The following is a 72,089-nucleotide window of genomic DNA, read 5'->3' on the forward strand; positions in this document are numbered from 1 at the left end:
GAAAATAAAATTTCCCTACTTTCTGTGTTTTCATATTAGTAAAAATAAATTGTAAGGTATTCTCATCAAATCTTCCAATTTTAAATAGGGTTATGTTTCGATTCATATCTTATTTTTAGTGTGTCATATGCAAAAGTATGATGTTTGTTATAACTAATCCTTTTCAATCATAACTAAATAAAAAATATTGAGTCATAATCAAACGTTACATATAGTATAACCAAAAACATTTTCATAACTAAAATAATAATCACAATGAGTTATAACTAACACCATAATAAATTATAACCAAATAACACAAAGATCATAACTGGGGCATACAGTAGACACTATCACTAACACTATGTATATTGTAAAATTTTCCATTTTAAATATAAGAGAGGTTTCTCTCCAGTCCAAATTGGATTGGTGAGAGTTGTTGAGCCTTCGTGGGTCCATCACAGAACCCGCATCGATGATTTAGACCGTTCGATGTGTAAAGTTCGTCAAGTACTTCATCCTTAGAAAAAATCACATTGATCGGATATCAATAACTATTTAATAAGATCACATTTGTTGTTGACATAAATGTAATCTAATCAAATAGCTATTTATTTTCGATCAACCTGATTTTTTGCATAAAAGAAGTACTAGGCTTTTATATATTGAATGATTTAGATCATTGATGCAACCTCCATAGTGGACCTATAGAGGCCTAACAACACTCTCCAGTTGATAAATCCAAATGGAGAGAAACCAAGTCCGTTAAATATCATGTAATATGTCATTGATGTATTGATTTTACAACATCACCTTTTACAAGTTATAGTAATGACAAGGCAAATATCCAAATTTGTATATTTAAATTTAGACAATATAAAAAATTTAGTAGATGAAAAAGTTGTGAAATTCATTCCATAAGATAACAAATGTCATTTTCTTTCTTTTTCTTTCTTGGTCCTTTTTGGTTAGGACAAACAAATGGTTCCTTATTAAATGTGAATCGTCAAAGTCATACCCAACGAAATATCATTGGTGTTCCTGTGTTTATACTTTTCTCTAATCATTCTATATGTATGCCACGTCATATTCTTCAATCATCCAATACAAAACTATGAGTTTCATTTTCTCCATCAATCACAACACCCATATAGCACCACATGACCATACTCTAGGAGCACCATAATGTGATATATATATATATATATACCCAATGCATTATGCATGTGACAAAATATTAATGTTTTGTTTGCTTTTTTTTATGAGATGAAATTTGTTAAATTTTTCTTTAATTTTTTTTAAAATAAATATTTTAATTGAATATGAAAAACCTAAGTGACTCGTGATTCAATATAAATTTAATTGCAATAATTCCCAAACACACAAAACTAACAATCTAAATCATCTAGTACGTATGAAAGTGATTTAGATTATTGTTTCACAATAAATAAATCTATACAAGAGATTTAACGTGGAAAAACCATAATTAGAGCATCTACAATTGTAATAAATAAATAAATAAACAACACGAGCCAAAGGCTACTAAACAATTCACTATGAAGATAATGAAATTACACAAGAGTACAAACAATAACCCAACTCAATCTAGTATTGTCATCCACTCCTTGTGCCGCTTCCACCAACGCCTTCGTCTCGAGATTGAATAGCACGGTGTTGAATTCACAACACCTAAGTTGAATCCACAACTATGAGTTGCTTTGAACTCCTTCAAATCATCCAGGCTCAACATGTATGGTTGAATGGAGACAAGCTCCTTGATGCATACAAATCAATTCAAATGAGATAGCAATCTCACAATGACATCAAGGAAAACAATGAAAAGTGCCTTAGCAAATTGCTCAAGAGTACTTGAGACTGCAAACTCAGATAAGTTGCATTTTATAGCAGTCAGGGTCGCACAAGCCGCTCGAGCGAAGGAATGTTCACTCAAGCAGTGAGTCTAGAACGCGCATGCACATAAGTGCCTTCGCTCAAGCCACTGAATGTGAGCTCCAGCAAAGAAAGCAAGCTCTTAGAAGTTTTGCAAAGGGCTTGAAGTACGAAGAGCAAGGATTCTTCGCTTGAGCGATGCAGTGGTTGGTCGAGCAATCCAAGAGAAAACAAAGGACAAAGTTTACATTTGAAAAGTGATTGTCTACAGAATTGACAACAAAAGAGACCTAACAATTTCCCCCTTTGTCAATTCTCGAACAAAACACATCTAACATTTTGCCCTAACAAACACACACTTTGAGACACAAACCAAATAACAACCTAACCAATCTAAACATCGTGCGATGAGAACTATCCTGCAAAGAAAACAAATAACGCACAAGTGCTAGAAAGGACAGGAAAATGATTAGCAACAAGATATAAATCCAAAACCAAAACCAAAAATGATTAGCAGCAATATATGAAGCCAAAACCAAAACACAACATGCTATCATCATCATATCATACTCCCCCTTTTTGTTCGGGAGAGACAAAGGGATAAAAATAAAGAAAGAAAACTAAACAATCCCAAAATAACAACGAACAAGGCCAGCAAAGAGTAACTAAGAACACATAATATGCTAACTACAAAAATGTGGCCGAACAGGAGGAGATAATAATAAAACATGTCCAATAGATAATAATAAAATAAAAGAAAAATAATAAAGAAAATGTGTCCATAAGAGATCAAAGCAACATCACTGAAATGGTAGTGGAGGTGGAGACTGTTGCATCTAGAGCATAGAAAGAATCTGGGCAAACTTAAGAGAGGACTGATCCACGGCATGCTCAATCCGCCCAGTATAGGCCTCCAACGTAGTAAGGCACGCATCAGTGGATGCCTCTAGATCCGTGATCCGAACATCATAGACGTCCATTCAAGCATTCAAGCTATCAAAGAGCGCAAACATGGCTTGCTCTATTTGGCGAAATTGTCCCGAATAGAATGAGCTGGGAGAGCCTGCTCTCCCTCACCAGTAGCTACAGTATCCAACTCAGCATCTTTATCTATTTGGTCCTCACCTACACCCGAACCACCCACCCCAGACAAAGCCTCCTTAACATGGGCTTGACTTTGAGACACCGTCTTTTTGGAGATAGGTTTGATTGGACACGCAAAGTCGTCGTCTGAAGATGAGGGGACTGGGATAGACTCAAGTATTCGATTGATGAGACAACCATAAGGAAGGCCTAAATATTTTTTTTCCTTCAAACATAAAAGTCATTTTTTCGACAATCATTTCGAGAAGATCAATAGGAAGACGACGATCTATACAATAGAGGACATAACCTTGGTCCTGAGACATGTTGAAACTATAGGTAGTGACATAAATGTTGACACAGACAATGATGTTCAAAAGACGAAAACATGGAAAAAGTTCATTTGACGAATAAGAGCCCTGGTAATCCAAGGCTAAGGTGTGACACAAATTTCAGAAGCCACCATGTCAAAATCAACATTGCGAGTGGCAAGAAAAGGAAAATGACAATTATGCACATGAAGAATGTTGAGAAAGAATTGAATGTATTCTGTATTGACAAAGATTTCCTTGGAGCGGGCCTGAGTCTTGAAAGAAGTGGAGACTTTATCAATGGAGTGGATGTTGCAATAAAATTTCTGGATCCAACTAACATTTTGTTGGCCGGAAAAGTGAAGAACAAGATCACCACCCAAGGCATCAAAAAGCGACCAAATGGAAATAGATTCAAAAGTAGAGGGTTGGACATTTCGTTCTAGATGAACGGTCATCGACTTGTAGAAATTTCGATAAAAGATGGCTTTTTCTTTTGATGGAAAAAGATTTGTGTTATAGGCAAGATGGGACCCAGAAGACCTGCACTGTTTAGATGATTTTGCCATGACAGCTAGAACTAAAAGACATGGAACACAGACAACCCATAGACCAACCCCCCAGACAGAAACAAACAGGCACAGTGAAACCCCCACCAAGGACACCCCTCAAAAGCCTAAATAAACAACCCACCAAAGCAATCTACTGTGTACAGGGTTAGCAAGTCAAGTGTATATAACAATTATCAGCATGATATAGTGACTGAGTGGAAGACATAAGATGAAGCATAAACTACCAAAGCAAATAACAGTGTACACCTGTTTTTTTTTTAACAGATATAAACAAGGGAAAACAAAAATAAATAAACAAAAATGAAGCGTACATTACATTAAAGATAGGAAAAGAACACACAGAATTAAATTATTCGAAGACCCTCAAAAATATAATAAAAGAAACACAATAAAAATATCAGAAATCCTCGAACATTAACACAATGAAGCAAGAGGGCAAGGGATATGTAAATAAAAACTAAGAACCACCAAGAAATAAACCACAAGGAACTACATTTTGAAGAATAAATGAACCAAAAATGAAAAAAAAAATAATAATAATAAGAAAAGAAGAAAAACTTACCAATAAGTGATCAAAATCACTAGGTGAAATAAGAAATCAAGAGAGATCGCGTGGAGGAAGGACAAACAGAGAGAGACCTAATGCCCTAGGAGAGAGAAGAGAGAAATAGAGATTCAGAGAAAAAGTGAAGAGAGAGAAGATAGACAGAACTATTTAAATCAGTGCATACCGCTCGAGCGAACCCACTAACAAGCAAGCCATCGCTCGAGAGCACAGAAACGCGCCTCTCAAGAGTTTGAAACACCTGAAAAAATACTATGAGGAAAGTTTTACCGCTCGAGCGCAAGAAGCATCGCTCAAGCGATGTCAAGAAAACAAGATACATCTCTTTGTCCTCAAACACACCTTTCTAAGCATCCAAAATCACTCATCCAATAGAGTATCACCTGAAACAAAAATGTATTGGTAAAGATAACACTAATGTGATACTAAGATGGGATAATTATACATCATAAGACCGTCAAACTTGCAAGATAGATAATGTGAATATGAAATCATTAGCAAGCAAGGCGAGGTTTTTGAAAATCAAGCATTTGTCAATACATGAATACCCAGCTTAAGTCCAATCATGAAGTCTCATATGAAGGGGTGTGTGTGTGTTTGTGTGTGTGAGTGTGAGTGCAATCCTTAAACGTCCACACCCGCTAAGGTTAATCCTAGTAATGATCAGATGGCTAGTCCTCCAGCAAGAAAGTTTGAGCAGAACTAAGAAAAGTCAAACAACCAGTGATCAAGGGGTATTTGTTGAGTAAGTATGAAAGCTCCCCATCAGTCAAGGAAATCAATTTTTTGAGGGCACTCACCGATGGCTTTCACGCTCAGATTATAAAAGCCAAACTAGAGACGAATGGAAATATATAATGAAAGCCTGGTTGGTGCCTCTGAGGTAGCTATTTCCTCATGCTTTGAGATCATTAGAAAATAGGGAAAAGCCATGGAAGTGCAATAAGATGGATGGTGGCTAAGAGACTCAACATCACCTATGATATGCTGGCAAAAGGTCAATTTCCCATCAAATGCACTAGATCCCAAGCTAGAAGTCCATAGAGAACTTTGATCACTTATGCGGAAACCCCTGCAAATGCTTAACTCAAGGATATGTACATAATGAGTTCATGAAGCAAACAAGCATGTACATTCATCATGAGCAGAAAAACAAGCAGCTATTTGACCCTTGCATACAAAATGAGTTTACCCACAACCACTTATGTAACAAGAGACAATCTAGTCAATGAGAACTACACCCGAGATCTTTCTAAGGAATTCAAACCTAAGAAGATCAAGGGATTTTGTAAAAATGTTAGCTCTTCGATGCTCAGTAGTAACATGTTCAAGAACAACGAGACCCTCTTCAACTAACTCTCAGATGAAATGGTGACTAATGTCAATATGTTTGGTACGAGAGTGACGAACCGGATTGCAGGAAATGTGGATGGCACTAATGTTATCACAGAATAGGCTGAGTGTGCTCTGGTCTAAACCATAATCATGAAGCATTTGTTTCATCCAAATCATTTGAGTATAACAACTCCCTATAGTAATTTACTCTGCCTCGACGGTCGAAAGAGAGATGGCATTTTACTTTTTGCTATGCCATGCAACCAAGTTGTTGCTGAGATAAAAACAACCCCCAAATGTGCTTTTGCGATCATTCGCACACCCTACCCAATCGACATCAAAAAACCCGGTAATTTTGGATGTAGTGCTGGAAGAGAACCAGATCCCATACCACAAAATCCCACTTACATACTTGACAATGCACTTGACAGCTAGAAGATGGGACTTCTTAAGACTAGCTTAATAGCGGACAAGGACACCAACACTAAAAGCAATATCAGGCTGACTCGTTGTAAGATACAAAAGACTTCTTATCATGCTCATATAAAGAGTATAATCAACATTAGTGCCAGAGGAGTCTTTAGACAGATGAAGAGTTGTTCTCATCGGGGTATGGGTAGGTTTAGCAGACTCAAGACCAAACATAGACACAAGATTCTTTGCATGCTCAGTTTGAGACACAAACACACTAGATGACAGTTGTTTAATTTGAAGACCTAAAAGGAAAAACAACTCACCTATCATGCTCATTTTCAAATTCACGTGTCATGCAATCCAAAAATACTTAACAAAAGATTCAGATGTGGATCCAAACACAATATCATCAACGTAAATTTGAGCAACAAGAATTTGTGACATAATATGTTTAACAAATAAGGTCTTGTCCACGCTACCCTTTTTAAAATCATTGTCAATAAGAAAAGAGGTCAATCTATCAGACCAAGCATGAGAGGCTTGTTTCAATCCATACAAAGCCTGGTCTAACTTGTAGATATGATTGAGAAATTTAAGGTCCTCGAAATCCTTTGATTGCTCAATAGAGGCTTCCTCTTTCAACCACCCATTTAGAAAAGCACTTTTAACATCCATTTGAAAAAGTTTGAAACCAAGAAAGCATGCAACAAGAAGTAAAATGCGAATGGATTTGAGACGTGCAACATGGGCAAACGTCTCATGATAGTCAACCCCTTCAACCTGCATGTAGCCTTGAGCAACCAACCTAACCTTGTTCCTAATGACAATACCATTCTCATTAGATTTATTCTTAAAAATCCATTTGATACCTATCACGTTAACATCATTCGGCCTAGGAATAAGCATCCAAACTTTGTTACGTTCAACTTGACCCAATTCTTCATTCATAGCATTTACCCAACAATCATCATGTAGGGCCTCTTTTATGTTTTTAGGTTCAATTTTATAAACATAACACACAAGCGATACCTCTTCCCAAATTTGCCTTCAGGTTTTCATTCAATCGGTGACACTCTCTATCACTTTTTGAATTGGAAGATTCAGCTTCACCCTTGACAATGGCTCCAAAATAGGAGATGAGGAGATGAGATTGGACAAGGTTAAACCTCCTAGAATGTTTATAGTATTTGGACGTGAAAAATGATATGGTGTTTGTTTCACCTCTTGAGTTTTCTCTTGGCTTGAAGTAGCCACATTCTGTGCTTGAGGATTACCTTCTTCATCCTTGTGTAGAGATGCTATCGGAGAACTTGTGTCATCTATAACCACATTGATAGATTCCATGATAGATAATGTACGTGGATTGTGAACACGAAAGGTTCTACTTATAGTTGGATTCCCTAGAAAAATACCGTTATCACTACGGAAGTTAAATTTGCCCAAAGGCTCTCTATCTTTGAAAATGTAACATTTACACCTGAAAGTTTTGAAGTATTTTACATTGGGTTTCAATCATTTCCACAGCTCATAAGGAGTTTTCAAAGTATCAAGCCTCAAATATACACAATTTACAACATAAACCGCTGTATTTAAGGCTTCGGCCCAAAAATTGAGAGGAACTTTCTTGCTCGAAAGCATAACTCTAGCCATTTCTTGAACCACACGGTTCTTCCTCTCAACAACACCATTTTTCTATGGAGTAGTATGTGCAAAAAAATCATGTTTGATGTCATGCATATCACAAAAATCTAAAAAATAACTATTTTCAAACTCACAACCATGATCAGTTCAGATTCTAGTGATACGCCCAATGGTATCCCCACGTCCATTTTGGATCTTTAGGACCAATGACTTGAAAGCATCAAAAGTATCATATTTTTCACATAAAAAATTAACCCAAGTAAAGCGTGTAAAATCATCAACGATTAGAAAAAAATATATCTTTTACGTCCAATGCTCTTAGTGCAAGTGGGACCCATAAGATCCATATGAACCAACTCAAGAGGATGCTTGGTCATTAAGCTATTCACCTTCTTGTGTGAAGCACAAGTTTGCTTGCCCAATTGGCATGGCCTGCACACAAGGTTCAAAGACTTACTCAATTTTGGCACTCCTCGTGCAAGTTCGTTATTGGCGATCTTAGTTAGGTCTTTGTAGTTGATGTGACCTAAACGTTGATGCCACAAGTCAAGATTGCTTATGGTGGCTGAATGGCAAGTAAGATCACTGGTTGTGTTAATACCACTGCAATTGTCTGATGTGCACACGCCATGCAAAATAGTATTTCCGTTTTTGTCCAAAATCTCGCATTTATCTTTTGAAAATGATACCTCATGGTGTGAGTCACACATTTGACTAATGCTCAAAAGATTAGCCTTAAGTCTATCAACAAGCAACACACTATCCAATTTAGGTGGACCCGGAGCACTTTAGGTAGACCAGGAGCACTTATGGAGCCCTTACCAATGACTCTAGAGGTGTTTCCATCTCCAAATGTGACAATTCATCCTTCATAATTTTCAAGAGATATGAAGTAGGACTTGTCATCGGACATATGACGAGAGAAGCCACTATCAAGATACCACATATGCGAGTCACGCGCTTTATAAGCAGTGTGAACAACAAAACAAGACAAGTAATTTTTTCTTACCCACACTCTTCTAGTCTGGACTAGAGAAGGATCATCACGATTCTTGGGTAATGTCTTGGCATTGAGAGTACCATTGTGAGCCGTGGTATTCCACTTTAACATGTAGGGTTGTCTCCTAACTCACGAGCTATTAGGATTTCTTCTACCTCTTTGAGACACCCTAGCAAACAACTTAAAACAATAAGGATGAATATGGCCATACCTACCACAATGATGACCAATAAAAACAAGTTTTACCTCCTTTTCACCATTCATACCAGCTTTGGGTTGATGTTGAAAATTATCACCATATTGCACTTTTTCTTTTCCCTTTCCTTGAGTTCTTTTATCATGAGATGTGGAGGCATTTCGATACTGCGGTTGATGACCTCCATAGCCAATCCCGCTCTTGTCTAAACTAATTTGTTGAGACCCAATGATATCCTCCAATATCTTTGACCCTTTGTTCCATAGATCAATTTTTGCCTTTGCACTCTTGAGTTATTCTTCTTTCTCTTTGACAAGTTCCTCTAAAGCTTCTTGAGACATCTTGAGAGTTTCAATATTTTCTTCATAGATTACATAAATTTTCTAAAGCTCATTTCGCTTAGTCTCACACATCAATAGTTTTGCAGTGAGGGCTTGCCGATCATTAGCGATCTTGATAACATCATTCCTTTTCTCAGATATCTCCTTTTTTAATTTGTCGTTCTCAGTTTCACAAGCTTTGAATTTGACAGTGAGTTTGTCGTTAAACTTTGACAAGTCTAGAGATTATGTGTACAAGTTTTCATAAGCTTGTTGGAGTTCTTCACTATCTATTTCATCTTCACTCTCAGAAGATTCATTATCAACAACATTCACAGATAAAACTACATCCTACCTTTGATTCTCACCCACCTCAGTCTATCCAGTCGAGCAACTAGAGCATTGAAGCGAGAGAAACTAGAGGCTTGTGAAGATGATTCTGCTCTTTCATGGAATTGCAATAACACATCCCAAGAATCTTTAGCATTAACTCAATAAAAGATGCATTGTTGTTCTTCTTCAGAAAGAGCTTCTCTAATGGTGTTCAAGACACGTTCACTACTATCCATATCAACTCTTTCACTTTCACTCCACTTTTCTATATTTTTGATTTGTGACAGGATCAATCACAAATGGAGCTTCAATATTTTCTTCAATTGTTTGCCAACATTCTGGATCCCAAGCTTGAAGAAGCACACTTATTCTACATTTCCAGAATGAATAGTTACTCCTATCACAAGTAAGAGCACGATAGAGGTTGGCACCTCTTGCAAACTGAACAAGCCTTGGAGTAGATTGAGGAACATTGGAATAAAATGCCATGAAGGTACTCTCACCATCTTCTCCGAAGTATGCTTTATCGGCCTCTTGCTCAAATTCACTATCATCATCCCAAGTCAAAATGTAAACTTTCTTTTTGTTTTTCTTGGAAGGTCATTCAAGAGCCAAATGCCCAAACCCTTGGCATTCATAATATTTGACTCATTGTCCTCTCATTATCTTTTTCTCGAGTTTTGAAACAAATTTGAGTTTATCATTACCCTTATCCTTGGAACTAGATTCCTTGAAATTAGGCTTCTTTTTCTTAAAAAACAGTTTGAACTATTTTATAAATAAAACCGTCATTTTGGACTCTAGATCAATTTATGATTCCTTGCAACCTCATAAGTACTAGAAAAGGCCACTGTTTCCTTTTGTTTTTTCTTTGAAATCAAGTTTGCCTCAAAGGTTTGCAAGTTTCCAACCAATTGATCAAGCTTGCGGTTATCAACATCCTAAGCCTCCTCTATAACCATCACTTTTGATTGGAATCTATTGAGTAATTACCTCAAAATTTTTCCAATGACTCGAGATTTAGGGATTTTTTCACCTAGCGTGAAATAGGAATTCACAATATCATTGAGTTTAGCATAAAATTCATCCAATGCTTCATCCTCTCGCATAAAAAGAGTTTGAAAAGCTAAGGTGAGACGTTGAAGTTTTGACCTTTTAACAAAAGTGGTACCCTCACAAATCGTTTCAAGAATATCCCAAGTCTCTTTTGCTACCTCACAAGTACAAATACGACGAAACTCTTCCTGGGTAATGGAGCAAAAGAGGGAATTGAGAGCTTTACTATTCCAGTTCGAGTTTTGATAAACAATTGTATCCTATTTATCAATTGGTTTGGGAATTTCAACACCTTCAATAATCAATACCGGTTCACTCCACCCATAGATAACAGAATGTCAAACTTTCTCATCAATGGATTTTAAAAATACCCTCATATGAGCTTTCCAATATGAGTAATTTGTTCCGTCAAGTAAAGGTGGTCTATGGGTTAAATTACCTTCACGAATTGAATCCGTAAATACAAATCACAAAAAATACACTCCTATAGCTTTAAAAGTAATCAAAGAACGAGTAACCTGCTCTGATACCAATTGAAAAATCTAAGTGATTCATGATTCAATATAGATTTAATTGCAATAAATCCCAAACACACAAAACTAACAATCTAAATCATCTAGCACGTACAAAAGTGATTTAGATTGTTGTTTCACAATAGATAAATCTACACAAGAGATTTAAAGTGGAGAAGGCACAAATGAAACACCTCTAATTGTGACAAAAAAATAAATATATAAAAAATAAAAAACCACGGCCAAAGGCCACTAAACGATCCACTATGAAGATAATGAAACTACACAAGAGTACAAACAATAACCCAACTCACTCTCGTATTGTCTTCCACTCCTTGTGTCGCTTCCACCAATGCCTTCATCTCGGGATTGAATAACATGATGTTGAATCCACAACACCCAAGTTGAATCCACAACTATGAGTTGCTTTGAACTCCTTCAGAGCATCCAAGCTCAACTTCTTGGAATCCACCAATGGACACTCTTGATGGTTAAATTGTGACAAGTTCCTTGATGTATACAAATCAATCCAAATGAGATAGCAATCTCACAATGAAATCAAGGAAAACAATGAAAAGCTTCCTAGCAGATTGCTCAAGAGTACTTGAGGCTGCAAACTTGGATATGGGCGAGGCAACCCTAACAAACAACATAAGTTGCCTGTTATAGTAATGTAGCTCGACTTTTCGTACTCCTTTCAGAAGATGAATAAGCCCTACAGTTCGGACTCCACCTGTGGTTTTGAATTTGATCTCACAAGTACAATATGAAACAGATAAACACCAAAGAGTCCAAATTCGACAATTCTTTTTGGAAAATCAATGTTTGAATCAAATGCCAAAAATGGACTGCTTTGCCAGATTTCAAAGCCGCCACCTAAATGTTTTTGGAAAATTTAAGAAACCCAAGACTCGTGCCAAAGGCCATTAGTCCGTCATCACCAAAGTATCTTGGCTCAGGAACTTAGGTATGAGAGGGGAAGGTCATAAATTGAGCACCCCACTTGTTCGATCAAAGATCGACCTCTACTAATCATGATATAATTTGTGTTTGCATTATACGCTCTTATTCTAGTTATTAGCCTAACATTACTATGTGATGCACACAAGTATAGACTAATTTGCAAAAATTAGAACATTTCATGCATGTTTGAATTTTTTTTTTATACGCGTCACTTGAAAAGCTGAGTTTGTATGCACATTAATCAATTTGTCCCAATTTAGGCAACTAGCCTTCATCCACAGACATTCAAACAGTTATATCATTTAAGCAATTAGTCTCATAGTAGACATACTAGACATGGCAGCACTAACATTAAATGCAATATGCTAAAGTAAGTAAATGCTCGCCTAGTACTGCAAGTAAAAAAAGGTGAAAGAGTCAGAAAAATTCATGATCCTAACTATGCAATATGACTAATGTAACGCACATATTATGTATTTTATGGACTGGGTTATGAGCATGGCATCTAATTTTATTCAAGACATGCTATAAGGCACGTAGTCAAGTAATGAGTTTGAATATTTGATATTAGGTTAGCATGATGAGCTGAACCATGGATGCATGTAAGACAATGGATGCAAAACATGGAGTATGCAAACGAAATGTGATGTTTCTAAACTAACCATCGCAAGCAAGTAAGTAAAAAAGAGAAAGAAATGGGGTTGGAAGACATGCAATTTATTACAACATTGCCCTCGTGCAAGAGGGTGCGAGTCAAAGTTTGAAAGTCCGAATTAAACTACTTATTTCAAAACCGAATGAATAAATTAAAGAAGTAACTAGCTAACTATGCTACTACAACAAGGATAACCATGATAAGTAAAATTAACTATCTAAGCTAACTAGCTATAATAATTACAAATTAACAAGACTAATGATAACAAGACTAATAAATTAATTAATTACAATAATGCATAGACCATTAATACACAAGGGTTGCATGCACAAGGTTTCAGAACAGCACTGTCTGCCTTGGCTTGCTCTGTTTCACCTTCAGCCACTGCCCTCTGTTTTCTGCGAAAATACACTGCTAACCAAACATTAATGACCGGTCGGCCCTCAATGAAGCCCTATCGGGCTTAAATAAGGCCGACCGTGCCTCAATTTCATGTGAAATTCTATTTTGTGCTCTGAAGTGAAAACAGTGCAGACAGAGTGTTCTGGACTCTGTTTGTCCCTTATACACTTCTCTATCATGGGAAAGTGTCGAGAGAAGGTTGGAATCGTTTCCAAGACCATCAATGAGCAAGTTGATTGCTTGATGATTTCGATACACAAGTTGCACAAAAATCAATAAATGATAGGAACTATAACCACCCCTCCCTCCTATCATGGAGTGAACTCAAAGAGGGAGGTAGAGACACTTCAGGATCCATCAAAACATCATGAATTGATGTAAGACAACTCTTGACACAATGGATTTGGCATAACATCCAGCCAAATCCCAAGCAACATAACTCATTTTCTTTATGTGAGTTGGTTCATTTTAAGACAAATTCATTAGTCTTTTCCATCCTTTAATCCATTAAGTCCAAGATGACTGTTACGTCCACTAAGTGAGAAACATGTCAAATGGGTGGTGATTCTCAACATGAAAAAGAGACTACACCGTTGGCAATGAACATCCATAGAGATTAAGCCATTAAGCGTAAATCGCTAGTTCATGTTTTGAATAACCATTAACTAAGTGAAATAATTTTCAAATGAAAGAGATGAATGGCAAGTCGATTATTAAAATGAGGTCCGTAAATGGAAATGAATTGAAGAACGGCTAAGAACAATGGACAACAAGCTATGGAGACAAACTTATGAGACAGCAACTAAGCTAATCAAAGCATGAATTATTTAAATAACTTAGAACAACCTTAAAATAGCCCTTATATGATAAAAAACAGTGGCTAAAAATGCATGAAAAAAAGCCTAAAAAGCTAATCAACAAAGAGAGAAAACAAGACTAGTAATCAAGAATATGGAGGGGTGGCTAATCTCTCCACTTGTGAAACCTCAAAGTATAATTTTTAGCCCTTCTTTAACTCTGAAAATCAGTGTAGAGAACAAAGAGAAAGAGTGTGAAAGTAAGGATTTGAGCTATAGGTAAAGGTGTAGAAAGAGTGTAAACTCTCTCTATCCTTTTGGTAGCTCTCCAAACCCAAACTCAAACACTTAGAATAGAATCAAAGCAACATAAAACTACAAGAATTATATAGCAAATGAAAGAAATAAATGCAAGAGGGAAGATAGCAAGCTTATACCTCTCAAAGAAGTTAGCATTTGATTATGAACCAAGCTAAGTCTCAACACACTCTCAAGCTTGAATTATGGTGTTCAAGGTTCAACCAAGGTTCCTAAGCTAAGGTATGAAGGCATGTATGGTGTATGGATATAGGTTCAAGGTGATAAGTTAGCTTGAAGTGTTGCTTGCATAAGAAGAAGGAGAAAATAGAGCTCTCAAAGTGGTATAAAGGCTTTCTTGAAACTCTTTAACCCTCAGAACAGAGATATATGGTCATTTTTTTATAGAATTTGAGTCAAAAATATCATAAATATCTTCAAAAATGGACAGCTAGCAGCCTCCCGCCTAGAACAGTGTTTCTCGCTAATAAGGCACAACCGGCCCTCAATAGCCATGGCCGGGCCTCAATGCATTTCCCTGTTTTTCTGTTTCAGCCTCAACATAGGGTGACACAATGTGTGAAAATGGATTTCTTGGGTATAATTAGTGGGAATATGGGAGGTTTGGGGTTGTTTCGGAGCATAAACATGGCCACTTCATTGTGACCTCGAACTACGCACAACATCACTTTCATCATCGAGTGTACCAAACAAAGCGCTCAAGCCTTGCGGACGGTCAAAAATAAGGTGTCCACAGTTGCCCCTCTTTGACAGAGCTCGAAATCATAAAGTGACGTGAGTGAATGTCGAAGTCCGGAGACGACCCATTTGACAAGGCCGCAAGGCTCAAGCAAGAAATCACAACATAAATGCAAAGATTGAACTCGAGGGAAAAATGTAAAAACGAAATGCTACAAATAACTTATGGTCATGCAATGAAACAATGCAATGAAATACAATGTAAATGAAGCAATGAAACAATGCAACAATCTAGACAAGAATGCAACATTTGAATAAAAATACAAATCAAAGCAAAATAAACCTCACTATGTTTCACATGGAACGAAGTGAATAAATAGGCAAGCCTCGCGTGAAAAATACAAAAAAAGCACAAACCAACCTACGTCTCACGTAGAAAGGATGTAAGAAAATGCAAACCTAACTACGCCTCGCATAGAAAAGGGGGAAGGGCGACATAACCATCAAGCGCACCCGAGGTCTCAACTGAGATCCTAACGTGTTGCATGTGAGAGGAGAAAGGGTGGTGTGAACAAACAGGCACACCTGATGTTTTTAACCGAGAGTACAATCCTAACGCATCACACGCAAGAGGAGGAAAGATGGTGTGAACGAACAGGTGCACCTACTGTTTTTAACTGAGGATACAATCCTAACGCATCACACGCGAGAGAAGGAAGGATGGTGTGATCAACGGGTGCACCTGATGTTTTTAACCGAAGGTACAATCCTAACGCGTCACACGTGAGAGGAGGAAAGGTGGTGTGAACACCGGGCACACCCAATGTTTTTAACCGAGGGTACAATCCTAATGCGTTGCACGCGATATGAGGAAAGATGGTGTGAACAACGGGCGCACCCGATGTTTTTAACTGAAGGTACAATCCTAACACGTTACACACGCGTAAAGGAAAGATGGTGTGAACAAACAGGGAGACCTACCATTTTTAACCGAATTGAACAATCCTAAGGCATCACAAGTGAGAGGAGGTAAAGTGGTGTGAACACCGGGCGCACCAGATGTTTTTAACTGAGGTACAATCCTAATGTGTTGCACACGAGAGGAGGAAAGGTGGTGTGAACAACGGGTGCACCCGTTGTTTTTAACCGAAGGTACAATCCTAGCGTGTGAAACACGAGAGGAGGAAAGGTGGTGTAAACACCGGGCGGACCTGATGTTTTTAACCGAAGGTGCAATCCTAACATGTCACACACGAGAGGAGGAAAGGTTGGATTGATGAAAGAACAAACAAATCGCATAAGTAAAATCAAAACAATCAAAGCAGTGTAGTAAAGCGAAAGCCAATTTGCCAATGTGTTGAAACAATGAACACAACGCACCGCGTTTTAATGTGGTTGTGAGATAGATAATGAATTTACTGTGGCACGAATGATTTATCTCGAACTCCTCTGAATGAACCGTACATACAATATCATTTGTTTACGATATAACAGAACAGACAATTTAGGCAAAACAATTTATAAACTAACAGAACAGTTTAAACAAATTTAAACAGATCAAATTGCGACTTAAACTATGAGTTAAAATAAATGAGTTCAAACAAACAAATTATGAATCAAATCATGCATTCATACAATAAATCCTAATGAACAAAAATTCTTTCATTTCTTTTCCACTCTTTTCATACTTTTCTTTTCTTTTCTTTTTTTGTTTTTTTTTTTTTATGTTCTTTAATTTCTCTTTTTCATTTTTCTTTTCTCTTTCAACTCTTTTTTTTTTTCTTTTGGTTTTCTTGAAACTCCATAATACAAGAAATAAATAAAATAAATAAAAGAAAGAAGAGAAAGAAAAAGAAACAAAACTGAACTGAGTAGCAGTAGGGGCAGTTTCAGGCATTCCGCACGATTTGTTTGTGTAAAACAAACTTAAACCCTATTTCCTCACACCCTCTCATCTAAAACTCCTTCCTCTATCTCTCTAGCTCCCCTCTCTCTCTCTCTAGATTTCCGCTTTTCCTTGCAATATCCAACAGCCCTCGTCATTTTTTTCTTCGAAACCTTCCCCTCTATATTTTGAACCGATTGGATTTTGATTCGGTCAAGTTTTTGGGTTTCTCATTGTTTTTGCCTTGTTTCTCATGGGTTTTCTTGGCTTTTGTGTACTCACTCTCCTCACTCTCATGTTTTCACTTTTCCCTCTCATTTTCTCTCTCCTTGGGTTTAGGCCCTACATTCTTCTTGCTTTCTCTTCATTTCCTCCACCTTTCTCTATGGCTAGTGATGACGTTCCCATCCCGAACCCCGCCATTGGTATCGGGGACACCTTAGGCGCGGATATGGAGGCCGAGGATGCTCCTGCGTTGCCTTCCCTCGTTGATAGGCCATTTGACGCGGCCACCTCCCTACCACGCAGACATGCTACACCCCTAGGTGGTATTTGAGATTCAAGGGCCTCATCCCTGAGATAGACAAGGACATCTTGCTGCGAGAGCCCATGAGCACTTGTCCAGTGATACCTCCACGGTAAGCAACTTTCCTTTGTTTTAATGCATTGTTGAATCTCACAATCAGACCACTAGTTAAATGCCATATATTTCCCATTTGCGAGTGATAGCCAGGAGGATTGGCAGATGTGGATCCATATCCGACCCCCGGCGCTGGTATGAGAGACTACCCGCGGAGGTCCACACACTAGTTGATGCAGCTAGTTTTGGGCCCTTCTGCTCAGGGCTCATACAGTAAAGGCTGAGTCGTTGACACTATAGATTCATTCCACTTCTCATTGATCGAGGAGTTGTCTTTGACCTCGTATGATTTTCGATGCTCACCGGCCTGCGGGTTGGAGTTGGCGGCCCGATCCCAAGTGACCTGACATGACATAGTAGAGAGCCGCACAACGTCTGCTTCTTGGGGTGATCCCAGACATCACCAGTCACGGGATGGTGAGGTACAGCTGGTTTTACGATCATTTCTCTAAGTCCCAGCCCACTACTACAAATGAGGTCACCCAGTACACCCACGACTTCCTCATGTATCTCCTCGGTACTACCCTATTTGCGAATAGGGAAAATACCGGGGGGTTATACCTTCTAGGAGCACTAGTGCACCTCCCCCAGGTGACAGAGTATGATTGGGGTGGCACTGGCTTGGCCACCTTATACTGCCGCATGAGCTTCGTCTCCCGCCGTAAGGCGGATTCACTCAGTAGATATTGGAGGGTTTGGGAGGTATGCCCCACATTTACCTTTTCTGTGCATTCTGTTCATTCTATCTTTTCTGCTTATTTTGGCTTTGCATTTCATTTTCTTCTCATTTTCTTATTTGTTTCATTCATAACTGCTCATCTACTTTATCCATGTATTGTTACACATATTTCACCTTTCTAGTTCCAGTCCCGGTGAGGCCGATCGAGTTGTTAGTACCCCGCACCCGGTACTACAACTCCCGATTTGAGCGCCGCCACCGCGTAGACCGAGGCTTCCCTTATTTTCGCCGCTTCTTTGACACAATCACTGCAGATCAGGTAACAAAATATCAACCTTTAACTTTTACATACTGTAAGCAAACTGCACTGATTCCAATACTACACGGTCATTCTCATACTGTTGCTTCTACACTACACTACCATTTCCATACTGCACTAATTTCTCACACTGCATTGATTTCTCACACTTGCATAAAATTATGATTCTAAATCTCTCTCAATATTAAAAATTTGTCGATTTCGTTGGATTAAATGTCCGTCGTACATGTAATCTGATTAATAAAATTTGCGATCAAACATGGGATCATGAGTCCATGGACTAACAATTTCAATCATATGCTATAATCCTACTAATAAAACATGTCCAACAAGTCTTACTTTAAATTAACAGGGCGATGTTTTCAATTTTAACCTTACAAACTAATCTGTTAATCCACAATTTTCACAACAAATTCTCTACTTTTTAATGATTTCGACTGCAAAAGTAGGATTTTTGAAACTAATATATCCATAAAAATCTCACTCAAAGATTTATTGGGTAATAATCCTAACAGATAGGACTGGCTGATAATTTTGCGTAAATAACTTGTGTTTTTTAGTTCTCACCCCGAGCTTGGGCTGAACTTCTTAAATACCAATTCAGTATGGGCCCATCTTTGCTCATAGGCCTAATGCAAATTGGGCCTGACATATATGATATAACAATACAAAATAATAGAAACTGAAAAGTCCTGCTAGAAACACTGTAGAAAATTTGAGTTTTAGTGGCTTTTTAAAAATTTAGCGGCATTTTTAAAACGCCGCTAAAAGCTTGAAAAATGCCGTAAAATGTTACTGCAACATTTAAAATTTTCATTGTTGATACGGCCGCCATAATAGCTTTACAATGTTTGAAAATCGCCGCTAAAACTATTAGATGTTGTTTTTTAAAATGCCACAATCTTTTACGTCCGCTTTCATTTCTGTCACAGACTAACGCTTCATCATGACGTCATTTAGTGGCATTTTTTAAAAAACGCCACCTTTTTTTTGTTTTCTCTCCTGATTCTAAAATATGATCAGAATTACAATCAGATAAAAATATTCACCTAATATCACACAAGCAGCCAGCTACCAAAGAGGTATTTTTTATTTATTTATTTATTTTTGGAGTGAATAACTCATAAAATAAAACAAAAAAATTTACAAGTTTCCATGGGCCATACCCCAAAGAGGTATTATTTATTTATTTTTATTTTTTTTTGAGTGAATAAGTCATAAAATAAAACAAAAAAATTTACAAGTTTCCAAGGGTCATATCCCAGGACTTACCACAACTAAACAGGGCTAAAGCCTAAACAGATCTGCAACTAAAAGATTGGATCCGAATAACTTGTTCAACATCCATATATACAAAGGAAATAGGGATAATGAACAAGTTCAAAAGACCACAAAACCGAATCCTAACCAAAATAAAGTCCAGCCAACAAAATTCCATCCATTCCTCTATACACTCTAGCATCAACCTGGACAATATGTAGACCATATGCATATATCTTCATGTCCCAACAGAGATAAAGCTGACCTAGAATTATAAGAGCACACATATGAAATATAGCATTAAGGACCAATATAACACTGTTTGTAGCAAACTCACAACATAGGACAACTAAATCACTCAATCCACACAGTGAACACTCAGCTCAATAATGAATAACAGTGTTAAATGGAGTATTGAGTTCATAGGAAAATAGGCTAAAAGATGACAACTCCAACAACTTATAGCTCTCCTCACTCCAAGTACTGCTTAGTCAAACAGCTTAACAAAGCCTCCAGAAGTAAAATTAATAGGGGTAATAAAAACATAGCTATGCTACATTAAACTTTTAGAATGATAAGCATGTTATTAAATAATTTAAAAGAAAACAACTCCTCATCTCTCAGGTCCAAGATCTTTCATTCATCTTTTGATTTTCATCAAAATCTTTAACCTAACAATGATTTGATAACATCTGACAAAAACTACAAAGCAACTCCCAATTATAATAATACCCAAAAAAGTGTGGAAGGAACTATGGTTTGGATGATAGCTGCCTAAGATTGTACTTGGCCAATTCCTTGTATTTCTAAATAACTCCCATCAAGCACACAGTCTATGAAAGAAAAGTTAACAAACTTATAATCACGATCATTGTAGCCCAAATTAAAGAAACTTATAATGCATGACGATGACATATACTATTTAGACAATTCAATACAATGTCATTCAGTTGCAAACCTGTGTGATAATCTCTTCATCTGTAGCATTGGATTGCATCCCAAGCTCCTTCATTTGTGTCGGCAATTTAGTTAATTAGCCATCAATAAAATTTATATCAACAAAACTGATAAGAGAATCATGAAAGCAATCATAGCTGTGTGTGAGAGAGAGAAGCAACCAAGCTACATACTATGACCTCAGCAACTTTATCAGTACTTGGTTTGTTATCCTTTGAGTACCCAACCATCCACACCTCTAAGCAAGTTGCAGGAACTCCATTCTTCTTATTTGTTTCCTATAATCACAATTAAAAATGAGTAACAAAATCAAAATATACAATTTCAATTTGATATATAAAGAAACTATTTACCTCTACTCAAGCAACTAAGAATGGTTTTTTGCCGGTTATGTGATTTAATGTCTTCTTCTTCCGAATCTATTTGTTTTTTGTACTTTTTTTCTATTACATATGAACACAAACACAAGATAATTTATTAATTAACAAACTCATCTTATGAGATTACAATAGAGTTCAATAAACAATTTAATACAAACAATTCATTTAACTAGCAACATTAAATGATACCTGTGTCTTCCGAGTGCCCCAATAATAGAGCAAGCTCCGCCATTGATGCTCATGTACTCTTTCGGGTCGATGAGTTAGCATATCAACATCATTGTCGAATGACATATATCCCATTTTTTTAACTCTAGCCTTCTACTCTTTCCATTTTTTTTCAACAAATGCCAAAATAACTTCTTCATCGACTCGTCAGCATTTGTATTAACCTGCAAATAATTGGTAACTTTAACTATTAAGTACTCAACAGGCACCAAAATAAACTAAAAGTGTTTTTGTTTTTTTGTTTTTTTAATCAATAAACTAATAAGTTGCCTTTTTTTACCTTCTCAAAAGAGGCTTATATATATATATATATATATCAATATTTATACAAATAGCATTTTCTTACTTAAAATGAATTTTTTAATACTCCATATTTTTTTAATGGAGTTACAATGGCTGATACATAGAGGAATATAGAGTGTTTCTGAAAGCAACCCCATAACTAGATGATGATCTTGATTTCACAACTTATAAAAATATATATGGGTCTATCATTGTAATTTTTACTGTATATTACTATTCGTATTATCAAGTGATAAAGACTTGAGGATAGATTTAAAATCTTGAATTCAAGTCACCTCAAGAGTCATTAGAGATTTATTTGATTGTTAATTGCAGAACTCTAATGTTGTGTTTAGTTGAGAGATTTAAAGAAGGATTTGGAAAGGGAAATGGTGAAATGTGAATAAAACATGACTATATTTCACCTAGTTTCACACACCTTTTCCCTTTTCCTTTCCAAATCCCTCCCCAAATCCTCCAACCAAACACAGCGTAAGAATAATTGACATGCACGTAAACTAGTTAGGACACTCAATTAAAAAAAAAAAATTAAATAAGTAAAAATACACTATTGCCCATATATATGTAGTTGCAATACCAATCATAAGTACATGACACAAATTTAAAGTACCTGGAACCCAAATCCTCATCATAAAATGATTAAGGTTAACTAACACGAAAAATCGTGAAATATTATATATAACAAAAATCCAGGTGGATTCGTGGTGATTTAGTTGCTAGATTTTGACAGATGTCCAAATCTAGTTGTAAGTGTATGAACTAATTGGCCAATCATTGAAGGGTCCACTCCCATCAAAGATACAATCTATGGGACTATCAACATTGATCTATCCAACTTCTTAGACTATCCACCAACAAGCTTAGATGGTCCCAACCTTTAATGTTTTGAGATTTTTATATAATCATATGATTGGCAAGGTTTTAGAATAGAAAGACAAAAACAAATTGGAGATAAAGATTCCAGAAGTAAAAACATGTGATCTTCTTCAAAACAACTACCTTCGCCAACAATTTCAAATTTCCCATAGGCCTCACAAGTTTATTGATTCAAATTTTTTGGATTCTCTAAATTTCCCAAGGAAGAGCTATTGATATTCTCATAATGGCAGGGAAAGATGCACTCTAAGGTTGAGTAAAGTTACTTGGGCCGAAAAAATAACAGATGAAAATTTTAGTTACAAGGTGATCATGAAGATCTTATCCAACAGGCTAAGTTGACTTCTTGCTGCAAAATAAATTCAGGTTCATGAATTATGATATTGGTTATAAAACTGATGGTATAGAGTCCTCACAAGAATATTAGAATTTGATTTTTATCCTCTAGAGTATGAGAAACATACAAAACATTAATGGAAGATATCTCGACTTCTGGAAGCAACAAAACGCATAGAAAAACAAGACACTATCCCTATAATTAAAGGAAAAAGGTATATCTTCAAAAAGAAAATGAAACAAATAAGGCTATGCATACCCAAGAAACCATCTTAAACTGGAGTATCCGTTTAAGTGGATCCAAGGAATAACTAAAAATTTAATTACAACTAGTTCCAGAAACTAAATGGAACTTCATAGGCACTTTTCAAAACATATATCCACTGAGCTGTACTATTGTTCTAGGTCCATTCAAAACCCAACTATGACCATCATAAATACAAAATATACACTGAGATGTTCTGTGCCGAACCCCTTCAAAACCGCAATTATTGACCACAACATACATACAAATTGACTACACTAACAAAAGCCTACATAACTTGGTAACATTGCCTACTTTAGAACAAGTTCAGTACAACATGTATAGTAGTGCCCACTCCTTGAAGAAGTACCAGCTTGGTTAGAAGAACGAAATTGTATACAACATTGTATCCATGGTGGATTCCTTGGAGAATTATCATTGTTTTTAGGCAAACCAAGTACTTTATTCATCTTGGCAGAATATTCAAAAGAGAAGTCGTCGAGTAAGCAATGAAACACAACATCCAATTCAAGACAGGGATCAAGTGAATATTAACTAGTTTTCCTCCCAAACAGATTGCAATGGTAAAATCATAAATAATCTAAAGAACTAGAACAGTAAGATCATCACAAATTATATAAACTAGTTTTTTTTTTTTTTTTAGAATGGAAAAATTACAAAGTTAATCAACAGATTTAACAATGAGAAAGTAGACAATAAAAAATGTACTTGAGATAAGAGCAAGAGAGATCGATTTGGTTCAAGAATGATATAAATTTTGGATCTGCGATTTGATGAAGAACAGATCGAGTATGAGTTCAAGTTCGATGAAGAACAGCTAGAGCAAAGCCCTCGAGCGACAGAGATCGATAAAGAACAGATAGAGAGTTTGATTGCGAGCAACAGAGATCGATGAAGCGCAAACCATGGTGTGTGAGAATGAGATAACAGAGATCAAATGCAAAATCTGCAGTTAAGTGAGTGAGTTTGTTTGAGAATGAGAGTGAAAGTGACAGTGAGAGCTTCAAATCAAGGGTTTTGGAAGAGAGGGAGACTGAGTTGTGAAAGAGACTGAGAAAGAGAGAGACTGGGTTAAAATAGACAGAGGTTTGGACGGTCAATAACTTGGCCTAATACGACGCCGTTTAACTGATATCAGAGACAACGAGTGTGTTTGGTTTGGTGTTTGGAGATAAATTTTCAAAAAAGATTTTGGGAAGAGACTTTAGAAATGTTTTTGGTTTGTTTGATTGTATATTTTAGAAATTATTTTGGAGTATAGGAGTTTGGGATGATTTGATATTTTATTGTAATTGAGTAGATGTGTATGAGAGAAAAAGTGATTGAGAAGGAGAGATGAGAGAAAAAAAAGTGATTGATTGATGTGTAAGAGAAAGAAAGTAATTTTAGAAATTTTTTTCCAAAATCACTAAACCAAACAAAATTTTGAAATTTTTTTTCCAAAATTTGTTTCTCAAAAGAAAACCAAACAAGGCCAACACTTTCAAAACGTTGTGTTTCATTAATTTATAATGGCGTTTTCATAAACGCTATAAAAGAACAGTTGCAATAGCCCCTTTTTCTTGTAGTGAAAGATGGGTGTATTAATAAATCTTCTCAAATTTTTGATGAATCAAAAAGTCATATTTACTTTTAATTGTTACCAAAAATTCTATTTTTTTTAAAATTATTTTAGTAGCATTTTTATAAAAAAAAAATGTTACTAATGGTTAGTTTTTAGCGTCAGTTGAAAAAATGTTATAGAGAAATGTCACTAACACTTGTGGGACTTCTGATCTATACAAACACTTGTGAGAGTTAGGGATTGTTTGGGAAGTGCTAGAATAGTATACTTTTTAACTTTTTATAAAAAAGAAAAAATAATGTAAAATGTGAGTTGAGATTGAAATAATGTGATAAAGAGATGATTTGACTCAAATAAGATAGCGTACTGAAATAGCATATGCTATTTTAGCACATGCCAAACAAACACTTAATGGTGCACAGGTCCTTATAACAAGACCCATGGATAATTAACCCAAATAATAATAATAATAATAATAATAATAATAATAATAATAATAATAATAATAATATGCATAAGATCAAGAGAGAAACAATCTTCCCCCATTAAAATGGAAATCTTCATTCCATTGCATAAACTCAACACCATTCTTCCTCATTATTTATTTATTTATTTTTATTTTTATTTTTTTTAACACAAACAAACATTAAGCTAGATTAAAGGGGAAAGTTTACTGGTGAATAGACCAACATAAATTATGGCTATTCTTTGGTAATGACTTTACTATGTGATTTTGGTTAATATTTTATACTGTATCTTGTTGGGTCTGAGAGGCATGCTTCCAACATCGGAGTTCTTCAATGCTTGCTTGTTCACATTTTCCTCCAACATAAGAAGCTAAAGTTCCTACAATTTAAGTAATGTGACATTTTATGATTAGTTAAGAGGCTAATATGTATTTGGAATCTCAATTATTTTAAGCGATTTGTGTATTTGTTTGTTTGTTTTTTTTTATGTTAAATTTTTATTTAAGGGTATGGATTAATTCTCTCAATTTGGTCATCTTAATTTGAGAGAGTGTTTGGGCTAGGTATACTTATTTTGGAGCCGACCTTGGGGATCTGATTCTGAACCATTCACTTTTTAAATTCGTTGAGTAGAGTATTAAAAAAAAAAAAAAAAGATGATCCAATATCGATAGCTATATGTTTGAATCACAGTTATATTATAAAAAATAGATAGTTATTCAAAAAATTATATTTATCTCCTTTTTTTTTAAACAAATGTAATTAAATTATATAGCTATGAATGTCTATTCAACATAAGTTTTTATATGAATATTCTACCCAACAAGTCCTAAAAAATAAATGGTTCAGATTATCGAGGCCGGTCCCAAAATGGAGCCACCAAGCTCAAACGTTTATTAGAAGTTGGATGGCCAATTTGAGAGAATTCAAACCCTTATTTAAAAATATAAAAATTTAATTTGATAATTTTTAAATGACCAATTACTTGGATATTTTCTTTCTTCATTTTTTGCACTATCAAATTGTTCCACAACTATATTGCATACCAGTTAAAAATCTACATATATTAGGTAACATTGTGTATCATAGAAATATAGAAAAATTTTATTAGGTAGCGTTTGATTAACTGAAATGAAGTAGAATGAAATGATCATAATAAAAATATATTCACTCTTATTAGATTTAAAAAAAAAAATCAAATTAAAGGAATCATCTTTCATCATTAAATAATCATCTTTCACCATTTTGACCATAGTAAGGCTTAAGAAATCACATTTCTATTCCATTCCATCTTATTTCGATGAACCAAACAGAGCACAAGGAAATGGTAACATTTAACAAAATTTTCACCCTCAAGCCATGCTTCATATAAGAGAGATGCTAATAGCTCCCATTTTTTTATCTTAGGTTTTCACTTTCTCTATTTATTTTTTTATTGCAAAATTACTCTAATATGAAATACTAACCTTATCCTCTTCCCTAATCGACAAAATTCTAACCTTAACCCTATCCCACCAACCCATCACTACTTGCGGCTACCTCCTCTCTCTTCTAACTCCATCAACAAGCCTAGCCTCTCTCTTACCGATGACTCCCTTTTCCAGACCCTCTCTTCCTCGAAAATTAATTGCCATATAGAACATGAAAAAGATAATAACAAACAAAAATAAAAAATAAATATCATAGTTCAGAAGTATATATGATTATTGTATATAAAGAAATAAGATTTTGGTGTTTAACAAATGTTTGAGTGTAGTTGGTTATCATTTTGATGAATTTTATATGATTTTGACAAAAATTGAGTTGTTCGGTTCTGATTTGCTGAACAAATTAATATTCTTCGGTCTTTTCTTGTTGAACATTTTAAGGATGTTCAGACTGTTAGGATCAAGGCATACTCATAAATCAATCACACACACAGAAAAAGGAGACACAAGAGATTTACGTGGTTCGGGAATTGCCTACGTCCATAGAGAAAGATATCCACTATAGAATTATCCTGAAGGGAGATTACAGATTTCACACCTCACAACTCTCTATAGATCTCTCTTACTCACATATTATACTCTCTGTTCTGTATGTGTTATCTCAGCCCTTCCTCCTCACCTCAATTTATACACAAAAGAGAGGGAAAACCAAGTCAAGAGAGAAGAGTTATTGGGTTGGCTGCCACCTGCCATCTTCCCACTTACTTCTTGACTTGGAAAGCCACCCTTTAATGACTCCTCCATGTGGGCTGGAGCTAACATAGACTACTAAAGTCAAACTTGATCAATTTTGTAGTGTTTGATTGGTTAGAACAAAACAAATTTGATTTGTTCAATCATTTCTAGTCAAACAATTTCAATGGAACACGACAAGACAAATCAAGTTCCTTTGGTCCTGTTTATTCCAAAAAAATTCAAATACAAAATAGAAAAATGGTTGAGGAAAAGCTGGGGTGAGGAAGGGCTACTACTAGGCAACGATTGAGGTGCGAAAGGGTGTTAGGGGATAGGGCGAGGATTGCGGAGGGTCGCTAGAGGCAATGCTAAAAGTGGCTGGAGTTAGGGGTGGTAGAAGAGGAGGTTTGTTAAAGGAAAAGTTGTGGTAAAGACAAGGTTCAAACAAAGGAGTATTTTAAATATTATGTTTGGGTCCAAAGAAAAGAGGGAGGAAAATAATTTATTTAGTGGAGGTCTTAAGAAAATAGGTATAGTACCCCTCTACATACAAAGAAATCAAAATATAAGCACGTAAGTAAAACACAACCACATATAATCACCGTTCTCACTTTTTTTTTTTCCCACATACACAAGAATAAACCCAAATGTCATCTTTTATTGAACAAGATATTATAACTTTAAACAATTAAGCAAGATGCTAAAAGAGAGCAACAATCAACATTTATTTTGAAGCATTCTTTTTACTTGTTCAAATTCTAATCATTGCATGCTTACTATACTTTTTAAATACCCCAAACTACTACTAAAATTAATTTCTAGGCCATCTTTTGGTAACTTTAACCTTCAAGCCATGTTTCATATAGAGAATGATAGAAGCATTGGGAACCACAGGGTATCCTTCAACAACTCTAATGTTATAGTTATGGATTATTGCAGCCAAAACCGCCTTCATTTGAGTGAACGCAACTTCTTTCCCTAAACAAGTCCTCGGTCCTGCATTGAACACCAAGAACTTGTAAGATGGCTCGTGTTTGATCATTCCACGCTTAGATAACCATCTCTCCGGCTTAAACTCCACGCAATCCTCTCCCCATATGAATTTCATCCTCCCCATTGCATATAGTGAGAATAATATTTTCATTTTTGGATCAACACAATGCCCACTTGGAAGTGTGTATGGTTTTAAAGGCTTTTTGTGTTGAAATGGAACTGGTGGATATAGCCTTAATGCTTTACATAGTGCACTGTGCAGATAAACAAGTTTGCCTACCTCTTCTATTCTGAATAATCTCCATTTGTTAGCTTCTTTTGCTGGTATATTCGATTTGAGTTCTTCTCTGATCTTTTCTTCTATGTCCGAGTGAGTTGAAACGAGCCAAAGAAACCACGTAAGAGCTGAGCTACTCGTGTCTCTCCCCGCAATCATGAAATTTAAAACGGTGTCTCTCAAGAACTTATAGTCATTTTTTATCTCTTCTTCATTTAAATACAATGTTAACAGATCATTACCTTCTTCTTCTTCGTCATTCGACTTGACTACTCTGCTAAGTTCATCTCTCTTCATGGAAATATATTTCTCTATGATATGATCTAGGGTTTTGCGAGCGTTTCTCAATTTCTTCTCGTGTCCAATACTTACCCACCTCTGGAACTTCCAAACGCTCTCAGGGACTACGTGGCGAATAAAAATAGCTTCTGTGACATCATCCATGGCTTTGGTGAAGGGAACATGAGGGAGGTCGATGGAGAGGCAACCGGGGTCATAGCCAGTGACAAGTATGCAAGTGGTGTCAAATGTTAGCCTTTGGAACAAGTCTTGCAAGTCCACCACTAGGCCTTGTTTGGAGACATGTTCAAGAACTTTGATGAGTCCTTTCTCCACCTTATCTTGGGTGGTCTTGACAAAAAGCCGGTGGAACCGGGGGTGACTGAGTTGTAATTAAGCAAGTTTTCTTTGGTTTCTCCACATATTTGAATCAAAATTGATAAACGTGTTTCCAAAAACGTCGAAAATCTTGAGAACTGAGGACCTTTTGGGAAATTCAAGAAGTTGGAATTCATTATGTAGTGCACGTTGGATGGATCAACAGTTACCAACATGTTCATGTGTAACAACCCCGACCCATGATTAGCGCTAATTCATGTTTAAGTAAGCCAATTAAGTAATTAAGAAGAAATCCTGAGTTAATTATATGTGCATATCATCTTTTTTTGTTTATATCTATTTGACGTGGAAAGATCTGTTCATCTTTTGGTTTCGATTTGCGAATTGAAGGCCTTATCGGCGTCCGATTCAGAAATTGACTTGATTTATATGTTAATTAGGATTTATAGGATTTTATGGTAAGTTTAATTAAAATTTGATTTGGAACAATTAAATTAGAATAATCAATACTACTTAGCTTGGCTTAAACCAAAACTAATTAAATCAATTCCATGAAGCCTACCTAAGGCCCACTTGACTTCACTAGTTTATTTGTTTACTCTCATTACCTCAAATTGATGCCCAAAAATGTGAGGGAGAGAGAGAGAGGGAAGGAAATTAAGCTCAAACATAGGATTTGCTAGGAATATTGTGAGATTGAAAGGAATTTGGGAGTTTCAACTTCAACCTTTGTGAATCCAAGTCTCTAGGTAAGGAATCAAACTCTTAATTGTGTAATTGAAGTAGACTTTACAAGACTTCAAGTGAATTAGATGAATTCATGTAGGAATTGCACTAGAATGGAGTAGAATTGAGTCATACCATGCATGCATGTTCTTTTCTTCACAAATTGGGCATGATTTCAAAGAATTCTTTCATGCATGTGTTCATCTCACCTATGTTTTGAGAATTCATCATGTTTTACATCCTCTCATGCCATTTGATAATGATTTGGAGACTTGAAACTCAAATCATTTCATGCATGTCATGTTTTTGGAACATCCATAAAGTTTAAGTTGAAATTGTGAACAATTGGCATGCTTTTGGGCCTTGATTTCATGAAATAATCTTTAAATCATGATGTTTTGTGAGTTTCTAAATGTTTTCTAGAATTTTGGCCCAAGAGGATGAGTTTTGGAGTGTTGAATTCATGTTTTGAACCTTGGGAGCAAATCTGGAAAACTCAGAATTTTGCTTCCACGCTCGAGCGACCATCTTTATTTTTACACTTCCGCTCGAGCGACAAAAGTTTGGCTCGAGCGTAAATTGCATGCTCTCAGAAATTTGCGTGTTTGGAAGCACGCTCGAGCGACAAAACTTGCACTCGAGCGAGGACTTGTGTCTCACGCTCGAGCGAGCGTGGAATTGTGTCTCACGCTCGAGCGAGCGTCGAGTGACTGTCGAACGGAAATTGCATGCAACCAGAACTTTTGCACATTTTGCAGACCGCTCGAGCGAAGAAGTGTGCGCCCAAGCAATCACTCACATTTGGTATGTTCACTCGAGAGAAGAAAGCTACGCTCGAGCGAGACCCCTGTTTTCAACAAGTTTTGAAAAACATTTTCAAGTGCAATTTTGCAACCTTATTTTATCCTAGGCATTCTTAGGCAATGATTAAGACGCCATAATGGGGTTAAAGGCTAGAAACACTCTAAGAACAAATAGAATAAGCTATGTTCAATCCGAGCGTGTGTACTCAACGTATGTATCTATCATGTTATGTAGGTCACGTGCCTCAAGATAAGTGATTTACCTACACCGCTCGTCTATTTGGAGTTGCCGGTTATCTGTGAGTAATAACTCTGTAAAGTTATGTTTAACTTTAATTATTTTATGATGATATGAAATAATCAGTTTTCTGAAATGCTATATTTTGTATGAATGAATGATTGTCCAATTTTCTTTGAAACGTAATTGTGGTATTCTTAGCAGAGGCCCTCGCCCAGGGGACATAATACTGTGGCTTATGGTCATGAGGCCCTAGCCCGGGGGATAATACCGTGGCCCAGGCCCTCGCCCAGGGGAAACAATACCATGGCATAGGCCCTCGCCCGGGGGAAACAATACCGTGGTCGATGTATGAGATATGTTACCTGGTACCGGAGGTTCCTTTATGGAACTTGATATGCTTGACTAAAGAGACAGGTTTATGCTAATGGATGTGTCACACATGATTTGAATATGGATAAGATTATGATTCTGTTTTCACTATCTAAATATGACTCTAATTTGCTATGAGATTTGAAATCTATTCTGGATATCATTCATTAAAATCTTTACTCTGTTATTATTCACTGGGTTTCAGCTCATTATATTATTTATGTATGTAGGTGAACAAACACGTGACCAGGCCCAAAGTTGACGGCCTATGTTTCAGTTTTTGTCAACCAACCTTTGTGCCTCCCGAGGAGGTTCCGAATGAAGTCAAGTTTGTGGCTGTTTTTGTAATCATATCAGACTTTCTTTGTTTTGTTGAATTTTGGACAAGATGCCTTATATTACACTTCTAGGAGTGATATGTAAATGTTATATCTTTTGACATCACTTGTAAGTTTATAAGAGTTTTAAATTATGTCTCTCATGTATGTCTTCACCACTAAATGGACTATGTATATTTTGTATATTTGCTTTCGCAGCCCCTAATTATGTGTTAAACTGTTAAGAGGCCTTTGGTAATCCAAGGATTACTGGCCGGTTACGATACTAAACCCATAGGGACGGGTTTGGGTCGTGACATCATGTTAGCAAAAAATGGGCTTTCGAATAGAAAAGTACCTCCGGCTTGGCATAGAACTCTGGTGGCCCAGTCGTGGATCTGGTGCACATGGCAGAGAAGAGTCGGTAGCATCCCAAAAAGAGGCCAGTTCCATGGGAGCACATCATCAACAGTGATGGATAGGAAGAAAAGGAAGAGAAAGCATATAAGTGCTGATAGGACTTCATAGTAGACTAGTGAGGCCATTTGGGTTTTTGTTCTAGGTCTTCGTAGAACAATGCAAGTAATATGTATATGGATGGAGATTTATATAACGATTTTATTCAACTTTAGATTGTCTGGTCAAGAATCCATCAACTACCAAGACAGCTTTTAAAGCATAGCAATACTCAAAAAGCATTAAAAGTTCATCAGTTCATGTATCAACACCCAAAGTGCATACACAAAAGGGGAATTGTCATGGGAATTCAGCTTCACTAACGTTAGATTTTAAAAAGACAGAACTTTTTTTTTTGGGTGAATAAAAATGATAGAACTCAAAAGACTCGTAAAGCTCAACATGGATCCCGTTTTGATAATTCAAACTGTTTATTTTGTAAGATGCACACTATATATTATCCATGAAAAAAATGTAGAGCAATCCGATAATTGTTACTTTTTTATTTTATCACATTAGTCTAGAAAAAAATAAACAACAAATACATATTTGAAATAGACCGTTCGTTTTTTTAGAGACAAATGTGATAAAATGAAAATGTTACGATTATCGGATCACTCTAAATTTTTTATGGACATTATACATTGCATCGAAATGAGACTCCTGTCGGACCCTACGGACCTCTCAAGTTTTATTATGTTGAGATCTTAACATGAGTGTATACCATATGCACGTTTATTATGTTTTTTTTTTTTTGATATTTATTATGTATTTTTGTGATAAATATTATATATTTTTTGTATTAAAAATGAAATTATGCATTTTGTGGTAATATAAAAATACGTAACATTGCTATCAAAATATGTAATATTACCACAAAAAATAAGTAATTTTATTTTTAAATTATAAATTATCGTAACTCTATCAAAAAAATTATGTAATATTTATCATAAAATACATATTATATACTGTAAAAATATGTAACATAATGCATATGATATAGAATTTAAGTGAAGAAATTTCTTTAATGATTGCGCCATCGTCTGACTTGTAAAATTCAAATTATATATATTTGAAAGGTAAGCACACTCGTATGTGTATTATATATACTTTATAATTACAGAAGAAAATAATATAATTCTATAATTTTTGAGTCATAACTTAAAAAAAAAAAAGTCATAACCAAATACAAAAAAGTCATAATCAAATATCTTAAAATAATATTATAATTAAAGAAAAAAATGGCATAATTAAAGATACATATAATATGAGAGTTTATGTAAATGGATATTATTATTTTATTTTTAAATTTTTTTCTTACAATCTGTATTTTTCTTATTTCTTTCTTTTTGTTAATAATGTATCATTTAATTGAGATTTTTTTTAATATATTTATAAAAGAGCTACTGCTATCAATTTGTAACTCTCTTACTTATTGATTATTTGTGTTTAATTTTTTTTGGTGCAGATGTTAGACTGAAAATGAAGAACACATCAAAATTTATTGGATATGGGTTTATACTTTAAATGTATTCATCAGTTGATTTTTTATTATTAATTATCCTGTTAAAATAACTTATGATTAAATTTATTTTTAAGAACTCATTTCCTTTGAGAATTAAACCACAAATTTTTTCTTTTTTTATTTTATTTTATTTTTATTTTTATTTAGAATCAGAGTTTGAGCAAATGGAAAATATCTCATATTTAAAATGTTAATTTTTTTTGAATAATTTAAATATTTATATTCTTTATGTTTGTCAATTCAAGTTTAACGTATTTCCAAATCTGTTTTTTTTTTTTAATCATTCCAAACCATTTGTGTTTAATGAATCAATATAACCTAAAAAACAAATATCATGCAAAAAAAATTTAACCACTAACTGAATATAATGAGAATTAAAATTAATTTTATTTTAATTTATTATATTATATCTACTATTGATTAAACAAAATTAGTGTTACTTTTATTTAATATATTAATTATTGTGATTAATTATAATATGCTTTTGTTACTCTATTTTTGATTGTCTGAAATAATTCTTAGATAAATTAGTTATTATATATGTTATGATTTACTTAATGGATGACAGTTTTTTAAAATTTGTAATAATGTGAAATATTTAATATTTTTAATGATGTGATATAAGATTTATATACACAAACTAAATAAAAATATTAAGAAATACAATCAAATAACAAATTTTTTTTAGTGATTATTGACTTTCTAAAATCTCGTGCATCGCACGGGTGACCACTAGTATAATATGAGGGTTTGTATAATAAAATTTTTCGTAATGGAATGATCTTGACCGGTAGTTGCGGTTTTTTTTTTTTTAATTTTTTTTCAATTAATAAAAAATTGAAATCTAGAACATTACTAGCCGTTCTTGTATGTAACTATTCTTTCTTATGGGCATTTTTAGAAATTTAAAAAAAAGAAAAAAAAAAAAGGAAAAAAAAGAAGAAGCGTGGCTACACTGAGTGAAATGTAAACTTTATATAATAACACAAATCAGCTTGTTTGATTCTAGTTTTCAAAAAATAGTTTTCAGAAAATTTTACTTTTTTATTTTTTGTATTTTAATATTTTTAATGAATTTTTTTAATATTTTAAGAAAATTTTAAAAAAAATTTTAGACACACCTAATATGAATACACTTAAAAATATAATATTTGTAAAAAAATCTTAAAAAATTCACTAAATATCAAAAAATACGAAAATTAGTTACATTTTTCGTATTTTTGTGTATTTATTAATTTTTTAGAATATTTTTTCACAAATATTTTATTATTTAGATACATCTAAATAAGGTCATCTATAAAAGTAAAAAAATTGCTTAAAATTAAAAAAATATTCACTATAAATAAAAAAAATACGAAAACGAAATACAAAATTTTTAGAAAATTGAATTTAGAAAACTGAAATCAAATACGTTGAATATTTTTGGAAAAATTTCGTTCCAGTGAGGTATACAAAATTATTTTTAAATTAAAGATAAACTTTATATATATTAAAAAGTAAATTCATATACTTCTCCATAACTGTGTAATTAATTTTTGAAACATTCTTTGTACAGTAATTTCCCCTATATTTTTACAGATAAATAGGGGTGTAATTTTGGCCTGGCCTAGCCCATGTCGGGCCTTGTGGACTTCCACCAAAAATCGCATCGGGCCGAGCACGGGCCAGAAAACTAGGCTCAGGCCCAAGCCCAGGGGTATTGCGGGTTTTGGACGGGCCAGTAGGTCGAGCCTCGGGCGGAGCCACTGGGCTTGGGCATGGGGCGGGCCTAAATAATTTTTTTTACCAAAATTTTATTATTTTTCATTAAAAATAACACTGGGTCTCAGGCGGGCCAAGCCTCGGGCCGGGCTTTTGGAAGGGCCTTGAACGGGTCAATGGGCCGAGCCAAGCGGGCTCGGCCGGGCTTCAAAACGATGGCTCAGGCCCACGCCTAAGGCCTCGGGCTGAGCTTAGGCCCGAGCCTTAACAGGCTGAGTCCACCCCTGACTGCGAGTGGGCTTTGGGCCGCCCACGAGCCACGAGCTATTTTTACACTCCTACAAATAAAGTACATTATAAGCCCATGTCCTTTCCATTTTAAATTTTGAGGGATAATTGAAAAAAAAAAATCAAAAATAGAAGATTAGATCCAAAACACTTGACTTTTAATTTCATATTTTTCGCAAATGCTGGACTTGCTTCCAGTCCCCCATCTGGACTGGAGGGTCCAGTCCAACTCATTGGGCCCACTTTTGGGCTTATTTTTGATAATTTGAATCGTTAATATTTTAAGATTTGTTGAGTAAATTATTCCTGTAAAAAATTACTTTGATCGGATAACGGATACTATGTTTTCGGATTATTTTTTTTTATAAACCGTTAATTTTCTAACCATCTATTTTTTTTACGACAAAAGTGATCCGAATACATAGTATCCGTTATCCGATCGACTTAAATTTTTACAAGAATAATATACTTAACAAATCCTAAAATATGAACGGTTCGGATTATCGAAAAATGATTCAAAAGTGGGCCTAATAGACCGAACTAGATTAGACTAAACCAGATCTGGACTAGAGACAGTCTGGCCCTTTGGCAAAATAGTAACCATCGGAAATTTTATACATAGTTTGTTTAAATGATGTAATAATGTTATACTTGTATGTTATAATTAAAATGACGGCTGTTATGTATTTAAATGAAAAAAAGGTTACAAATCCAGTCACATAATTTTATATAAAATTCTATCAATAAGAAATCTATTCCGAATTAAATATGAAGAAGAATCATTCAGAGAGTGGTTTCACAAATTAAATCTATACATTTGATGTGAAATTGTAACTTTCTGATTTTTTTTCTTCTGAATATAGATAGACTTTTTGTAATTTTATATAAGTTTTTTGTGAATTGATATACAACATAAAATTTGTTATAAACTTTTAGATGGTGGCAACTTTTTTCTAGCTAGTTGTAAATTTAGAAGCCATTTCAGAAATGATTTTTTAATTTGTTACGAAAAAGGTTAAAAAATTTAAAATTTAATTATAATAACACATGATTATATCGTACCTATTAATTAATTTTTTTTATAATTATTAATTAAACTAAAAAATATATTTTTAAAAAATTAAAAATGATCAATTTATTTTTTACTACCACATAGAAAAACCAAACGAGTCATTAATATATCTGACATGTATAGAAAAACCAAACGAAACATTAATACATTGTCACATGCATAATCTAAAGGGGATAGTGAGTGGTGTATGACTTTGTCGGGGGCCGACTCCATTAAGACCATTAAGAGGGTGATGGGGGGTGGCATCTACCCTTCGCCTTATAAAAAATTCTAGATTTTTTATTTTTATTTTTTTTTTATTTTTTTTAAGTAAATTATAAGTGTATCTTTAAAATTTGAGAGAGTTGTCGATAAATCTTATATGTTAAAATTATATTTTAATTAGTTTTATAATTTTTTTTGATCTATTTAATTTTTTTTTTTATGTGTAATGACTTATTTGTCAATATAATCTTCTTAATTATTGTTATTTGTTGGAGTGTTACGCTTGAGAAAAATACATTAAAATTTTTTTTAGTGTGTTATATTGAATTGTTACGTTTGAAATGTTATGTTTAAGAAAAATACACTAAGAAATTTTTTGTGTGCTACATTGGAGTATTATGTTAGAGTGTTACGTTTGGGTGACGAAAATGTGATCCAAAAATTGGATCGAACTTTCCTATGATGGCGTCCTCTAATGAGGAAGGGTAGAACCGTTTGTCAAATCATACCAAAATTTAAAATAGAATTTCATGGTAAGGTTGCCAAAATAAATAAGACCTATCATGGGAGTGATTGGAGTAACTAAATTTCTAATAATTTTCTCTTAAAAGTTGTAAAGTGTGAATAGCTCCATGTAACTTTAGAAATTAGATCCCACCCCTTGAAATTTCTAATTTTATAACAAATTATCTTTATTATTAATAAATTATCATATCAATTAATAGTTTTTAATGATATCAGAATTTATTTCAATTATTAATTCAAGTAACTTTATTATTGTATTAAGAGAATAGTTAAAATTTTTATATTTTCGATTAATTCTGTTAAATAAAAAATACTGATAATAGGATATTTGTAATTTTTCAAAATATAAGAAGTAATTCATATTTTGAGTAAATATCAGGTACCCTTTTTACTTTAATTATGGTACAAAAATTATTTAATAACTAATTGATCCCATTAAAAAAAATATATGAGACCTCATCCATTAGAAATCAAAACTCATTAGGAACTTAATTCTTCTTTATTATCTTCTTTTTCTCAAGACTTAAACCAAATGAGATATCAATAGTTGAATGGTTACTTGATCATATATATATATATATATATAAATATAAAGATGTGTTGGACATTATTGACAATGAGGTTATTATAATAATTCAAAAAAAATGACATATCATCAAATACAATTGTAAAAATTTATGTATTTTTTATTTATTTTTTTATTTTGTTAAGATGATAGTATTTTATTAAAACTTTATTATTTGAAGGTAGAGAAGTTCAAATAAGTTCAAATGTTAATTAACTTGACTTGTTTTTTTAATAAAACTTGGAAAACTTGGGTTCCGTTTGATTTAGTTTTTGAAAAGAGTTTTAAAAATTGAAAATTTATTTGATTATAAGTTTTAAAATAATTTAGGAAGGATTTATAGTTTTTATTTTTATTTTTTTGAAGTTAAATATATGGGTGTGATAGAAAATTTGATTGATTGATGTGTAGAATGTGAGAAAATGAGAGAGGACAAAGAAAAATTGATCGTTTGATTTATGAATAAATAATAAAAAAGAGGAGAGAGGAGAAAGAAAAAATAATGTTGAAAAGGGTTTTAAAATTTTAATTTGAAAATTAAACCAAATGTATCCTTAAATTTTTTAACCGACCTCATGAATAAAATTTTTTGGGGTGGCCACTAGTATGATGATTCACATATATTAAGACACTGGGGTGTTTTGGAAAAGATGGTAAAAAGCTAGTTTTTGACTTTTTACCAAGTGTTTAAGCTTTTTTTGGAAAATGATTTAGGAAGTTGGTAAAAAGCTACTTTTGACTTTTTTTGTTAATATTTATTTATGATGTCACATCACAATAGAAGACCAAATTACCCCTACCCAATTTAGTAAATTTACATTTTTACCTATGTATAACCCTAAATAACATAAAGGGTATAATTGTAATTTCATAAATAGCTTTTTTGAACTTCCCAAATCAATTCATGCTAAAAAAAAGCCAATTTAGCTTTTTACCCCAAGCTGCAAAAACGTAGCGTTCTGCTGGTGTTCCCAAAAGGCCACACTATTGGTTCGTCCTAACAAAAAAGGACTGAGAAAGAAAATGACATTTGTTGCCTTATGGAATGAATTTCACACCTGAAAATTTTAAATAATTTCTAAAATATTGATTTGTGATTATATTTCAATTTTAAATAGTGAATATCAATCTCAATCAAACAATCAAAAACAAAACGACCAATGATTTAACGTGAAAAAATCTCAATTGGAGCGCCTTCAATTGTGATAAAAATCACCGGCCAAAACTACAAAATAATCCACTAAGAGGATAAAAAGAAATTACACATACATACCCTTAATTACCTAGCAAATCCACGCTCGAATTGAATGGACCCCGATGTGCCTCTTCTACCACATTCTTCTCCTCGGAATTGTCTTGCCCAACGTTGAATTCACAATGCTAATGTTGATTACACGATGATGAGCCACTTCAAAATCCATCAAAATTTTAGGCCCAAATTCCTCGGAATCCACCGAATAACGCCTCTCTCTCTTTTGTGGATAAAAGAATAAACACGAACCTCTTGATGATACAATATGAAACTCGTAGATCCACCAATCACTTTCAAATCATGAAGGAAACACTTATAAATTTTCCCTCAAACATATAAAACCTTAGTAGCTTTGTTCTCCCAGAATTTGGACGGCTTAAACCCTAAAACAGCAAACGACACACTTTATAATAAATAGGATCACGAAGACCGCTTGAACGCACACTTCACCGCTTGAGCGGTGTGAGTAAAGGCGATGCAAAACATATAAGCCGATCGTTCTAGTGCACATCTCACAGTTCCTGCGGTGAAACATCTTTCCCAGATCACAAACTATAGATCGCATCTTTCTCAGATCACAAACTCCTTTCCCCGTATATAGTCAAGTGGCAAATATGAAAGGCTCAAAATCACAAACTCATATGCATAGCCAAAATTCAGGTTGGATTCACATCTCAACACTCACATCCTCATTGAAACAAAAGAGCGAATAAAATTACAACTGAAAAGAGTTTTGTCAAATGGGATTGCTAATTACAAAAACTTAACAATCTCTCCCTTTGGTAATTCCGAGACAAAGCACACCTAACAAAGAAAATCCTAAACACCGCAACTCATTCCAACCAACCAAGATAGCTTTCTCAAGGTTAAGATCTGCAAAACAGCTATTAATGCAATGATCTGCAAAATAGTTATTAGTAACACAAGAGTATATGAAAGCAAACAAGATTATCTTGAAGCATGAATAGATGGAAATTTTTGTCAAGAACATGCAGCATGAATAGGTGAAAATTTTAAACATGCAGCCACACTAAAAAATTATCAACAAATTCCCCTTTAAAATTCTCTTCCTTTTTGTCATGAATTGTCAAAGGAAGCTTAGTCAAGTAAAGTAAGAGCATAAACCACACAAGTAAGGACATGATGATATAATAATCAATAGCATGCAAGCAATAAGCAATAAATAAGCAGTACATAGCAACATGCAAACCAATTTATACCAATCTCCCTTACAAAACCAATCAATGTAAATTCATGCTAAATAAACTCCCCTGCAATGATTAACCTCTAGAAGATTTCTCATGAAAAAATGTGATACAACTTGTGAAAATCATAAATCCCATGATAAAAGTGTGCGTGTGGCTCTTAGAGTTCGACAAACACTAGATTCAAATTTTAGTAGTGATCTGATGGCTAGATCTTTAACAAGAGAATATGGCAATGCCTGAGAAAAGTCAAACCTCTAGTGATCAAAGGGTATTTGTTGAATAAATGCAAATGCTTCCCCTACCATCTATTTGCATTTCCACTGCTTATCCCTTTATATTCGTCTCTTGACATGAGAAAAATGTTACCTCAGAGTCACTAACCAAGCTTCGCTGTTAATTACAAAAACCTAACAGCAATTTTTTCACCTGTTAAATTTGTAATATTGTCTAAATTTAAATATAAAAATTTGAATATAATGTCATGTGATTGCTACAAGATGTAAAAGATGATGCTGTGAAATTAGTACATTAGTGACGTATTATATGATAAAATAAAATTTTTATAATACACATCTTATTTTAGGGTGTGTATTATATGCCTTAGTTATTGTAGGTGTTGATTTTTGACCACACAACCAAACAAGAAACTTAGTTGGAGAGTATCGGCAGAATAGATTGAGTCAATCACCTGCCAACAAGAAAATGAGAATACTGTCGTGGTTCGTCCACTTACGGGTACTATGACGATCAAGTTAGTCAACTTATCTCTCAAAGATATTAAACAAGTACATAATTCATAATCAAAAGCATCCCAAATAAAAGCATACCTTAGACCCACAGAGGTGCCTCACTTTTATAATGGTCAGTGTCCAACTTTCTCTAGAAGTCTTAATTCATGGGACTCTATCCTTTACAAAGATAACATCTATCACAACTCACACTATACAGATTAGATGAACTTCCTCGAGAGTCTCATCTCTATCCAAATAGGTAGCTTCATGTCATCTAGGACTCTTGTCCTCTATCTGAATATCTCGGATTCAGATATGATCACATCATATCTCGGCGACTTGGTCCATCTACGTGGCACCTCGGCTAATAACCTCAGTCATCTGGACAAACCAAAAAATATGTCCCCATAACTGCCCCCTAGGTTCTATTACATTGGCAACCTGAGGTCCAAGAACCTATGTCGTTTCATCTTTCAACTTGCCGTCTAAACAACATGCTAGAGATACTCTTCCGACCAAAATCATGACTCGCCGGCGTAAAGAAAGAAGGACTTAAATGTCCACTTCAAAAATCAAGAATCAAGAATCAACCAAGAACCAAGAACCAAGAACCATCATGTTCTAGCTCATCCAAGTCTAATATCTTGACAGAGATCGCACTACTAGTAGAGATCATGACTTGCTAGTTCAAGAACATCAAGATCCTAGTATCAACTCATCAGGAACCAAGAACAAACAAGTTTTGTCCCATCCAAATTCAACATCTCACCAAGATCAACATCTCAACTGAAATCATCATCTCAACCAAGATCAACATCTCAACCGAGATCATTATGTCAACCAAGATCAATGATCTCAATCGAGATAATCATCTCAACTGAGATAGCCATCTCAACCGAGATTGTCATCTCAACATGGATCATCATCTCTACCGATATCAACATCTCAACCAACATTGCATTTTTCAATCGAGATCACACTTTTCAACTGAGATCATCATCTCAACAGAGATCGCATTATTACCTAAGGTCATAACTTGTTAGTTCAAGAACATCGAGATTCGAAATCTGCCGTCTCAACCATTATACCAACATCATGACGTGTCGCCTCTTCATTGGTTCCCAATACGTCCCATAATTGACACACACCGCCCCATTAGATGTCACCTAACATCAGCCATCACACATCTTCTAAAAAACTTGAATCATTACAATCTGTCACCTCTTTCCATTCTAGCAAAACCTTTTCACTTTCCCATATCGTCTTTTTTTGTGTCCTTAGACTCTCTCTTTCTCTTGGCCTCTGAAAACCATCATCGTTGTTCTTGAAGCATTCATTATTATGAATACTCCATTCGTGCCCAAGGTTCAAACTCTACCAGCTGAACTAGACTAGTAGCCAAACACTTTATCAGCTGTTTTATGCATCAACTCACCATTTCAATGGCAGTGAAAACATTGACATAGCGACAATCTTGCAGCTAGAACCAAGTACAGGAAAGACCGAGGTCCTAAGCACCTAGCCTTAGACCTTGATAATCCTCTAACTGCCCTATCTGCGAGTAACAATCGCCATAACCAATGACGACATGTCTCACCGAACTCTTGTCGTAGATGACCTTCTTGCTGACATCCCTGATGTCATAACTGTGCAATTCACTCCATCTCCTTATAGTCAATCCATCATGCTCATGTCTCTAGCGACTCAACATCTTGGAAGAGAAGAACATGACGCAAAATGACCAAGTTATTGCTGCCAAAGCCGAGGCCATTATTAAGGTCGCTAAAAAGAAAGTTGTCAAAGTTGAGAAGAAACTAGCAGAGGCACTAACCAGCAAAGAGCAAACGCTAAGGCTTATCAAGAAGGCCAAGACTCAATTTCTTTTGAAAATTTCACCAAGTATCACTTTCAAATCATTGACTTACTCTTCATTAACTCATCTATGCTTTCTGTCCCCTTGGCTTTTCGTACAAACTAGCCAGATCATGGCTGGTTTCGCCTTGTTTCTTTTTGAAACATCTGTTTGACTTAGTTCAGCTCTGTCTTCTCGACAAGCCTAAGTTAAATACACAGTTCCTCGTTAGAATATCACTTAAACTTAGTTTCAGCTCTACCTTCTTGGCAAGCCCAAGTTAACTTGCTTAGGGGTCGTTCCCCATTCAAGGGTTAACATGTTAGAAATCGATGCTAAGATAGCACCTGAAAAGAATGCATACAACGCCAAATGCAGAGGTCGATCAGTCAGAGAACAATGCTCCTGATACTTAGGATTTTTTTTTCTTTCCATTTGTAATTTTCTTTTCCTTTGAACAGTTGTAATCCTTTCTATAGAACAATTTCTGACATGTCGGGTTGATGTGTTTTCTTTTGTAATGGAACAAGTTATTCCTTTAATGCAATTCCTCTTTTCGTCTAAGCATTGAATGCTGCTTCTGTATGCTTACTGCCTTTTCTTTATGCCTGGTATGTTTTCATACTTAGACCTTTTCTCGTCTTTCTAAGTAGCATAATTTGAACATTCGTCTCGGGTTAAAACACTTCGGATAGTAATGAATCATCTTAGATCAGAACACTTCGAATAATTAATCATCTCTGATTATCATGCCTCGGATAGAGCCTCTGTCTATCATCTTGAATAACTTCAACTTATTACATTTTTCTAAAAATTTTCACAAGTGTTATACTCATTCGTTTCTTGCTCCATAATGTGAACCTAAGTGTCCCTTATGTTCACATTAAGGATGCATCGCCTGATTCTTGCCTAAGTCTAACTTAGACATCCATGACCAAGGCCATCACGTTTGGCTCGTCCAAACTAAACACTTGAGGCTTGACCTTAGTACCCTGAGAGTACTATTTACCTCGGCTTTTCGTACAAACCGACCAAAATATGGCATGCTTCGCCTTGTTTCATATTGAAACATCGCTTTATACTTAGTTCAACTCTACTATCATGGGCAAGTCTAAGTTAATCGCCTTATACTTAGTTAAACTCTGCCATCATGGCAAGTCTAAGTTAATCGCCTTGTTCACCATGGGAACATCACCTTAAGACATTTTCAGTCTTATCTCACAACCATAAACAACATTTTGTAATAAACAAAGTCGATACTAGTATTTTATTAATACTTCGGCTAAGGTTATTGATACCATTAGAGCCGAGTTCCAAATTTCGTCAAGCCATATTCTAAGGCCTCGACAATCTCTTACTATCAAGATCTTCTAATCTCAGGTAAGTTTTGTTTTATCTCAACTGTGTTTACCTCCGATAAGTTTTGATGTTTTCAAAATTGTTCACCTAGGTCGAACTCTTGTTTTTTCAGACCTACTCATTTAGGTCGAGATCTTTTTTTTTAGATTTGGGATCTGCTCAGTTAGCCTGAGCTCTTGTCTTCTTGGACTTAATAATCTAGGCCAAGATCTTGTCTTCTGAGATCTGAGATCTACTCACTTAGGCATAGCTCTTGGCTTCTCGAACCTACTCATCTAGGTCGAGATCTTGTCTTCTAGGATCTGGCTGGAATTCAGAATCTGCTCACTTAGGCTGAGCTCTTGTCTTATCAAACCTACTCAACTAGGCTGAGATCTTGTCTTCTGGATTTGGGATCTGCTCACTTAGGTTGAGCCATTGTGTTCTCGGACCTAATCATCTAGGCCAAGATCTTATCTTTTGGGATCTGGGATCTGTTTACTTAGGCTGAGCTCTTGTTTTCTTGGATCTACTCATCTAGGCTGAGATTTTGTCTTCTAGGATCTGGGATCGGTGGATCTGCTCACTTAGGCTGAGATTTTCCATCTTGGATTTGCTCCACCTAGGCCATGCTTTTCCATCTTGGATCTGCTCCACCTAGGCCATGTTCTTCCATCTTGGATTTGCTTCACCAAGGCTATGCTTTTCCATCTGGGATCTACTCTACCTAGGCTATGCTCTTTCATCTTGGATCTCCTTTACCAAGGCCAATGTCTTTTATACTTGAAGGTCGCCTTCATCTCCTCGGGAGCGCTCATGCCCTCTTATTTTTGCATTCATCCCTTCCGGAAGGGACTTCATTCCGTCAATGTTGACGCATTCTCCATTTTCGTTGAACTTGTCGTTGCCGACACATTGATCTTGCATGATAATAGCCATCTATTCTAACTAAGTTCCCACAAATAGCGCCAAATTGTGGGAGTTGATTTCCAACCACACACCCAAACAGGGAATTCAGCTAGAGAGCATCGAAAGAATAGATTGAGCCAACCACATGCCAACAAGAAGATGAGAATACCGCGGTGATTCGTCCACCTAGTGGCAGTCAAACGATCAAGTCAGTAAACTTATCTCTCAAAGATATTAAACAAGTACACAATTCACAATCAAAAGCATCAAAAATAAAAGCATACCTTAGACCTACGGAGGTGCCTCACTTTTATAATGGTCACTGTGCAACTCCCCTTAGAAGTCTTAGTTCATGGGGCTCTATCCTTTACAAGGATAATATCTATTATAGCTTACACTATTCAAATTAGATGAACTTCCTTAAGGGTCCTATCACTATCCAAATGGATAGCTTGATGTCATCTAGGACTCTTGTCCTCTACCTGAATATCTTGGATTCAGATATGTTCACATCATATCTCGGCGACTTGGTCCATCCACGTGGCACCTCAGCTAACAACCTCGGCCACTTGGACAATCCAAAAAATATGTCCCCACAGCTATGATATTTGTGTTATTTGAATATATTGTGATGTTAATTGTGGCCTAATTATGACTTACTGTGATAATTGTGATTATTATTTTGATTATGATCAAACAAGTGTTTGGTTATACTTTATGTGATCTTTAATTATGATTTATTATTATTTTTTAGTTATGACTAAAAATAATTTAATTATGACAAACGTAATTTACATATGATATACACTCCAAAAGAAATATGTATAGTAACATGACTTTAAAATTGAGAGATCTGTAGAGAACTCCTTACAATATATGTTTGGGGAAATTACTTCATGTTGAAAAAGTTATTACATATACATGGAAAATTTTATAATTTTAATTATTAATATTAATAAAATTTATCATTAATTAATAAAATTTATCATTAATTTGTAATTATTTTTGAGATTATACACTGATATGAAATTTTTCCTATATTTTTACTAGTATGAAGACACAAAAATATCCTCCTAAAGTAGGGAAATGCTACCAAAAAAGTGCATACTTTTATCACAAAATTTCATAAAATCAATTACAAAATACGTAATCTCACCACACATTGGCGTAACAAAAAACGTTATAACCAAGCCATAAACTTTTACAATATTAATCACAAAATTTTGAACACTTTTGTTACGTCAATTTATGATTGATGTTACGAAATTCTATAATAAAATTATGGGTAAATTATGCATATAGTCCCTGTAGTTTACACGATGTGTCAATTTGGTCCAAGTAGTTTCAATTTGTTCAATTTTGCCCCTTAATTTAATGGATTGTGTCATTTTAGTCCAATAAATAACGGTTGTTAAGTTAATTTAATGGAAGGTCAAACAATGTGTCAATTTGGTCCCTGTAGTTTCAATTTTCTTGATTTTGACAGGGACTAAATTGACACATTGTGAAAAATATAGGGATCAAATTGACACATTGTTTGACTTTCCATTAAATTAACTTAACAACCGTTATTTATTAGACTAAAATGACATAATCTATTAAATTAAGGAGAAAAATCGAGCAAATTGAAACTACATGGACCAAATTGGCACATCGTGTAAACTACAGGGACTGTTTACATAATTTTTCTTAAAATTATATATTTTTATAATAAGGTGCATATCATATACACCCCTAAAAGAATGCACACCATATGATTTCCATTAAGATGCTAAAAGAAAATGACGACATTTACATTCAGATACTCTTGCATCCCACTTATTCAAGTTCCATTCATTGCATACTTCTTATATTTTTGTAAGAGTAATGTTAGATATCATGAATGAAATATTATGAAAAACTTTATAAAATTTTCCATCTTTAAATTACACACATAATAAAATACCACATACTAATCAAAAGATAAAAAAATTTCATAAAACATTGCATAATATTTTTTTTAACTTCCCTATCATTTAAACACTACCCAACTACCAAAATTAACTTCCAGAGCATTTTTACCTCCAAGTCATGCTTTATATACAGAAAGATGGAAACATTTGGGGCCACAGTTTGTCCTTCCACAATAACTTAAACATGGTAGTTGTGTATTATACTTGCAACCACCACTTTTAATTGAGTGAAAACAAACAACTTTTTCCCCCAAAGAAGTCCTTGGTCCCGCATTGAACAACTTTTTCCAAAGTATGTCTTTCCACAAATTTGTTCTCTAAAGAAATGTCACTAATTATTAATTTTTTTAACAATAAATTTAGAAAATCATTATAGAAAATATCAAGCCGCAGTTTTAAAAAACTTGTCACATTTTTTTTTTAGTGACTATTCTGTTAGGATAACCTTTTAGCGACGAATTAAATGGATTTAATGTGAATTAAATCTAATTATTACGACCTGTTGGTATAATTTTTTCTTAAAAAAATGACATTTTATTCAGTAATAATATTAGCTATTTATGAAATATGAAAATTCGGTCTTTATTTTAATTATAAAAAATGAAGAAAAAAAAAATTTAGAATCAAATAAGGTCTAAAATAATAAAAAATCACTCTAAAATAATTCAAAAAAAGCCAGTCACATTTCAACCTAGTCACATAATTTTATATAATAAATCTATGAGTAGGTCTACATTTGGAAACCTAATGGAGACTTACATTTACCTCCTATTAAGCGGATTTATTGTTCAATAGGTCCTGTTGTAATTAACGATATTTTTTTTTCAAACATTATTAAAAAAAATCATTAATTATTAATTTTCAGTGACGGTTTAAAAAATTTGTCACAAAAAATTTCACTAATTATAAGTTTTGGAGACAGTTTAAAAAAATCGTCGCAAAAAAAAGTCACTAATTTTCAATTAGGAATGTAATCAGTTCGGTATGGTCGGTATTTAGGTAAAATTATTCACCGAACCGATAATGTCGATTTTATTATTTTGAATACCGATACAAACCGCTTCTCCTATCAAACCAATTGAAACAGTTTGGTTCGGTATGATTTAATCACTTTAAGACCTTTCAAACTTGTGTCACTTTTTAATTTAATCACTAATCTATATAAAAATATTAAATTAGTTGTTTGTCCATCACTTCAGCATATCCAATACATCCATATAATAAATACTTTTCAATTTTTAGATTAGCAAAAAAAAAAAAAAAAAAAAGTTAAAAATACTAAGGTTTCAAGAATAATGAGTTAGAGTTAAGATTATATATAATAAGAGTTTACAAACTTAGATTATAGAAATGATAAGGTTAATTAATCAAGGTTAATAATTTTTTATGCTTATTAATATCATTTATATGTGGAAGCGGTTAGTTTTGGTTTAGTTTAGTGCACAAGGTATTTGAAACGATACTGAATCGAAAAAAAAAAATCAAATTTAAAAACTGCATAGACTAATTCTTGTTAAAGAAAAGACCAAATATAGCTGGTTCGGTGGAGTTCAATCGGTTTGGTCATTTATTTATTTATTTTTCTTACATCCATGTTTTCAACTTTCAATGACAATTTCAAAAATTGGTCACATAAAAATATCATAATTATAAATTTTAGCAATAATTTGTAATAATCGTGACAAAAAAAGTTATTAATTGTCAATTTTTAACGACATATGCAACAAATCGTCATAAAAATTATTTTTTGCGACGATTGTACTAGGACTAATTTTCAATAGGACTGAATAGGAATTAAGTCCAACATTAGGACCTATTGATAATTTACCCAAATCTAATTAGAATTTAAATTAAATGTAAAAAATCATTCATGGAGTGGTTTCATGACAAGAATACATTTGATCTAAAATTATGGGTAACTTTCTGATATTTTTTTCCTGCATAAATAGACTCTGTGTAATTTTATGTAAGTTTTTTGTGGGTCGATGTATAAAATTTGTTATAAACTTAGATGGGGGTTAGTTTTTTCAAGCTAATTGTAAATTTAGAGGCTGTTTGAGGATTAACCTTTTTACTTGTTATAAGAACAAAAATTAAAAATTTTAAAATTTAATCTCAATAGAAAAGACCACATCGTATTCATCAATTAATCACTTTTTTCTTTACAATTATCTATTCAATTAAAAATTTTATTTTAAAAAAACCAAAAAAAATCTTTATAAAATTTCACCTCATAAAAAAACCAAACAAAAACATTAATATTTTGTCACATGCATAATGTATTGGGTATATATATCATGTTATGATACTCCTGAAGTATGGCCACATAATATTTTAAGAGAGTTGTGATTGATAGAGAAAGTAAAATTTATAATTTTATATTAAGTGATTCGAAAACATAAAAAGTTATAGTACATATATAATAATTAATGAAAAATATGAACACATAACGGTGGAGGGACCCCAATAATTTTTTGTCCAGTAGGATTGACGATTGTGCTACTTTCAGCGACAAAAATTTGGTTTTTAGTCGCCAAAACTGCTTTTCCTTGTAGTGATTTAATGAGGAACCAGTTGTTTGTCCTAGCAAAAAAGAACCAAGAAAGAAAAAGAAACAAAATGCACAACGTTTTCAGCAATTAAATTTGTTATATTTTCTAAATTTAAATACTAAAATTTGGATATTATGCCATGTGATTACTAATAAGTTGTAAAGGGTGATGCTGTGAAATCAATACATCAGGGACATATTACATGATATTTAAATGACTTGGGTTATCTCCAATTGGCTTTCTAAATTGGAGAGCGTTGTTAGGTCTCTATAGATCTATCTTGAAAGTCGCATTAATGTCTGAACCATTTAATATGTAAAGCTTGTCTAGTATTATAATTAAAGCATTCTTATCTCTTCTATTAGCATTAGTAAACGTAGATTCTTTCTTATAATTAAAGCATTCTTATCTCTCCTTAATACTTCATTCATTTTGGAAATTGATTAAGTAATTAAAAGGGCACCAGGGTCCTCTAGAGTGGGATTCCCTGAAGTGATCGTTTAAGTGAGTGATCCAACAGCTCAAAATAAAATTAACTAAAACAACGTCGTTTTGGTTAGTAGTTTCAAAAAGAAATATAATAAAAAAAATAATGCTTTAATTCAAACAAATCTGATATGAAGCATTACAGAGAGAGAGAGAGAGAGAGAGAGAGAGAAAGAAAAGGGCTTGAGGAGCTCTTCTAACCCACCCCAAATGCGTCGCTGCCACACCGTTGCAACGTCGCTGCCACTGCTATGCCGCTACCCGCTATACTCCAACCGATTGAAGGAAGAAAACCACAAGTTCGATCATCCTCCAAACTTAAAATATTAAGGCTTTGATTAAAAAAATTAGGGAAAAAAATCTGAACTAAACACTCTCTTTCTCTCTCTCTGTTTTTGACCTGTAGAAGAATTTCATGACATTTTGATGAGGAAAATAAGGAGACCCGCCTCCCTTTCTCTCTGTAAAGAATTTTTTTCTCTAACCTCCTTTCTTGGTATATCAGCCGATGAACTCTTCCTGTCTTTGTCTTCACATTTCTAATCTTTTGATATATATATATATATATATGTGTGTGTGTGTGTGTGTGTGTGTGTGTGTGTGTATGAATGTATTTTAGTTTTTGTGTTTGTTGAAATTAGAGTTAGAATTTGGTTGTTTCCAGATCTGTTCTTTTTTTGGCTATTTGGATCTTGGACGAATTGTTTCCAGATCTTGGATGAATTTTGAATCCAAAATATTACTGAAAATATTAGGGATTATTTATTTATTTATTTATTTTGAAATTACTAACCAAAATGACGTTGTTTCGGTTAGTTTTATTTTAAGCCATTAGATCACTCACTTCAGGGATCACTTTAGGGAATCCCACTCTAGAGGATCCTGGTACATTAAAAGAATATGCAATGGTCAACAATATTTACATTTCCAAATAAAAGGCATACCATTGTATTAATATTTCTGTGTGTGTCAATTTCCGACCACATTGCCAAACTAGTATTCAGCTGGAGAGCACCAGCAAAATAGATTAAGCCTGAACGACCTGTCATAGAAAGATAAGAATCCCGTGGTGGTTTGTCCACCCAGGGGCACTCCGACGATCAAGTCAGTAAAATATCTCTCAAAGATAACCAATAGTGCTTAACTCAGTAGACAGAGCATAAAAGACATACCTTAGACCCATGGGGGTGCCTCCCTTTTATAGCCAACACAATCCTAGTCCCAATAGAAACCTAGCTCTAATGGACTTTGGATTACTGCTAATCTTGGACTCCCAGTAGGATTAGGATAAACTCTCTAAGAGTCTTATCTTTACCCAAACTCAAGTCTCTTCTCATTCTAGGACTCTTGTCCCTTATCCGCTTATCCCGGATTCTGGTATCTTCGCAGATAACCTCGGCCTAGCCGAGATCATTTCGGCGCCAAGACCAGGACACGTGGCACCTCGGCTGGCATTTCGGTGCCACCTCGGCCACATGTTGTCATTTAAAAAATATGTCCTCATAACTGCCCCCTAGTTTCTATTACTTCGGCATCCTGAGGTGATGGAACCTATATAATTTATTCCACTTGCACGTCGGCTAAGCTCGCTTTATCCTTCATTATCGAGGTCATCATTCATCGGCTTAATATGACCAAGACTTATAGTCTGTTTTCATCAATGCTTTAGAATAATTTGCATTTCTTCAACATACACATTAACTGTGTAATCTTCTCGATGTGGAATACTTCGGTTATACCCACTAACAGTTTATCTCGACTTTGGCCTAACACTTGAAAATATTTTTTACAATATTTTCCCAAGTATTATTTACAACTCGATACTTCACTCTTTACTTAGCAAGACTTCTATCTTCAAATATCTTCCAAGTCTTGGCAAAATGGTAATCTCGGCAAGTATGTAGATACTTTTTTCAACATAACCCTGGCTTAACTTGTAAATTTTTCTTAAAAATTTCAACAAGTGTTTAAACCAATCTTCCTTTAATATAACCTCGGTTTAACTTCAACTTGTAAATTTTTTTTAAAATTTCAACAAGTGTTAAAACTAGTCATTTTTCAAAATAACCTCGGGTTAACTTCAACTTGTAAATTTTTCACAAAAATTTTAACAAGTGTTAAACATGACCTCAGTTTAACTTCAACTTGTAATTTTTTTTCAAATTTCAACAAGTGTTAAACATGACCTCAATTTAACTTCAACTTGTAAATTTTTTTTAAAGTTTCAACAAATGTTAAACATGACCTCAGTTTAACTGCAACTTGTAAATTTTTCTTCAATTTCAACAAGTGTTAAATATGACCTCGGTTTAACTTCAACTTGTAAATTTTTCTCAAATTTCAACATGTGTTAAACATGACCTCGGTTTAACTTCAACTTGTAAATTTTTCTTAAAATTTCAACAAGTGTTAAACATGATCATGGTCTCTTGTTTGTTGGATCCATTGTTACCTCAGCCTCGCTTCGGCGAGCCGTTTCCCTTCTATTGTTTTGTCGCCTTCATCCCCGGCGTGTCTTCCTCGGCTTTAGAATATTCTAGCCATAAGTTCTTCCATACTTTTTGGCAATGTCTTTGCCAATGACTTTCGAAACATATAATCATCCTTTAGGCCGTTCTTGGAAGACACGACCGCTACCTCTTGGTTGCATGCGGGTATTCGGTTGAACACCTCGTAATACCTTTTGGCATAAGCCCTCAGGCTTTCATCCTCACTGATTCTTAGAGCCATCAGGGAGTCCACCCTCAATGGTTGTAGTTTGTTCGTCACAAACTTGGCCACGAACATCTCGGCCAGGCCCTCCCAGGTTTTCACAGTTCCTTTCGGTAACTTGTGAAACTAGTCCGATGCAATTTCCCCAAAGGACGAGGGGAACACCTTGCAGAGCAACAGCTCGTTCCCGGTGTATAGTGCCATCGAGTTCAGGTACAAGCCGACGTGATTCCGACTTACCGTTGTATATCTGGAACCTCGGCATGTGAAACCTCTTTAGGGCTTCAAATTTGTCCAATTCTATCAATAACGGTGTTCTCGGCTTGACCGGAGAAGTCACTTGGGTATCTTGTCGCTTCCTCTGGAGGTAATCCCTCAGATCCTCCTTGGTCCGTCCGGGAGCTCGACTATCTTCGGATTTCAGCCTTTTCGGTGCACTGCTTCCAGTGTCATTGTGAGTCCTTTTGGACTTCCCTCTATTGGTCGTGTCGAAATAGAGTTCATTCCCTTGAACATCCCGATGTTCTTTGGCACAGTCTTCTTTGGTTCGACGTGTCTTATGGGATTCTCTTCTTGTTGATTCTTTATGCCTGGCCTTCTGTGAAGGCCGGTCAGAATGTCCCTTGGTCCTTTCATGCTGAAGGACCGCAGAAACTATTTTCTGCCCCCTTTTCCGGGCATCCTTCTTGGCCGCTGGAATCAGCGTTTCTTGTAGCAGGACGGTGGCTGCATGATGTTGTTCTGCATCATGAGGTTGACCACTGTTTGTAGATCTGTTAACTTATTTGCCATGTCTTTTAGTTTTCTCATATTTTCTCCGGCATCTGTCCCTCCATACCTGAAGGTTACTTTTACGGCAGTACTTATCTCGGCCTGCTTTCTTCAATGCGTCTCCCTTTTGGCTGATGTCATTCTCCCCAGGATTCTGATCCCGTGCTCCTTCATTATGGTTTTCTTCTTCCACGTTTAGATTGGCAAGTTTACCACTCTCACTAGGGATGTCGTCCCAAATCATTTCTCCCTGCTTGTTGTTGGCCATCTATTCTCTTTTCTTTCCCACAGATGGCACCAAATTGTGTGTGTCAATTTCCGACCACATTGCCAAACTAGTATTCAGCTTGAGAGCACCAGTAGAATAGATTAAGCCCGAACGACCTGTCACAGAAAGATAAGAATCCCATGGTGGTTCGTCCACCCAGGGGCACTCCGACGATCAAGTCAGTAAAATATCTCTCAAAGATAACCAATAGTGTTTAACTCACTAGACAGAGCATAAAAGACATACCTTAGACCCATGGGGGTGCCTCCCTTTTATAGCCAACACAATCCTAGTCCCAATAGAAGCCTAGCTCTAATGGACTTAGGATTACTGCTAATCTTGGACTCCCAGTAGGATTAGGATAAACTCTCTAAGAGTCTTATCTTTACCCAAACTCAAGTCTCTTCTCATTCTAGGACTCTTGTCCCTTATCCGCTTATCCCGGATTCTGGTATCTTCGCAGATAACCTCGGCCTAGCCGAGATCATTTCGGCGCCAAGACCAGGACACGTGGCACCTCGGCTGGCATTTCGGTGCCACCTCGGCCACGTGTTGTCATTTAAAAATATGTCCCCACAATTTCCAAACTAAGTTTTCATTGTACAAAACTTGATAGCTCATGGTTAATCTAACACCAAACAATGGAAAAACTAGCTACTTAGTCTATGTTTACTTTTAGGTAAGTCAATCAAAATTTTGACGTATATGTATTTGAACATATTTCCTTTGGTATTAAACATATCTATTGTATAAGAGTTTTTTTTTTTTTTTTTATCACTAAACAGAATATTTACTGATGAAAATGTTACACTATATAGAGAACAATGATAAAAACAACAATAAAGAGAGGCGAGGTGAAAAAGCATCATAACAAAACTTATCAATCCCAACTAGGTTGATACCAACAAACAAGCCCAATCATTTGCTAACATAACTTCGACAAGTTGGTGAGGGAACAAAAAGAAAAGGGAGAAAATAGAGGTAAAAATAGATATCAAACAACAAAACAACTCTTATATCCTTAATCAGTTGCACATCATTACTTCAATAGTAACCAGATAACAACAAAATCAACACATCAACATCTTCAATTTCCATGAGTGCCATCATCAATGTGGAGCATTTATCCTCACCTTCTTCTTTGACGTAATGGGCCATCTGATCTTTGAATTCTTCAACAAATATTGAAAAGATAAATAGTCTGGAGCCAAAAAAATTATCAACGGCTAGCATAGACAGTTGGTGGTAGTGAGGTGAACAAATAAGCAATATTGAACAAATAGATGAATAGATACGTGACATGTGTAAAGATAGTGGAACATTTGAATCGAGAGATGACACGTGTACAGATCATATTTGAATAGACAGTTGCATAAATAGGTGGCACATGTACAAATAGTATGGCCTTCGAATAGATAGACATAGGTAAACTTTGAACAAATAAGTATCCTTTTGAAAAAATAATTTCCTTTTGGCCCAAAAATATTTAAGCTTGGGTCTATTGGCTCAAGAGTTTCAAAAATGGACTTCTAGCCTAAATGCCCTAAAAAAAATTAATTTTGATCTGGATTAGCTTTAGAAAGGACTCTTTGATATGAAGATGCAAAGACTTTCACTCATTTATTAAATTTTCTAGTTTCTCAGTAGATCTCTATGAGATTTTTTATAGACTTCAATCATTAGGTGCTCCCCTTGGAGAGTTTCTGAATGTGGCCTTTGGCACTTGATTGTCCTTTTTGTTAGATCTTGTTCTTGGAAGATTCTTGTTCATCGATTTGGAATAAATCTTGTTCGTGAATATTTGCTTAGCGGACTACCGTAGATCTTGGTGGAGTTTCGACATCTTTGGCGGCTTCTTTGAAGTCTTGTTTTGGTGAGATTTTATCTCGTCTTAGTGTCTCTCTTATGAGACTTGTTTTTTGGTGTCTTAGTTAAATCTTGGTTTTGTGTGTTTGTGATTAGTTTCTTTCTCTTTGATTTGCATAATTTGTATAGTTCTTTCATTTCATATTCAAAACTATTAACTATCTTAATGTGGTTAAGCTTTCTAGAGGCTCACCGCACCAAAAAAAAAAAAAAAAAAATGCCTACAGTTACTATAATCATGTTCTAGTTAGAATTTTCAATTCCCTAAACAAAACCTATTTGAGTAGTAATTATTTTTAGAAATCCAAATTGAATCATGATAGGAATTTGAATTTGAATTTGAATTTGATTTGGAATCATCTTGGAGTGAAAACCAACCAAATATAATGTTGAGTACAAATTCATGAAGTATCAGAATACAACCTTTTAGTATAGCCGTGAACAAATTTAGAAATTTTGAAAGTAGTGTGCTCGAGCAAGGTCAAAGATGGCTTGAGCAAGGTAGGACCATAATGCTTGTTTGAAATACGCTCGGGCAATATTTTGTAGGCTCTAGCGGGAGGTGCCAATTTTGATTTATGTAAGTTTTTGTATCACATGGATAAGCCTCAAAAAAGTATTTAAGTCATCTTGGGATACCTCAACTATAAAGAGGACCCTAGAGGGTGTGCCAATGCATGATTAGAATATTGTATAATATATTTTGTTGAAGATCATTCAATCTCCAAGTTTTCTACATCATCGTTCTTATTTTGGTAAATACTTTGATGGATTCCAAAGTTAGTTTGATGTATTGTGTTTAGTTCATTGTAGATTCATAAGTATTGTGGATTCAACATTCAATCATCTATTGAAAAAGATTTGGATTTGGTTGATACAAGAAGCATACTAACTAGTTCAAGGATTCGATGCTGTGGATTTGGTTACAGTTGGTTTTTAAGTAACAAATTGTATATTTTGTTGTTTATAGTGGATTGATTGACAGGACCAAGTCCCACAATTTTTTTCCAGTTGGATTTTTTTACATTAAAAAATCTCTGGCCTCTTTGTTTGTAATTGATTACTTTTTCATGTTTGCGATTTATATTGTGTAATTAAATTAATCAACCAAACAACACAAAAGAAAAATCATATCAACAAATCAAATTTTCAATTGATATTAGAAAATGGCAATTTTCTCGAAGTACAATAGAAAATTGTATGGTTTTAATTTAATTTCAAGGAATCATTCATTCATTGCATCCAACTACCACTAAAATTAACTTCAAGACCATTTTTTTTAATAACTTTTACATTCAAGTCATGCTTTATATACAAAATGATGGAAACATTAGGGGCCGCAGTTTGTCCTTCCACAACTTGAGCATGGTAGTTGTGTATTATACTTGCAACCACCACTTTTAATTGAGTGAAAACAAACTACTTCTTTCCCCAAACAAGTCCTCGGTCTCGCATTGAACGACTTCTTTTCACGGTGTGTTCTTCCACAACTTCTTTCTCCAAACAAGTTATCGCCACAAAAAAGTCACTAATTATCAATTTTTTTTTATGATAAATTTAGAAAATCATTACATAAAATGTGAAGCGACAGTTTTAGAAAATTGTCGCAAAAAATCTTTTTTAGCAACGGTTCTTTAGGATAACCTTTCAGTAACGAATTAATACAACTTAATGTTAATTGAGTCTAATTATTAGGACTTATTGGTAATTTTTTTCTAGAAAAATACATTTCATTTAGTAATAATATAATATAAGCTATTTATGAAATATGAAAATTTAGTCTTTATTTTAATTAAAAAATGAAGAATAAAAAAATTTAGAATCAAATAAGGTCCAAAATAGTAAAAAATTACTCTAAAATAGTTCAAAAAAAGCTATAAAACAGTAAAGCCTAATGCCAAATTGATCCGCAAGCACTCACCAACCCGTACGGCCCGCTTAATCCGTATCCACTAACTAAGCAGACTGATGCAGATTTTACAATCCTTTTACGTTTGGATGAATGGAGGATAAGAGGCCACCCAACTCAAGCCGATCCACGAGCACCACTAATTCTCATGATGACAGGAATTAGCCTCCAAATATTTTTTGAAATAAAATTTTTAATTTCTAAAACTCTTATTTGTTTTAGTAAGACTTTATTTTTAATAATACAAATATATTTTTGTTGTTAGCTATATCTCTATATCCCATATTTTATTGTAGATAGTGTATAACAAAGTATTCCACTTTAATCTTATAAGCCCAAGTCCTCCGCTCTTTCAATTTTAAGAGATATTTGGAAAATAGTAACCACTGAAAATTTTATACATAATTTATTTTTGAAATGATGTAATAATGGCATATTTGAATATTACAATTAAAATGATGAGTGTTATGTATTTAAATGAACATGAAAACATTTCAACCCAGTCACATAATTTCATATAATAATTCTATCGGTAGGTCTACTTAGAAATCTAATTAGAATTTAAATTATGGCTAACTTTCTAATTATGAGTAAAAAATCATTCATGGAGTGGTTTCATAACAAGAATACATTTGATCTAAAATTATTGGTATCTTTATGATATTTTTTCCTGAACAAAATAGACTTTGTGTAATTTTATGAAAGTTTTTGGTGGGTTGATATATAAAATTTGTTATAAACTTAGATGGGGACAAGATTTTTTCAAGCTAGTTGAAGATTTAGAGGTCGTTTGAGAATTGGCTTTTTACTTGTTATGTCACATCGTGTCCATCAATTATAAATTTTTTTCTTTACAATTATATATTCTATTAGGTCCCTTGTGTTGTCAATTCCGCGTACAATCACTTTTCAAATGTAAAATTTGTCATTTGTTTTCTCTTGGACCGCTTGAGCGACTAGTTCGTTACTTGAGTGAAGAATCCCTACTCTTAGTACTTTAAGCCCTCTGCAAAACTGCTAAGAGCTCGCTTTCTTTGTTTGAGCACACATTTAGTGGCTCGAGCGAAGGCACTTATGTGCACGTGCGTTCTAGGCTTGCCACTCAAATGACCATTCCTTCACTCGAGCGGTCTGTGCGACCCTGACTGCTTGTGGACACCCCATTTTTGACCGCCCACAAGGCTCGAGCGCTTTGTCCGGTACACTCGATGATGAAAGTGATGTTGTGCGTAGTTCGAGGTCTCAACGAAGGGGCCATGTTTAAGCTCCGAAACAACCGTAAACCTCCCATATTCCCACTGATTATACCCAAGAAATCCATTTTCACATTGTGTCACCCTATGTTGAGTCTGAAATAGAAAAATAGGGAAATGCATTGAGGCCCGACCATGGCTACTGAGGGCCGGCCAGGCCTTAGTAGCGAGAAACACTGTTCTGGGCAGGAGGTTGCTAGCTGTCCATTTTTGAAGATTTTATGATATTTCTAGCTCAAATTCTATAAAAACGGCCATGTATCTCTATTTTGAAGGTTGAAGAATTTCAAGAAAGCCTTTATACCACCTTGAGAGCTCCCTCTTCTCCTTCTTCTTGTGCAAGCAACACTTTGAGCTAACCTATCACCTTGAACCTATATCCATACACCATACACACCTTCATACCTTAGCTTAGGAATCTTGGTTGAACCTTGAACACCATAATTCAAGCTTGAGAGTCTGTTGAGACCTAGCTTGGTTCATAATCAAAAGCTAACTTCTTTGAGAGGTATAAGCTTGATATTTTCTCTCTTTCTTTTATTTCTTTCATTTTCTATATAATTCTTGTAGTTTCATGTTGCTTTGATTCTATTCTAAGTGTTTGAGTTTGGGTTTGGAGAGCTACCAAAATGATAAAGAGAGTTTACACTCTTTCTACACCTTTACCTATAGCTCAAATCCTTACTTTCACACTCTTTTTCTTTGTTCTCTACACTGATTTTCAGAGTTAAAGAAGGGCTAAAAATCATGCTTTGAGGTTTCAAAAGTGGAGGGGTTAGCCACCCTTTTCTTATTCCTACTTACTAATCTTGTTTTCTCTCTTTGTTGATTAGCTTTTTAGTCTTTTTTCCATGCATTTTTAGCCACTGTTTTTTATCATTTAAGGGCTATTTTAGGGCTATTCTAAGTTATTTAAATAATTCATGCTTTGATTAGCTTAGTTGATGTCTCATAAGTTTGCCTCCATAGCTTGTTGTCCATTGTTCTTGGCTCTTCTTTAATTCTTTTCCATGTTTAAGGACCTCATTTTAATAATCAACTTGCCATTTATCTCTTTTATTTGAGAATTATTTCAATCGGTTGATGGTTATTCAAAACGTGAATTAGCGATTTACGCGTAATGGCTTAATCTCTAAGGAGGTTTATTGCCAACGATGTAATCTCTTTTTCATGTTGAGAATCACCTTCCATTTGACATAATTCTCACTTAGTGGACATAACAATCATATTGGACTTAATGGATTAAAGGATGGCAAAGACTAATGAATTTGGTTTAAAATGAACCAACTCACATAAAGGAAATGAGTCATATTGCTTGGGATTTGGCCGGACGTCATGCCAAATCCATTGTGTCAAGAGTTGTCTTACATCAATTCATGATGTTTTCATGGATCTTGAAGCGTCTCTACCTCCCTCTTTGAGTTCACTCCATGATAGGAGGGAGGGGTGGTTATAGTTCCTATCTGTAGACACCCCATTTTTGACCGTCCTCAAGACTTGGACGTCACCGTTTGAACACTCGGTGATCATCCATGTTTGTGTTCGTTTGGAGTTCCCAGAGGTCTCGGCTCGCGTGCCCTGCCTCAGGATCTCCGAACTTGACCGTTTAGTGTCTGGTTTTGCACCAAACACTCATATTTTGCCTTGGAGGGGCAGGGAATGCCTTGTGAGACATCCCCACACACCACCGGCAGTGGCTAGAGGCCACCGGCTGGTTTTTTGATGCCATCGGCACTTTTGTTTGCCGGTCGGCATATTTTATTGCCGGTCGGCATAGTTTGTTGCCGGTCGACACTGTTTTTTGTCGAAATGACATTTTTGGGCAGCCGACCACTGTTCATCCACTTTATGGAGATATTTTGTGCCAGCTGTGATAGCTGGCACCAACTCTTCTTCCCTCCATACACGTGTATGGAGGGATCTCCCTCTAGCCAAGCTTGTTGTATAAGCTTTGCAAGAGGGAGTCCTATAAGAGAGGGGTTTTCCTCTTGGATCTAGGTTAGACTTTTGCAACCAAAAACCAGAGCTTTGAGATATAGATACACTCTATCTCTATATCTCCCTCTCTCCCCTCCTTTGTGTGTGTTTCCTTGGCCTAAAGGTGGTTTTTACCTTACTTTTGCACCATTACACACACTATTACACCTTACTCCGAGATTGAGGGACTTGGAGGGTTGATTCTTGAGTTTTTGGACTGGTTTTGATCAAAAGAAGAGGGCTAGACCTTTTGTTCTTCAAGGGTTCTTCAAGGGTGAGCATCTTGCTTTTTATTCCCCAAACTTGCAATAGTTTTCTACCTATCTTGCTTGCTGTTTTGTCTCTTGTGTATAACATGAAAGAGGCTTATATTTTCATGCTTTAGAACTTTCATTATGGTCATTTTGTGGTTTGAGTACAAACTCACCCTTCTAGGCCTTGTTTGGTCCATTTTGGTGCCTCTTTAGTAAGGCTTTGTTCACTTCAGTGTTTTGGTCCTTTGACCACTAAAAACCAGTTGATTTTCAGTGTTAAAAAAGGTGGTTTGAAGTCTTGCATAGGGGAGGGACACCCCTCTCCCTTCTTTGTTTTGTTTCCTTGCTTTTTGGCTTAAAAGGATAGCATGTGTGCTTGATCATTCTTGGCCTCATTTCAGAAGTTTTTTAGGTGTTTTAGGTCATGTGTAACCTCTGTTTTTGGCTGGATTTGTGCCTCCTTGTATGCTTGTAATACTTGCTTTGTATTACTCCATTTTGCTTAGAAGTGTATCTCATGATTAGGCCATGATTCTTGTGTGTGTTGGCTTAGTTCCATGAAGCTTCTAGTATTGTTTTTCCATGCTTAAAGTCAGTTGGTTATCCATTTGGTCATGCTTGGCATGTTTGTCATAGGTGCTATGTATTTCGGCTTGAAAGCTTTGAGCATTTTGACCTCTAACATGCATGGTTGTGATTACCCTCATGATTTAACATCATCTAGGACCACATTTTAATCATGTTTGTATATGTGCATGCATGACCTCTTTTATGCCTTGAGGGTGTACCCTCTTATGCCTAGGAATGAGCCTTGGTGCATATGCCTCTTGGGAGTCACCTTAGCTGCCTTTTTGGGAGGGTTTGGAGTCCTATCTTGGTCTGCAAAATTCTGTTTTTACTTGTTTTAATCATGCCATGAGAGGTCATGTTGGTGGGGGTAAGTTGTCTCCTTTTTGTGCCTTAATCTTGGGACCATAACTTTGCTTGTTAACATGAGATGTTGCCCATCATTTTGAGCATTTTTTGGTGCTGTTTTGGGGTGGACTAAGGTCTGTCCCTTTATGGTTCAAGGCCCCCCATTGCATGCTTGCTTCATGTTTGTTGTATGGTTGTTCCATTAAGCCTCGTAGCATGTGAATCCCATTCCCAAATTGGTCCATATTTGCATCATATTTGCATCTTGTATGCTTGGCATTATACATTTGTCATGTTGGTTGCATAATGCTTGTTGTGCTTTGCATCTTGGTATCATGTTGCATGTTGAGCCATGTTTGCATAACATGCATTGCATTCACTTGGTTTGGGGTGTCAAACCAAGTGTGGGAATCAAGGAACATTCATACTTCAAGTGATGTAATGTGCCTCGATTCCCGGTCATCGGGGCTTTTGACTCCAACTTGATAACGCTTCGGATCCCATTTTGTTTGTTGCATGCATCCTTACATCAAATGGCAAATTTGATTCTTTGAGCCACCATGCACCATTGATGGCTCGAGGATCGAAGGTCATGCTTCTTTGAGTTCAAAACATGATAGGAAGCATAACCATGCTAACATGTACCTGAAAACCCCATGCCATGCACTGTCTGTTCCCTGTTTGCTGTCAAATTGTCTTCTGCAGGAAGTTTCTGCCGACCGGCAGAATTTTGTGCCGACCGGCAATCTCTGGAGTGTTGATGAATCCAATAAATGCCGGTGGAAATTTTGAAGTGCCGGTGGGAATTCTGTCTGGCCGGTGGTGCTCTGCAGCATGTGAGGAACCTGCTCCAAGACTTTGGTAATTTTCAGAGAGACAAGGCAGTACAAACAGAGGTGGCAGGAGTACGGTACGGGTTTTTCGGGCGAGTCAAGTTCCGAGCATGCATCATCTGCGCATCCCGAGGCAGAGGCTGCGGCTACCCTCTTCTTTCTTCTGCATCTTTTCTTTTAATTAATTAGAATTTTTGTAATAATTTTGTTTGTTTATTATTTGGGACTGTAATATTTTATTTGTTTATTATTTTGGGACTGTAATATTCATTTGGACCCTCTGAGTGAGGGTAAATATGTAATAAGTGTGGGTGAGTGTGTGTTTGTCTTCCAATCCCCATTTCTTTCTTCCCTTTTATTTACCTGCTTATGATGGTAGATTAGGGCATTTTTTGAAATTAGCATACCTTATGCTATGCATGCGTGCATCCATGCATTTGTATTGCATACATTAGGCTCGGTACATCACGCTAACTGCATTTGTACTTCAAAATTCTAAACCGAATATGTGATAATTGTGCATTTTCACATGCCATGTTTAGGGCTAGCCGAGCCTGCCTAGATCGCATTTTGCATGTGATGCATTAGCCATTTTTAACATCAACTAGGACATGCATGTTTGCTAACTAGTTTACTGTTTTGGCACGGAGTACGATACAAGTATTTATGCTTTAGCATCCCGCATGTGTGTGAGTGTTACCATGACAGTATGCCTGCCATGCGGCTAAGTGCTTATGTGTTAAACTGCTTTGAATACCTGTGGGTGGAGGTTGGATTGTTTGAGTTGGAAAAACTCGTTGAAATCCGCATTTTAGCCTACTTGCGAGTAGCAAATTCAAAACATTTTCCAAAACAAACGGATATGCAATGCTTACTTCCAAATTAGGCAATCTAGTCTATACTTGTTTGCTGCACGCATAACATAGTAATTCTAGGCTAATAATTGGTTTAAGAACACGTAACGTTTTCAAAATTGGATATCACGGTTAATAGAGGCCGGTCTTCGGACCGGGCGAAAGGGGGTGCTCGTAGCTGACCTTCCCCGATCGTACCCAAGCTCCCGAGCCGAGACAACTCCGGTGATGACGGACATGTGGCCTTCGGCACCGAGTCAGGGTTTCCTAAATTTTCCCATTAAAAAATATTTAGGTGGCGACTCTGTATCTGGCAAAGCAGTCCATGTTTGGCACTACTTTTTCAAAATCTGTTTCTCAAAACGATTTTCCAGATTTGGACTCTTTGGTTCAGATTAAGAACCGTGACATAAAATCGAGTCCGAACCGTAGCGGCGTCCCCCTCGCGGACCTGTTACACTATCATTTATTGATTTTTGTCCAACTTGTGTATTGAAATCATCAAGCAATCAGCTTGCTCATTAATGGTTTTGGAAACGATTCCAACCTTCTTTCGAGGCTTTCCCATGATAGAAAAGTGTAAGAGGGACAAACATAGTCCAGAACACTCTATCTGCACTGTTTTCAGTTCAAAGCACAAAATAGAATTTTACATGAAATTAAGGCATGGCCGACCTTCTTTAGGTTCGGTCGGGCTTCATTGGGGGCTGACAAGTCATCAATGTTTGGTCAGCAGTGTATTTTTGCAGAAAATAGAGGGCAGTGACTGAAGGTGAAACAGAGCAAGCCAAGGCAGACAGTGCTGTTCGACCTTGGCATGCAACCCTTGTGTATTAATGCTCTATGTATTGTTGTAATTAACTAATTTATTAGTCTTGTTATCATTAATCTTGTTAATTTGTAATTATTATAGCTAGTTAGCTTAAATAGTTAATTTTATTTATCATGGTTATCCTTGTTGTAATAGCATAGTTAGCTAGTTACTTCTTCAATTTATTCATTCGGTTTTGTAATAAGTAGTTTCATTTGGACTTTCAAACTTTGATTCGCACCCTCTTGGATGAGGGCAATGTTGTAATAAGTTGTATGTCTTCCAACCTCACGTCTTTCTCCTTTTTACTTACTTGCTTACGATGATTAGTTTAGAAACATCACGTTTCATTTGCATACTCCAAGTTTTGTATCCATTGTCTTACATGCATCCAAGGTTCGGCTCATCATGCTAACCTAATATCAAATATTCAAACTCATTACTTGAGTACGTGCCTTATCGCATATCTTGAATGAAATCAGGTGCCATGCTCATAGCCGAGTCCATAAAATACATAATGTGTGCTTTACATTATTCATATTGCATAGTTAGGATCATGCATTTTTCTAACTCTTTCACATTTTTTGGGTTGGAGTACTAGATGAGCATTTACTAGCTTTAGCATATTGCATTGAATGTTAGTGCTGCCATGTCTAGCATGTCCACCATGAGGCTAATTTATTAAATGATATAACTATTTGAATGCATGTGGATGAAGGCTAGTTACCTAAATTGGGACAAATTGATTCATGTGCATACAAACTCATATTTTCAAGTGACGCATATCAAAAACAATTTTCAAACATGCATGAAATCAAAGTGTTCTAATTTTTTCAAATTAGTCTATACTTGTGTGCATCACATAGTAATGTTAGGTTAATAACCGGAACAAGAGCGTATAATGAAAATAAAAATCACACCATGGTTAGTAGAGGTCAATCTTTGATTGGGTGAGTAGGGTGCTCAATTCATGATCTTCCCTTCTCGTACCTAAGTTCCCAAGCCGAGACACTTTGGTGATGACAGACTAATGGCCTTTGGAACGAGTCTTGAGTTTCCTAAATTTCCCAAAAAAAATTTAGGTGGCGACTCTAAAATCTGGTGAAGCAGTTCGTTTTTGGCATTTGATTCAAACATCAATTTTCCAAAAAGAATTGCCGGATTTGGACTCTTTGGTGTTTATCTGTTTCACATTGCACTTATGAGATCAGATTCAGAACCACAGGTGGAGTCTGAACTGTATGGCTTATTTGTCTTCCGGAAGGAGTGCGAAAAGTCGAGCTACAGTTTCTGGTGACTCTGCTAGGGAGTTAGAGAACTTGACTTGAAACTCATGATGTGAAATTTTATCTAAACTTATATGATCTTTGCATTTGCATTTGCATTGGTGCGCTTAAGTCACTGTGTATACGGACTGCTATTCTTGGACAGTTTGTCAGAGGCTTGCCCAAAAGGATGACCAATTATGGGCTCTGCCATGTTGGAAACACAACCCTTGGATCTGGATTACCGCTGTACCGCTTGATCCATCTTTCATTTCTCGATGCTAGGCGTAAGAGGTATATTAGGTATTCTTGCTGAGGTACCTTTTTGACCATTCGACCTAGTTTCATATAGTGAAGCTATAGTGACTATCCCAACTTAGGACATGATGCCACCCATTTGTAGGATGTTGTGAGAATTGTTGTTCGAAATAGTGCAGCCTAGATCATGCCAAAATTTAGGACAGGGTAACCTTTCCCCCTCCCCATAAGGGTGCTTTGGTTCTTTTTACTTGGTATGTGCCTTTACAGTGAGACTGTACATGATGGTTCATATCAGTATAAGTTTGAGAATAGAGTTCAGTGGGGACTACAATTCAGCTATGTGTTTTGACTGTTGTGATTTGGGGCCGAAGTGCTATCTGTTTTTTATTTTGTTTTTGTTTTTCTTTCTTTCTTTTTGCTAGGTAGTTTACCATCATAGCTTTAGAAAGACCCGATATTCCCCAAGTTGGGTGGACCCGCCTTGGCAGGCTTTGCAAAGCTCAAGACCTTATTGGTGGTCAGCCCGTGTTAGTCTTGCTTCTACTAGTCACCAGACGAAGAAGGAACAGACAGTTAGTGGCGTTAGTACAAAGCACTCCACAAACACCTATTTGCTCTCACTTAATCAATTCACCAACATATAGTTCACCCAAACCAGTAATGGCACAGAATATAGCAGAGAATGCGGAGGAATTTACCGCTATGATGACGGCCTTCCAAAGAACCATGGACACTGTAAACCAGAAGATGGCTGCACAAGATGAAGTTATCGCCAATCTACGATGTACATCTAAGGCATCAGCATCAACCGTACACCCGATCCCGGCTGCTCAGCCAAATCCGGATCTACCCCCACTGGTTGAAAATTTGCCAGTCTCGGATCCTCATAACATGTTTTCCCCAACTCCAGCTTATCGGCCTTCGGTTAAACCTCCTATAGGGATTTTTCCTTTTGATATCAATGAAATTGATCCAGCCTTGGTCAAGATTGCTAGATTAGAGAAAGCATTGAAGATATCTCAAGGCTTCAACTCCATTCTAGATGTTGAAGATGGGTACACTGAGGCTTTGGTCAGATTACCCGAGAAAATAAAGATGCCCCACATCGACAGATTCGATGGAAGTGGGGATCCAATCGTGCATGTCTGGTTGTTTTCAGATGTATTGAGCTCCATGGGTTTGTCTAGGGCACATAAGTTTTCCTTGTTTGGGAGAACCTTGTCTAATGTGGCGGCCATCTGGTACGCTAAATTGGAAGACTCAACAAAGCGGAATTGAGAGGAGCTATCTAAGGCATTTGTTAATCAGTACTCATATAACACCCAGATAGAAGTAACCATTAGTGAGCTGGAGGCTATTACCCAGAACTCCAAAGAATCATTCATCGATTTTGTCACTCAGTGGAAAGCCAAGGCAGCCTGAATGACAAATAGGCCTGCCGAAAGAGAACAAGTCCGATAAGTGGTCTAGAACCTTGAGCCAGACATGTCGTAGAGAATGATAGTGGCACCATTGTCCACATTTGCTTTCTTACATGAGCTAGGGGTCCAGATTTAGAGTGCATTCAAAAAGGGTATCATTTACAGAACAAGTGAACCCGCAACAAGGCCATTCTCTCGGAATACCAATGCTAGCAATAGCACTATTCCACGGCCTGTGGATGTCAGTACTGTTGTTTCAATGGCCAAGATGGCTGATATCACGACCCAAACCTGCCCCTAAAGGTTTAGCATCGTAACCGACCGACAATCCTTGGATTACCAAAGGCCTCAAAACTGATTAGTAAAATTAAGGGGCCCGCGGAAGCAAATACATAAATATAGTTGTCCAATGAGCTGTGCTGACTTATATGAAACGGAATATTTAAAACCTTATACATGTGTCCAATAGTCACTCATACATTATACCCACACACACAAAAGCATCTTAAGTACAACCAACAAAAATCACAAGTTCATATACGGAAACAATTGGAACTTTAACACATGAGACACTTCAGGAACCTCCATGTGAGGCACAATGGTTGGTTGACAACAGAATACAGATCCAGACAAAAGCCTTCAGGCTCGATCTCCAGAATGCCCACCTATACATATATATACACACAATGAGCTAAAGCTCAGTGAATAACATTAATGTAAAGGCGTTAGTGAATGAAATTCAAACATGTCATAAGCGTAAAACAGATCATAGCATAAACATTCTTGTATCTGAACATAATAATGGTACATCCCATAGAACACATCACATATCGTCTTCCGACTAGAGTAATCGGTTCCGGATACCGATTAAACACATATCACCACAATGAAGTGGCTAACGAGATCTCGTAATCACATGTATGTCATGGACCCGCATTTGCATGCCATCCCCCATGACTTGGGACTATCTATGGATGCCATAATAGATTCCAAACATAGGACATTCGTTCACGTAAACAATATCATTTCAGAAATTATAACTTATCGCATAACAGTTGAAACATAGTTCATATCAACATATCTTTACAGAGATGTTACTCACAGTGGTTCTCGCAAACGGTCAATCAATCTCCAGACGTTGACCTACAAACACAAAAGTACATAACACCAACATATCTTATCATTACGCATTCATGTGGCCATCACGGCTTAGCTTTCGTTACATTGGTTCTCGTTCTTTCTCATCACAATGCTTAAACACACACACGCACACTTGCAATTTCTCAACTTAGTACATTCTTTTCTTAGTGTGTTCTAATCCATAACCTTATTACTATGGCTTAATTAAGGCTTAGGAATGCCTAAGATGCCATGAGGATGCCAAAATGTGAGTTGGAACACTTAGTCAAAATTTTGAACACAGGGTCCCCGCTCGAGCGTAGCTTTCCTCGCTCGAGCGGACATGCAAAATGTGAATGGTCGCTCAAGCGCGGCTTCCTTTGCTCGAGCGGTCTGCAAAGATATGAAAGTTCTGGGAGCTTGCATTTCACGCTCGAGTGGACTTCTGGTTGCTCGAGCGGAAGTGCACGAACTCAGAGTGGTCGCTCGAGCGTGAACTTCTACGCTCGAGCGTAGATGCAAATTCTGGAATTTTCAGATTTGATCACCAAGCTCAAAACTCGAATTCAACTCTTCAAAACACATCTCTTGGGCCCCAAAACTTGAGATAACATAGTAAACTTGTAAAATGTGAAGAATTAAGGATCATTTCATAAAATCATGGCCCAAGAGTTTGCCAAAAGCTCACAATTCATCTTAAAATTTAAGAAACAAAGCATGCGTGTAAAATCTTTCAAACTCTTTTCCCCAAAGCTTATGAGTTAACAAAATTGAGCTCATAAGCTCCATGCATGCAAGAAATTCCTTCTTAAAACATGAGTTCAAGTGATTAACATGGTAATTCTAACATGCATGTACCAAATAACTTACCATAATAACTTAGATGCTCAAAATCAAACTTAACATGTCAAAACTCCATATATTCATGAATGCATGTGGATTTCTCTTCCAAATTCTCTTTCAAGACTTCAAAAACATGGGATTGACTTACAAAACTTGATGAAATACGCATGCATGCACAATTCAACCTCCAAATTCAACACAATTGGTGAAACTCATAGCTAACTTGGTAATTTAACACCTACATGAGCATGTATGTATGAATTGTAACCCAATCATTTATCCTAAGCTCAAAGTACACATTTATACTCATAATCTTCATGTTAATAGCTGAGATTCATAAATTAGGGGTTGAATTCATACCTATAGTCTTGAATTAACTAGATTCTTGCACAATATTGGTGAACTCAAGCAAAATCTTCAACTCTACCTTGAATTTCTTCTTCCCTCTCTCTAGAATTGCACTCTCTCTCTCTCTCTCTAAAATAAATTCTCAAATTTTGGCACTAAGAGGTAAAAGAATTGAGCTAAAAAATGAGCTTAAGGCTCATATATATAGTTAGGATGCTAATAATACAACAATTAGAACATAAGGCTTGCCAAACGCAACTTAATGAATCAGACTGAATCAATTTTTAACAAAAATTGCCATAGTGTTCTAAAAATTCCAAATAACACATTCATGTAACCAATTCCGATTCTAGATGTCGATAAGGCTTTCAATTTTCATATTAAAGCAGATTTCACAACAGATGTTACTAGGAGTGACAGATAGAAAACTAAATAACATATAAAATACAAGATAAACACATAATTTATTTTATCCACTTAATTAACATCCTCAATTACGGGTTAGTAGCTAATCGCGGATCGGGGTTGTTACAGCTGATCCTTTTGCTACTACCACAACCTTACAACCTTCACAAAGCACCAGTCCACCCAGAAACCGTAGAGTCTTTACTCCCCTCCATATAAGCCAAACCCACGCCCTCAAGCTATTAATGTAAAAGAGGCATCTCAAGCCTCTTGATCCTCATTCACTTCCAGATCCATTGCCACCCAAACACGACCCTACCCAGTATTGTATCTTCCACTAACAACATGACCATCCCATAGACATGTGCTATCATCTACGTCATGAGATCCAAGATCTCATCGACAACAAAGTCATCGCCCCGCCCGCTAAACCCAACGTAATAACCAACCCACTTCCTACACATAACCAAGTCCCCCCGCCTAGAAACATTAACCACATCCATGCACTACCACCCATCTTCAACCCTAGCACATACATTACCTTATCCTACCTAACAAAATGGGAGGTGGTCATTCCAGATGGCACAAACATGTGCATGATGGATCTAACACCACAAACCTAATCCAAGCCCGTGGCAGTAGAAACGGAGAAAGAGAAGAATACACTGAAGATAGGGTTATCTGATACCCGTGTCATAAAGAAATGGGTCTCGCTCACGAAGGAATACGATCCCAGTTTATACATTATGGCCATCGATCTGCTGAAGCCAGTGGTCATACTGTCAGACTTTCTCAGCATCAATGCTATAGGGGAAGACCAAATGGCCCAGAATCCGAAAGAGTGGCCCAAGCAAGGCCTAAATGACTTAGCAAACCTAGAGGAGGATTTGGCAGAATTGGAAGAGGATTTGGAGGATCTTTACTTCTTCGAGAAAGAAGATACAAGCTATGAGCAGATGGGATGGTAGGACCTGAGCCAGCCAGAAACAAGCACTAGATGGTTGAGTGAAGAAGAATCTAATGTGGAGGAACGGACAGAAGAGACTAGGATAGAAGAGGAAATCATTGTTAGTGGCAAAGCTGAAACTAAACCTCTGACTGAGAAAGAACATACGATGGAACAATTTCAAAGGGACAAGGTAGAAGAGATCCAGACGAAGATAACTCTAGAACAGAAAAGAGGAAAAGAGAAAGAAGAAGCTGAATCCACAACTAACAGTGTTCAAAATGCCAAGAAAATTGAGTGGGAACCCACTGGTCGGAAGAGTATGTTAAAGAGACTTAGAAAATACCGGGATGCAGAAATCCAAGTTATTGTGGAGGAAGAATGGTATGATGATGGGGCACGTGATGTTAACATGCTCAGAATAGAACCTGATAGTAGCCCGGCCATGACTACGGGGAAGTTGTGGGAAGATAGCGATCTAAGCCACATATACATGGATGAAGGGTGGAAAGATAAAACCCCAAATGATACGTGGTATACTGATGAGATTGATTATCTAACCTGCAATGGTCTGTACTTTAAACCCCTGACTTTAGATCAGCCTGAATCTTCCAATAGACAGGCTGAAAAAGCAAAGAAGAAGGATACTGAGGAAAACCTGGTCTTGAAACAGCTAAAGAAGATCCAGGCCGACATATCCATCTGGGGATTGATAATGGCGTCTCGGGAGCATAGACAAGCCCTGCTCGAAGCAATG

General features: G+C 35.6%; 1 protein-coding gene and 1 pseudogene across 3 annotated transcripts; both read right to left on the reverse strand.

Annotated features, from left to right (window-relative positions):
- Positions 1 to 1,519: 1,519 nt before the first annotated feature.
- LOC114298936 (uncharacterized) lies at positions 1,520 to 21,988 on the reverse strand. 3 transcript variants are annotated; one of them, XM_082889688.1, is made up of 6 exons: positions 21,330 to 21,988; positions 20,934 to 21,038; positions 20,762 to 20,809; positions 4,743 to 4,783; positions 4,567 to 4,641; positions 1,520 to 4,482 (listed from the first exon to the last, which is right to left on the reverse strand). In XM_082889688.1, exons 1-6 carry the CDS (start codon positions 21,441 to 21,443, stop codon positions 4,434 to 4,436), a joined length of 432 nt encoding a protein of 143 aa, XP_082745814.1. In that variant the 5' UTR covers positions 21,444 to 21,988; the 3' UTR covers positions 1,520 to 4,433. The 3 variants fall into 3 exon arrangements, 2 of the variants coding, with proteins under 2 accessions (XP_082745814.1, XP_082745818.1); XM_082889692.1 differs by lacking the exons at positions 1,520 to 4,482; positions 4,567 to 4,641; positions 4,743 to 4,783 and adding an exon at positions 4,790 to 20,068; XR_014341373.1 differs by lacking the exons at positions 1,520 to 4,482; positions 4,567 to 4,641; positions 4,743 to 4,783 and adding an exon at positions 21,114 to 21,203 and having other exon boundaries at positions 20,198 to 21,038.
- Positions 21,989 to 25,595: 3,607 nt separating this feature from the next.
- Positions 25,596 to 32,433, reverse strand: LOC114292466 (alkane hydroxylase MAH1-like; annotated as a pseudogene).
- Positions 32,434 to 72,089: the final 39,656 nt, after the last annotated feature.

This window comes from Camellia sinensis, chromosome 1, assembly GCF_055761805.1.
Source record: "Camellia sinensis isolate YWXY chromosome 1, ASM5576180v1, whole genome shotgun sequence".
Classification (NCBI taxonomy): Eukaryota; Viridiplantae; Streptophyta; class Magnoliopsida; order Ericales; family Theaceae; genus Camellia; species Camellia sinensis.

Coding starts and splice junctions, on each gene's coding strand:
- LOC114298936 (XM_082889688.1), bottom strand. CDS start 21,443: ATGGGATATATGTCATTCGACAATGATGTTGATATGCTAACTCATCGA. Junction 4,784..20,761: donor ATGAAGAGATTATCACACAG/GTTTGCAACTGA, acceptor TTTTTGTTTCAG/GTGATACTCTATTGGATGAG. Junction 4,642..4,742: donor GATTTTGGATGCTTAGAAAG/GTGTGTTTGAGG, acceptor GTATTTTTTCAG/GTGTTTCAAACTCTTGAGAG.